Source organism: Bos mutus, chromosome 2 (genome assembly GCF_027580195.1).
Source record: "Bos mutus isolate GX-2022 chromosome 2, NWIPB_WYAK_1.1, whole genome shotgun sequence".
Taxonomy (NCBI): domain Eukaryota; kingdom Metazoa; phylum Chordata; class Mammalia; order Artiodactyla; family Bovidae; genus Bos; species Bos mutus.
Window position 1 is genome coordinate 112,604,674 of NC_091618.1, and position 72,089 is coordinate 112,676,762.

The window sequence follows — 72,089 nt, forward strand, 5'->3', positions numbered from 1 at the left end:
TCTCAATGTCTCCTGCATTGGCTTCCTGCTAGGTTCTTTACCACTAGTGCCACCTGGGAAAGCCCAGGCTCCAGTATGAATGTATGTAATTAAAATTGTTTTATTTTTCTCCTGTTAACCTGTCCTTATTAAGAGGGTGAGGGGTCTTAGCCAAGAACTTGGAAAAATAGAGGTAAATTTATTTTATCTCCTCTACATTACTTCAGAAAGCAGAATGCTTAGGCCTTATTTCACTAAGATTACTCCACAATAAGAGTAAGATTTTAAAGGATAAAAGAGCCTGTATATAAGGTGCTCAGTTCATAGATGGCTCCTGTCATGGGCTCAATAGATTATAACTATTATCATTGTTGTTATTAGTATTGTATTATATCTTAATACTCAAATTAAAAAGGCCAGGTCTGAGAAAGAAGCACTAAAAGTAATAATATATTCCAGCTACTTCCCAGGTAAGTGCTTACATCCTTGGTTTACTCTTTTTTTTTTTTTTTAGCCTCCAGCATCTTTTATTTTTCCTAGAACCTGTATACAATTAACTCTAGCAGGGCAGTACTCAATACTATTAAGTCTCACATTTTAGATTAACTACTTATTATAAATGTGAATGCACATCCTCATAACTGGCAAACTAAATGACATATTTATTCATTTATGTAACCGTACAAAATTTTATATGCAACAGGAGCTTCTATACTATAGAATCTGACCTTACAAACTAGCTTACATATAAAACATAGTTACTCTTTGTCCATCTGTCCTAATCTAGAAAAGTGTTGCACCAATGCTTAAGATGGTTTACTCTTTTTGTTAATTGTCTTTGTTTAAACCACTCTCCCTAGCCTTTTTCTGTGTTTCATTTTTACACTGCTTTAAGGAGACTGGGTTAATAGTGGAGCAATTTTTCAATTCCTTAAAATTTTATAATCTAGTCAGCTTCCCCCTCAAAATAAATATACTTACTGCCTCCAGGCCTTGGTTATTTTAAAAGGACTATATAGCTGTGATTGGGTTGCACAAGTTTTCATGTTTATAGATACTATATACCATGATGTCTTAGTACTGATAAATGGAATATTGCCTGCCATAACAGGAAACAAAGGATGTCTCCATTTTTCAGAGGTTGCAGCTACAGTCAATGGTGAACAGGTGAGTCCTGAGGGGACTCAGGAAGGAAAGAGTACCTGCCAGCTAACAGCTAACAGCTATCATCCAGTCCCATCACTTGATGGCAAATAGATGGGGAAACAATGGAAACAGTGACAGACTTTATTTTCTTGGGCTCCAAAGTCACTGCAGATGGTGATTGCAGCCATGAAATTAAATGACACTTGCTCCTTGGAAGAAAAGCTGTGACCAACCTAGACAGCATATTTAAAAAGCAGAGACATTACTTTGCCAACAAAGGTTCATCTAGTCAAGGCTATGGTTTTTCTAGTAGTCATGTATGGATGTGAGAGTTGGACTATAAAGAAAACTGCTGCTGCTGCTAAGTTGCTTCAGTGGTGTCTGACTCTGTGCAACGCCATAGACAGCAGCCCATCAGGCTCTGCTGTCCCTGGGATTCTCCAGGCAAGAATACTGGAGTGGGTTGCCAATTCCTTCTCCAGTGCATGCATGCATGCATGCTAAGTCGCTTCAGTTGTGTCCGACTCTGTGCGACCCTATGGACAGCAACCCACCAGGCTCCTCTGTCCACAGGATTCTCTAGGCAAGAATACTGGAATGGGTTGCAATTTTCTTCTCCAAAAGAAAGCTGAGTGCCAAAGAATTGATGCTTTTGAACTATGGTGTTGGAAAAGACTCTTGAGAGTCCCTTGGACAGCAAGGAGATCAAACCAGTCAATCCTAAAGGAAATCAGTCCTGAATTGGAAGGACTGATGCTGAAGCTGAAACTCCAATACTTTGGCCACCTGATGTGAAGAGCTGACTCATTGGAAAAGACCCTGATGCTGGGAAAGATTGAGGGTGGAAGAAGGGGACAACAGAGAATGAGATGGTTGGACGGCATCACTGACTCAATGGACATAAGTTTGAGTAAACTCTGGGAGTTGGTGATAGACAGGGAGGCCTCGTGTGTTGCAGTCCATGGATTCGCAAAGAGTCGGATACAATTAAGCAACTGAACTGAACTGAACAGCTATCAGACTCCAGCCACTCCCCATGTTGAGCCCTAAGGAAACTCAGGATATGAATACACAGCCTACTGGCCCCAGATAGCTAAGGTGCATATCAAAGGGATGACTTCACTGAGCCCAGACTTGCATCTTTCCATACATAGAAAAGCACTAAATTATTTAACTTCACATATCTGAGTTTTTAAAATTAAGAATAATCTTTTGTTGTTCAGACTACTGCCCTTTGTTGCAGAACTTATATATATCCTGGCTTCTCCCTCACATCCTTGGAGCAATTATCTCTGGGTTATTTGACATGCTGCCTCCCAGGCTTAAAGTCTTAAAAATTCCTGTTAAATAAAACACAACTCTTAACTTTTAGGTTATGAATTTTTTTTTTTAGTCTACAGTACATTGAACAAAAATGTGTAAATTTTTAATAGATCCCCAATATTCCAAATTGATATTATTACCTAAAAAAAGTCAACTAAGAAAAAAACAACAACACATGGGATTTGCCTGGTGGTGCAGTGGCTAAGACTCTGCTCTTCCATGCAGGGGGCCCTGATTTGATCCCTGGTCAGGGAGCCAGGTCCTAAATGCAGCAACTAAGACCTGGTGCAAAACAAACAAACGTGTGTGCGTGAGAGAGAGAAAAGAGAAACAGAAAAGATGTCTGGAATGATATATAATAAAATATTAACTTTGTCACTGGGTGATTAGATAGCAGGTGATTTTTTTATTTTAAATTAATTTATTTATTTTAATTAGAGGCTAATTACTTTACAGTATTGTAGTGGTTTTTGCCATACATTGACATGATTCAGCCATGGGTGTACCTGTGTTCCCCATCCTGAACCCCCCTCCCATTTCCCTCCCCAATAGCAGGTGCTTTATATTTTATCTTTGTTTTGCTTATTTGTACAATACCTCAAAAATTACTTGTACTTTTTTAGTTGAAAATGTACTTATTGTAATCTAGTATCTTTAGCATATACACATTACTAAATATAAAACATAAAGAAGGACTATTACTGTATAGCACAAGGAACTCTACTTAATATTTTGTAATAACCCATACAGAAAAAGAACCTGAAAAAGAAAACACACACACACACACAGATCAGATCAGATCAGATCAGTCGCTCAGTCGTGTCCGACTCTTTGCGACCCCATGAATCGCAGCACGCCAGGCCTCCCTGTCCATGACCAACTCCCGGAGTTCACTCAAACTCACGTCCATTGAGTCAGTGATGCCATCCAGCCATCTCATCCTCTGTCATCCCCTTCTCCTCTCGCCCCCAATCCCTCCCAGCATCAGAGTCTTTTCCAATGAGTCAACTCCACATGAGGTGGCCAAAGGAGAAAAGGAAAGATATAAACATCTGAATGCAGAGTCCCAAAGACTAGCAAGAAGAGATAAGAAAGCCTTCTTCAGTGATCAATGCAAAGAAATAGAGGAAAACAACAGAATGGGAAAGACCAGAGATCTCTTCAAGAAAATCAGAGATACCAAAGGAACATTTCATGCAAGGATGGGCTCGATAAAGGACAGAAATGGTATGGATCTAACAGAAGCAGAAGATATTAAGAAGAGATGGCAAGAATACACAGAAGAACTGTACCAAAAAAAAAAAGATCTTTACACACACAGATACACACACACATATGTATGTGCTAAGTCCCTTCAGTCATGTCCAACTCTGTTGGCCCCTATGAGCTGTAGCCTGCCAAGCTCCTCTGTCCATGGGATTCTCCAGGCAAGAATACTGGAGTGGGTTGCCATGCCCCCCTCCAGGGGTTCTTCCAGACGCAGGGATCAAACCCATGTCTCTTATGCTTCCTCCACGGGCAGGCAGGTTCTTTATCACTATACATACTACCTGGGACGTATATGTATAACTAAATCACTTGGTCATACACCTGAAACTAACACAACATTGTAAATTAACTATACTTCAATTTTAAAAAATAATTGACCAAAAAAGGGAAGATATGGAGCTTCCCTGGTGGTCTAGTGGTTAAGAATCTGCCAGCTACCGCAGAAGACATGAATTCAATCCCTGGTCGAGGAAGATCTTCAGGCTATGGAGCAACTAAGCCCGTGCACCACAGCTACTGAGCCTGAGCGCCTAGAGCCTGTGCTCTGCAACAAGAAAAGTGATCTCAGTGAGAGGCCTGAGCACCACAACTAGATAATAGCCCTCACTTGCCACAACTAGAGAAAGCCACATGCAGCAGCACAGCCAAAAATAAACAGAAATGAATAATAAAATCCTTTTTAAAAATGGAGACATGGGGTAAAAATAAATAAATAAACTAATATGTTTAGATAAGCCTACTAGGTAGAGTTTTCTATCTTCTCAGCCCAGTGGGGTCTGTCTGTATCCCACCGGGCTCTGAAGGAATCACACCAATTACCCATGACGAGGCCAGTTTGCTGTCTGCACCCCGAATTCCAGGTGAGCATTTTTAACAGGTAAGCAACAAAACAGCACCAGTTGATTCCACTGCTACCGAAGATGGTCTCTGGGCCCTTGTTCCATCAGATGTGAGCTGATGATTTCATCTTTGGAACAGAGACAGTCCTCAATTTTAGTTTAGGAGCTGTACCATGTTGGATACACATCCCCAATATATAAGATGGATACAAGGATCATGATTTCACAAGAATATAGTCCTTGTGAATCACTATATTCACAAGAATACAGTGATGGTTAGGAATGAATGTAAAACTCCAAAGAGTGCCTCGCAAGAGCTAGCATTCAACACCTGGAAGCCTTTCTTATAATTCTCTGTACACAAAACAGCACACGGTCCCTGTCCTTTCCACTATCTCCTAAGTCTTGCACTTTGCTCAGTTTGAGTATCTCCAAAAGGCAGCTCCTTCTACACAGCCTCAGCAGTGAAAGGGAACCAGCCTGCATTCCTTTGGTGTTGAAATGATAAAGATGCATGTATTAATACCTCTTAAGACTATATTATTTTATACATCTATATGATTTACATAAGATAGATATTTAGGTATCTAAAATCTGTATTTAATTCAGCTGCTTATAGTAACTGCTGAATCATAAATGTTACTGCTAATTCTTGAATAGCTTTTGCTCTGCTTACTCATATAATTTATTAGCCATCTAACCACCTAAAGATTTTCTCCCTCTCTAAATAATTAAGTTGATAAAATACTTCTTGGGTAGTTTTCATTTTCAGGTTCCTCAAGACTTCTAAGTCTTTTTTTTTTTTTTTTTTAAATAACAGTTATCTTCTAAGTCTGTATCTCTAAAAGTTTTAAGGCTAAAGCCAGAAGCCTCTCAAATTAGACTGTTTCAGCTCAAATTCCAACTCACTGTTTTCAAGGTGTGTGACAAGCTACTTAACCTCATTGTGTTTCAGTCTCCTCAACAGTTTAATAAGAGAATAATAATACCTATCCTAGCCCATAAGTTAAACAGTGAGAGCCTGGCATGCAGTAAGTAGCTATTAATATGTGATCAATATTGTAGAAGTGAAATACACTCCACGGGCATTTGCAACTCCATCAGTCCATCAGAATGGCAACTGCCTACATGCATGAGTCTGTTGTAAGTGACTGAGTGAAAAACACTGCCTGCCCTATCAGTAAACAGAGGATGTTGCCGCTGTCAAGCCGTGATATTACAGCTGCTGGGAAGGTAAGCTCTGAGGGAACTCAGAAGGGAGGCTGGATGCCCTCCTACCTAACAGTCAGCCACCGCAACCACCCTTCACAGTGTCTCAGGGTGAGAAAATATAGGATGCTGCCCCAGATAGCTGAGGTGCATATCAAAGGAAGAATTCCAAAGAATCCAGACTTTGCATTTCCCCATATACAGAAAAGCAGTAAATTCCTTGAGATATGTGGTTTTCCTTAATTAACAGTAATCTTTTGATGTGCTGACTACCTGGTCTGAGAGCCAAATTGGGATAGAAGTAGAGGGCTTTGATCTTCAACATGTGAATGGTTATTAATCACCAGTTTTCAGGGTAGAGTCCCTTACTTCAGTGGCCCTTTACATTAATCTCTGCAAATGATAAACATCTGTCTCAGGGGTGAGGTAGCCATTTGGGGGTACCAGTTGGGGATGAGCCTGGGGCTCCAACTGCTTCTTACACTGAATTTCAACCTTTCCTTTTGTTTGTAGCTCAGTTGTGCCCCTTTTCAGAAAGCTATTACAATGTTGCCAGTTTCTGAGTCTTTTGGGAATCCTTCCCTGTCAGAGGAATCCATTTTCTTAAGATGGTTATCATCCTACCCTTTTTTACCAGCTCCTAAAATGTTGTTCCTTTTCTTTCCTCTCCTAATTTCTTTGATCTTGTGGTTTTCTGTTTTAATTAAAAAAGACATATATATCCCAATGTTCATTGCAGCACTATGTACAATAGGCAGTACATGGAAGCAACTTAGATGTCCACTGATAGATGAAAGGATAAAGCAGTTGTGGTACAAATGAACAATGGAATATTACTCAGTCATAAAAGGGAATGAATGTGAATCAGTTGAACTGAGGTGGATGAACCTAGAACCTGCTATGCAGAATGGGTAAGTTAGAGAAAAACAAGTATCATAGATTAACGCATATATATGGAATCTAGAAAAAATGGTACTGATGATCCTATTTGCAGGGCAGGAATACAGATGCAGATACAGAGAACAGACTTGTGGTCACAGCAGGGCAAGAAGTCGGGACAAAGTGAGAAAGTAGCACTGACATATATACACCACATGTGTGAAATATGCAGTGAGTGGGGAGCTGCTATCCAACACAGGGGGCCTAGCCAGCACTCTGTGATGACCCGGAGGGGTGGGATGAGGGTTGAGGGAGGCTCAAGAGGGAGGGAATGTATATATACTTATGGCCGATTGCTGTATGGCAGAAACCAACACCACATTGTAAAGCAATTATCCTCCAATCAAAAAAAAAAAAAACCAAACAGTTTAAACCCTTGTTACTGTGGAGAGGAATGGGGGGAAGGGAAGTGGCTAATTGCTGGTATTGAAGTCAGGATGTAAACCAGCCTTTAAACAACTTCATATTTCCTTTAAAATTTTTAAATTTAATATTAGAACATAATCATTTCCCTGTATAATAAAAAATAACTTGATAAATATCACTTAGTTGTTGCTTATATGACATTGTCTTTCCTTAATATTTAACTATCCCATTTGGGCATGTTTCTAATGTTTCCCAATTATAAATAATACTGTAATGAACATCTCTGAGTATAAAATCATGACCTGATTTTAGATTGTTTCCTTAGAACTGTTAAGAAACAAAATTCAACTGAGTAAATATAAAGATCTAAATTGGCTTTATTTCACAATTCATGAATCGGGCGCATACTGATAAGTAGAGAGGAGCTCTGAGGAGCTGTAAAGAATGGAAGACTGTACAAAAGGGTAGAAAAGGGAGAGAGATAAAGAAAGAGTTCCTTGTTTCAGGCAAGGTTACCTTCTTAGAGGGGACGGAAGGGGTCTACTGGGTGGATTACATCATTAGTGCTGACCAGGTAATTCTAGACCGGTTAAAGATTACATTCCTGGGAGAGCTAAAACTTCTATCAGGCTAGGTGCTGAGTCTTGGTTTGCTCAAGAGACTCCATCTGGGGCCTGTAGCGTCTTTTTTAACAGAATAAATTCCCAGAGGAAATATTAATGCAAACAAGAGAATGCGGACAAAAGAAAGAGCAAATCCTTCAGTTGCCTCAGACTAGCCTGAAGGGCTAGTTAAAACAGCCTGCTGGGCTCATCCCTAGAGTGAATGATTCTGCAAGTCTGGGGTGGGGCCAACAATCATTTGCATTTTTAACTTGTTCCGAGACCTTGGCTAAAGCTAAGTGTTGGGAACCACACTCTGAGAACACTGATCAAAACCAGAGACAGGGAAAAATAGTCTTGAACAAGAAAAGGAGGTTAATTGAGAACAGATGAAACTGCAGAGGTGTTTGTTGGTGGGACCTAGGCAAGAAACTGCTCCTTTTTTCTGACTGACGTAGGAGGTGGAATCCTCGGCCAAAAAAGGTAAGTGTAAAGCAAAAGGTGTGATAAGAAGAGTGAGTGATTCAGGTTTAAGCCATGGTGGGATTTAATGAAGGCACAGACTTGGAATCCTAAAAGAGCATTAACTAAGCGCATTGATAGTGGAGGACAGAGAAGCCTGGTGTGCTGCAGTCTATGGGGTCGCGAAGAGTCAGACATGACTTAGCGACTGAACAACAAGGGCATTGAAAACCCAGCTTAAACTAGACGTCATACATTTAAAATTATAGTCTTCATCGTCCTATAATCTTTCACAACATTGTTCAGCTGCCAGAGGAGCCCTAAAGAGTATAGGGCAGCTGCCCCAGGGGCTGAAGCAATGAACGCGAGACCTAGGCTAGAGATGAGATCTCTGTGTGACCAATTTGCCAGAGGACAGGTTTGATAAGGAAATGGCAACCCACTCCAGTGTTCTTGCCTGGAGAATCCCGGGGACAGAGGAGCCTGGTGGGCTGCTGTCTATGGGTTCGCACAGAGTCGGACACGACTGATGCGACTCAGCAGCAGCAGCAGCAGCAGGTTTGATCAAATATATGGCAGGCCTTGTGGAAATAAACAAGTGAGACAGCTGGAAAGATGGGGACAGGACAGCAAAGTGGTGAGTCAAATTATTAGAGCTGACCTTTCTGCAAATGGAGCTGTTCTGAAGTGTGAGAAGAGTTTCGAGATGGGGAGAATTTGATTGAGGAAATCTGTCATTTGCAAGGGCGTTAAAGTTCCTGGGAATAATGACAAACCCTGGGTCACCTGGAGGTTGAAATAAGTAGCCCAGAGGGACAATAAAATTGAAGGCTGAGGTGGGGGGAGTCTCAAAGCCTTTTGTATCAAAGTTGGAGACAAATGAGCTGAAATCAGCCATGGAGAGGTAGGAAAATTCACACAACTCTCCTCATTTATGGTAGGTGGGGTGTGGGAAGCGGGTGCGTGTCATCTGCCAGTACCGGAGTTGGCCAGGTGGTCGTGATGAGGGGCCAGGCCTGAGAGTCGAGAGCTTCACTAAGTCATTCCTGTAGAGGCTGGAGGGAAGCGAGAGTTCCCCCAGAAAAGCCTGAGGTCTACAGAGTGATTGTTGGCCCCAAGAAACCCAGACATCTCCCCTCCAGGATGAAGGGTGTTAGTAGCAGCACTGTGACCATTAATTCATTTCATTCTGTGGAGAGGGGGAAATTTCCCCCTCTACTCCTCTTGGTTCTTATAACTGGGCTAATAATCAAATTAACACAAAACAGGTTAGGAGAAAAAGGAGCACATTTTAATCCAGGTGCATGAAGTTCTCATGGAACCTAAGGAGTGGCCAAAGCGGGCAGCTTTTATACCTTTTAGAGAAAGAAACAATAAACTTGTGAGGAACTGGCCGGACAAAGAAACTTAGGCGCCCAATTAGCGAAGAATCAACACAGAATTTGGGCTTGGGGTAGTAACTTAAAGAGGTAAAAAGGTTTGTGTAAATAGGCATCTCAGCCTGAATTTCCTATCTTTGGCAGTAAGGGTGTTTGATCTCCAGATGCAGGAAATCTACTTTTCACGGGAGAGATTTCCTGCTTTCAGGGAGAAAGAGAGGAGGGTCAGAGTGTCCCTCTTCTGTTGGCCATTTCTTAAGCAACTTTAATCCAAAATCATCAATATGCCTTTGAGAGCAGCCTACCCCAGGCCCCGATAATTCCTAGGAGGCCCTAATGCTGGGGGGGCTGCCGTTCTCCATCTCCCCAGGATCATGGTCCTTCTCTGAGCTCCAGGCAACCACTACCAATCCCTTTAGAGTTTGTACAAAAAAATGAAGCTCCGTTCCATTCTCATGCTAGGCCTTGGCAACACTAAATCCCCATTCTCCAGGATCTTAATGACTGGGGGCAGGGGAATGGGAAATGAAACGAGTCTTGATGGGGGCTCAGAAAAAGTAACACCTAAGTCTAGAAAGCTGGATAGAAAACGACCTTTCCGAGGATCTTTCTTTCTAAGACAAAAGCTCTTTGAGACAGGTATTTTCTAGGAAGGAACCTTTTTCGAAATGCAAATAAACCGCTTAAGACCAAAGAGTACCTATTGTTTCCCGCTGTCTGCTATTTCTGGCACACTTTCTGAGAACAGGAATTAGCCTGGGGCCAAGTGCGAAAACGAGGGGCAGAGTGAGATGTTTGTAGCTGGGCTGCCCTGCAATGACGGAAGCCTTGGCCAATTCTAGGGTGTCCCAGCTTGTAGGGAGAAAGGGGATAAACAAATACATTGCTCCCAAGTGACATTTACCTTTACTCTGCCTCTGAAATTATTTGCCTTTAAAAAACCGCATTTCTTTCTTTGCGCTGTGTCTTAGTCGCAGCATATGGCATCTTTAGTTGCCGCAGGCGAATTGTTCTTTGCGGCATGTAGGATCTAGTTCCCTGACTAGGGATTGAACCTGGGCCCCCTGCATTGAGACTGCAGAGTCCTAACCACTGGACCACCAGGGAAGGCTTTCTTATAACTCTAAAGACTTGGCCCAAAGAGGGGTGAGTAGAGGAGGAAAGGAGAGAAAAGAGACAAGTCTGTTGGATGTGATCACAGAGAGCATGTGGGGCACCTCGAACGAGCCCCAGAACACTGGCATCTTTAGCATGGGCAGAGGAAGTGAGAAAGATTGCCTGTAAAGGGGGCTATGTAGCTTCCCTGGGAAATATTTACGCCCCATTCGGCAGCCAGTCTTGGGAAAGGGATTAAAGAAACCAAGAGATAAGAGTACATGGTGGATGCTGGAGTTTTCAGAAGTGAAAACCAGGCTGTCACATGAAAGGACAAGCAAATAACAACCAATCGGTAACTGAGCTGGGGTGAAATCCTTGAAGATTTATTCAGTGGTAGATTGAAAGCCATTAAAGAATTCCAAGTAGGGGAACGACACGGCTGTGTGTGTGTGTGTTCAGGTTGCCCGCTGACCAGGAAGCAGCTGTGTGGGTGGGGGATGGGGGGTTGGCGGCAGGGGGATAAGAGGCAGGGAGAGGATTCAGCCACTCCATAGTCTCCTTCATTCTGTACTCAGCACTGAGTTTCTTCTTCTCCTTTCTACCATGTCTGACTCTTTCCCACTCCACAGGCTGTAGCCCATCAGACTCCTCTGTCCGTGGGATTCTCCAGGCAAGAATACTGGAGTGGATTGCCATTTCCTCCTCCCCGGGATCTCTTGCCAACCTAGGGATTGAAGCCATGGATGCATCTCCTGCACTGGCATTCTTTACCACTAAGCCACCTGGGAAGCCCACCTCCCTATCTATAGGAGCCTAAAAAATTTTAGCCTGAAAAATAGTCCAGAGACTTATTTTTTCTCCCAGGCTGTGTGGGGTGATTCTTCCTTTTTACAATTGTCAGAAATGAAAGTGACAAATGCAGCCTCTTTCTCACTGAAAGAAAAGAAGCCTTGCTAGTTTTTAAGAAAAAGGAGACTGTCAGAACAGAGATGTTCTATGTGTTTTAACCAAGAAACTTCTCAGTTGGCTGTCCCGGCATCCCCAGGTATTACCTTAATTTATTCAATATTCACTATATGTCACTGTAGAGGGGGAAAATAATTTTGCCTCTACCCTTCTAGGTTCTTGAATGAGTGCTGTGCTCAGTCGCTCAGTTGTGTCCAACTTTTGCAATCTCATGGACTGTAGCCCACCAGGCTCCTCTGTCCATAGGGGATTCTCTAGGCAAGAATACTGGGGTGGGTTGCCATGCCCTCACTCCAGGATCTTCCCAGCCCAAGGATCCAGGTCTTCCACATTGCAGGAGAATCCTTTACGGTCTCAGCCACCAGGGAAGCCCATGAATACTGGAGTGGATAGCCTATCCCTTCTCCAGGGGATCTTCCCAACCCCTGTAATGAAAAGATTAACAAGAGGAAAATTTAATTCCATTCCTGTACAAAAGCCCCGCAAAGATAAGAGACTGAAAGACATGACCAGAGCAGGATGCTTTTATAACTTTTAGACAAAGAAACAATAGATTTGTGAAGAATTGACAAGACAAAGGGGTTTGGGCTGGAAGTAATAAATGGTGACGAAGTAACAAGATTTGTTTATCCAGCCTTTTTGGCCCTAAATTCCCTGTATCTGGTGGTGAGGATGCCTATTCCAGGTACACTGAGGGCACCTTTCACAGGGAGTACTTTTTTTTTAATTTCTGCTGTACAGCAAAGTGACTCAGTTATATTTAGTCTTTTTCATATTCTCTTGCATTCTGGTTTATCACAGGATATTAAATATAGTTCCCTGTTCTGTACTGTAGGATCTTGTTTATCCGTCCTCTATGCTAGTTAGCATCTGCACATTTCAAGCTCCCAGTTCTTGTCTTCCCCACCGCCTTCAGTAACCACAAGTCTGTTCTCCATGTCTGAGTCTGTTTCTGTTTTATAGATATGTTCATTTGCGTCTTATTTTAGATTCCACATATTAATGATATTTGGTATTTGTCTTTCTGACTTCACTTAGTATGATGATCTCTAGGTATATCTATATTGTTGCAAATGGCATTATTTCATTCCTGTTTTTTATCACATGGGAGATTTATCTCCTGCTTAGTAAGGGGACAAAGGAAGGTGAGAGTGTCCTTCTTGTACTGGCTGTTTCTCCAGTGCCTTTAATTCAAAATAAATGCCAAAGTGGGAGATATGTTCTGAACCGCTGTACCAGCCATGGTACTAAGATGAGGACTATGAATAAGACAGATGGGATCTCTGTTCTAGACTACATTCCAGGTAGGTTTTGGATGTGGGTGTGCACATGTATGTGTACATGAGTGTGTGCTTGTGTATGTTGGGAGCAGTGAGTGAGACAGACTGTAAACAAGTAAGCATGAAAACTTGAGATTCTGAGAGGGGCTGTGAAGACAAAGCGTCCTGAGATAGAATATAATAGGGTGGAGGACAGTCCTCTGAATGTAATACAGGCTCAAGGGAGGTGACATTTGAATTTAGACTTGAAGGCAGAAAAGGAGTACAAAGGTCCTTTCAAGCAGACGAAAGAGCCTGTGCAAAGACTTTGAGATGGTTACGAGTCTGAGGTTCCTGTAGCTGGATTACATTTGAGCACGGCAGTCACTGGTTTAGGATGAGATGGAGGAGGCAGGCAGGACTGGAGGAAGGGAGAGCTAATGAAGGATTTTTTTTTTTTTGGCTAACGCCGGCTCCTAGTTTCGGCATTTAGGGTCTAGTTCCCCGTGACTGAGCTCCCAGTGCAGGAGGTCTGGGTTTGATCCTTGGTCAGGGAAAGTGTTAGTTGCTCAGTTGTGGTCTCAAAGTCAGACTGAGCGACTAACACTTTACTTTCCCTTACCAGGGATCAAGCCCAGAGTCCCTCTTTTGGGATCTCAGCGTCTTAGCCACTGATCCACCAGGCAAGTCCCTGGAAGGATTTTTAAACTGGAGAATGATCCAAGTTATTTTCTAAAAAACTGCTGTGGTTCTGTGTAAATATGTAATTGAGGAAGTCACTGGAGTATCCAGAGGGATTTTAGACAAGAGTTTAGACAAGAACAGTGGTAGTGGCAATGCACAGAAGTAGATGGGCTTGTGACCTATGTGTGGAAGTAGAAGCAACAATATTTGGTGACACATTAGATATGAGAAATAAGGGATACAGAGAAAGCAGGAATAACACTTGATTTTTAGCTTGGGCAATGGAGTAGACAATGATGCTGTTTACTGAGATGGAAAGATGTGGAGATAAGTGGCTTTTGAGGAAGGAATCGGAGATCTATTATGGTATGTTATATTCAAAATGACATTAAGTAGATGGTTTAATATACAAGTTTCAAGTTCAGAGGAAAAGTTTTGGCTGAAGATATAATACTGGGAGTCATAGGAGATGATGGCACTACTGCCCATGGGCTCAGATGATCTGTTCCTTAAAATGTCAGATCAAGTCAAACGTTTCCTAACTTAAGAACGTGTCATGCCTGAGTGCCATGTTTCAGGTAATCCCCGCGTTTCACAGGCAATCACCGTTCATTCTAATTTCTATTGCCATTGTTTCATTTCACCTGTTCTAATATGTTTTCCCTTCACTGTTTGAAAGGACAGCATTCCTCTGAAATGTTTCACAACCTGAAATGGTGTGAAGAAACAATCACCTTAGGACACACCTTGCTAACCAATGCACAAAATAAACTGAGATACAGCACAGACAGTTCAAATACGGCGGTTTGTTGCTGAGATGCTGACTGTTGTTCCCGGGGGAGGTTGGTGGGGCCACTGTAGCTGCTTCCAGTTGCTCGCCACCTTTATAATGGTGGTTGGTGGCTGGCTGCAAAGTAAGTGCTGAATGTTATTGTCATTTTTCATCTTTTTTGGTAAAAGTGAAAATCCTCTTTGGCTTTCTTTCCACTGTGAAAAACAGGTAAAAGCGAAGTGGTTATAAAGCAAACTTTTGAAAAGCAGGGGATAACAATACAATAAGGGGATAAGTACAATAAGCATTGTACTTTCTTCATCATTGTCCAAAGTAATTTTTCCTTTGTGATTTCTTTGACTCAGGGATTATTTATATGTGCACAGTTCAATTTCCAAATATCTGAGACTTCTCTGGTTATCTTAACGTTGTTGTTTCTAGTTGAATTATTTGTGGTCAGGGAATAGATTAGGTAAAATGCAATTTCTTTTGAAGTTCATTGAGAATTATGAATTCATGACCTAAAATAATGTGTATCATGAAAAATATTCCATTTTCACTTGAAAGAACATGTATTCCGCTACTCTACAGTTGCTGGATAACATGTTTTATAAATGTTAATTATGTAATTAGGTGAAGTTACTTAATGATGTTTTTTCATATTCTTCATATCCTAGTTTTTTGAGTGTGGTTGTGTCTTGGTCTAATTCTGTCCATTTCTGAGATGGGATATTAAAATCTCCAACTATGATTGTGAGTTTCTCTATTTCTCTCTTTAGCTCTATCAGCTTTTTCTTTAACGTTTTGAAGTTCTGCTATTAGGTTCATACATTTCAGAATTATATGTCTTCCTGGTGAAACAATCCCTTTATCATTATAAAATATTCCTCTTATCGCTGGTAATACATGTTGTTTTGAAATTGAATTTGTCCTGTATTAAGGTCTTTTTTTTTTTTTAATGCTTATTCATTTATTTTTGGCTGTGCTGGGTCTTCACTACTGCACTCGGGCTTTCTCCGCTGGGTCTTCACTGCTGCACTTGGGCTTTCTCCAGCCGTGGTGCGTGCGGTCCACTTTTCATTGTGGGGCATGGACCTCTCGCTGTGGTGGCCTCTCGTGCAGCACGGGCCCTCGGTGCATGGGCTTCAGCAGGTGCAGCACTCAGGCTTGGCAGTTGTGGCTCTTGGGCTTAGCTGCTCCACAGCACATGGAATCCTCCCAGACCAGGGATCGAACCCATGTCCCCCGCATTGACAGGCGGACTTGCACCCACTGTGCCACCAGGGCAGTTTGTGTCTCTTGTTGACAGCACAGAGTTAGGTCTTCCTTTTTTATTTAGTCAGATAATTCCAGTTTTTCAATTGGTTTGTTAGATTCATTTACATTTGATGTAATTCCTGGTGTGTTCAATTCAGTTCCACTGGTTTTGCTATTTTCTCTGTGTCTTGACTCTTTTTTATTCCTTTATTTCTCCTTTCTATCCTTCTGTTGGGAGATCATATTTTTTACTATTCAGTTTTAGTTCCTCTATTAGCTTTTTAGCCCTGACACCATAAGCCAATAAAACTGCGGATATCTGCTGCAGGTCTAGCTGCCCCATGCAGCCTAGACACGGGAACATCCTGAGTGAGTGGATTTCATCTAGTGAGTGTAGTTCCCCTTTTTAAGGCTTGAAGGCCCCTCCAGTTTTCGCCTGCTGTGGCCCCTCTCCAGTATCTTCAAATAGTTGATTACATTTTGTCCACAGTTTATAACTGTTAGCAGTGTGAGAGTTATTCCAGTGGTGGTTACTCTGCCACTATCAACACTACATAAGTCTCAGTTCTCTTAATCCTTTAAAAGTCTTTCTTATTATCAATGAGAACATCTCAGTTAGATATTGTTATTTAACGTAACTCTTTTTTTTTTGTAATTTTTTTTTATTTTTTAAACGTCACTCTTTGTTCTGTCCAAGAGATCATGTCTCACACTTTAGAAGACAATAAAATCTAATTAGAACTTAATAATCATGTTTCATACTTTATCCATCTATCATTTTATTGACAGCCCATTATACTGCTTTTCCAATTGTAGCTATAATTTTAAGTTTTATACAAGTAAAATAAGTGTGAGTCCATATAAAGAAAACTAATTAGCACTAATAGTAGACGGGTTATACAGTTATGGCAAAACATGAAATAATAGTTCTGGGAATACTGAAGTTAGGAAGATTCTTTTCGGTAACATACTTCCTCTGACCCTGAGACAGTGGTGAATGGAAATCTAGAGTAAGGAAGAGAAGTCAGGACAGGGAATAGGGGTTAGAGAATTTAAAGGCTTAAGGCCTTCAGTCCAGTGCCATTGTTAGAACCAGTTTTTGTAACTTTAATGTAAAAGGTTGTTGAGAATACAGCCATTCTAAGAAGTTCTATCTTTGGTTCTCTAAGATGTTTTTATCCTAATACTTTATTAAATTTTGTAAGAATCAGTATAACCTTTTAAATTCCACTTCTGATAAATGTTATTTGATTTTTGCTTTCTATTTCCAACCATTTTGAAGGTAGTTTTAAAATACATCTATAAGTTGATTTGTTTGAATGTCTCTGATGAAACTTCAATTTCAGAAATGTCTATTATTTCCTTTTTTTTTTTATTTTCGTATGTTGATCTTGATCCTGAGGAGAGTTACAAAATTTTCTTTTAAGTCGTCTAACTCAGGTCCTAGATCAGGTCCATAGCACCTGAAAAGTAACCACTTTGATATCCAAAGAATATAAAGAAAATAAACCCCCAGGGAGGCAGCATTGACTAGAGATTAGAAAAAGGGGCTGTCAGGATGATAATCCAATTTAATCAGCTCTCCTTTTTCTAAACTCTCTGCTACCAGTTTTCTACCCTGGCTTTTTAAGGATTGGTATGACTACCTAGTGCTTATTTTTATTTATACAATGAAGGCAAAATTTTATTTTCTTAACTAGGTTTTTAGTCATTTCACTGTGGAGTAACTGGTTTCTTTGATCTTCTCTGAAGGATGGACTGAAGAAAAAATCCTTGATGATTCTGTTAAGGGCCTCGTGTCATGGACATCTTACCCTGTCTTTTCTAGTTGGTGCTGTGTTAAAATTGAATTATGCTAAAACACAATGATGCTGTGTTTGGAAACACAAATACTTTTGAAGAGAAGTCAGTGGTCATTTGTATTTTCTTGTATATGTTTTTAAACTGTTTTTCTCTTCATCTTTGGTTTTCAGAAAATTTACAAAGGATATCACAGGTGTGGTTTTCTTTGTATTTGTTCTGCTTAGGGTTTGCCGAGCTTCTTGAATCTATAAATTTGGGAAATTTTCAGCTATTATTCCTTCAACTATTTTTTTCCCTGCCTCATTCTCTCTGTGCTTTCCTTCTAGGACTCCAATTACTCATATATTAGAACTTGTTATATTGTTCCCATAAGTCACGAAGTCCCTTTTCTGTTCTGTTCTTTGTTTTTCCCCCCAGTCTTTTATCCTCTGTTCTTTAGACTGGATAATTTCTAATTATCTCTCTTTTTGTTCACTTATTATGACATCATAACCAGTATTCTTTTAAGTCTATCCATTAGATATTTTATTTATATTTCAAATCTAGAATTTCCATTTGGTTGTATTTTTATACTTTTGCTTTCTTTACTGATAGCTCTTATTTGTTTAAGGTCATAAAGGAAAAGTAAGCTTAGTCCTAATAACTTTTATAATCTTCCTTTGCTAACTTCAGTATCTGCAGAATCCTGAAGTTAGTCTGCATTGATTATGGATGAGTCATGCGAGTTTCCCCCTTTGTCTAGTGATTTGGGGTTTTATTCAAAACATAAATAATCACTGTAGAAACTCTGGATTCTGTTCTGTTTTTCCAAAGAGTCTTGATTATTTGTTTTGACGGGAGGTTAACTGGGCCTACTTCAAACTCCACACTCAGACTCCCCTGCAGTTGGTAGCAGCTGAAATCTCTGTTTAGTTTTTAAAGCCATAGATGAACTTCTTGGATCTCTCACGTGCAGGTAGTTTAGGAATTAGCCAAAGATTTGGGCAGAACTTACGTGCAGAATTTGAGGCTACCTCTTTATGATTCTCTTTAAAAAAAAATAATTGTATTTATTTATTTTTGGCCGGGCCAGGTCTCTGTTGCTGCACGGGCTTCTCTTTAGGGGCTACTGTCTAGATGTGGTGCGCAGGCTTCTCATTGCAGCGGCTTCTCTTGTCGCACTGCACGGGCTCTAGGGCATGTGTGTTTCAGCAGTTGCAGCACTTGGGCTCAGTAGTTGCAGCTAGAATCCGAGGCTCAGTGGTTGTGGTGTGTGGGCTTAGCTGCTGGCCACGTGGGATCTTCCCGGATCAGGGATGGAACCCACGTCTCCTGCATTGGCAGGCAGATTCTTTACCACCGAGCCACCAGGGAAGCCCAGACTTCTGTTATTTATTTCTAGTTTGATTCCATCATAGTTATATAATACCCTTTCTATAAATCACATTCTTTTTAATTTCAAAGTTTGCTTTATGACCCAGGATATGGTTTGGTTTCTCTGGACACTTTAAAAGAATGTGTATCATGCTGTTGTTGAATGAAGCGTTATATGAATGTTGACTAGGTTCTGTTGGTCGGTGGTGTTGAGATCTTCTATACCCTTGCTGATTTTCTGGTTAATTTTATCACTCACTGAGTGAGGAGTGCTGAAATCTCCCAACTATAATTCTGTCTTTTTCCTGATACCCAAGCCCTGTAAATGTTACCTTATTTGGAAATTACAGATGTAATTTAAGTTAAGGATCTTGAAATGAGACCATCCTGGATAACCCAAATAGGCCCTGATCCCAATGGCAAGTGTCCTTATAAGAGACACAAGAGGAGGAGTCACAGCCACAGAGGAGAAGGTCATGCAAAGATGGAGGCAGAGAATGGTGTGAGCAACCATAAGCCGAAGAATGAGGACAGCAACCCAAAACTGCAAGAGGCAAGGAACAGAGACTCACTCCTAGAACTTCTGGAGGGAGCACAGTCCTCTTGATACCTTGATTTCAGAATTCTGGCCTCCAAAGCTGAGAGAATACATTTCTATTGTTTTAAGCCACAGAGTTTGTGATCATTTTTAACAGCAGCCACAGGATACCCATACAGTAGCATACCTCGCCTTCCAGGCTCTAATCTGAAAAAGAGGAGTCCAAAGAGACACAGCTTGACCAAGCTCTCACCCTAGAGAGTAGACTACCGTCACAACTCTGGTGACAAATTAGACTAGATCTTTCAGAGTCATCAAAGACAGTAACTAGAATAACCAGTCTTTACCAGTTTCCACTTAGGAACTTATAAAGCCAATGTTTGTGTCCCGTATGTTGGGACATTCATATGTTGGGAAATTCATGTGTTGATGTTCCATCTCCAGTGAAACAGTATGTGGAGGTGGGTCCTTCTGGAAGGAATGAGGTCATGGGAGTACAGCCCTCATGAATAGGATTAGTGCCCTTAGAAGAAGAGATATGAGAGAAATTGCTTCTCTATCTCTGCTCTCCCCTGTTAGGATAGCAAGAAGGCCATCTCAAATCAGGAAGCACACTCTTGCCAGGCACCTTGATTGTGCATTTCCCAGTCTCCAGAACTAAAAGAAGTAAATGTTTGTTAAAGTCATCCAGTCTATGGTATCTTTGTTGTAGCAGACTGAACTAATAGCAGCCAGTTTTTATAGTTTCTAAAATTTGGAATTTTGGATAATTCTTCTTGCTGCCCTAAGCAATCTTATTTTCTTGTCTTTAAATTTTATTTATTTATTTTTTTCTGGGTATAGTGGGTCTTCCTTGCTGCACAGGCTTTCTCTAGTTGTGGCAAGTGGGGTCTGCTCTGCAGTTGAGGTGCTCGGGCTTATTGTGCTGGCTTCTCTTCCTGCAGGGCACAAGCGGAGAAGTTGTGGCACACAGGCTCAGTTGCTCCACAGCATGTGAAATCCTCCCAGACCAGGGATCGAACCCATGCCCCTTGCAATGGCAGGTGGATTCTTAACCACTGGACCACGAGGGAAGTCTGCAACCCTGTTTTCTTACTGGCCATTTGGTCTCTTCTGCTTCTTTGTGACATTAGCTCACAGTAGTCCTCATTCTGCCCTGGACTCAGAGCATCATTTATTTGCTTTCTATTTCACCACTAGCCAGTGTTATCTTCTGGTATTAACAAGGATTAACTAAGAGAAAGAAAGTGACCATGGGACCACTAAGGTATTAATGGATCAGTGGCCCCTATCTCAAGTGTCTAATCTGATTGGGAGCAGGGGAACATTATCACCTGGTATCAAATGTGGTGCTTAACCACGTGGGGCTGGCTATTCAGATGTTGTCTGGTACAGTACAGCAGTAAAGAGTGTGAACTCAGTCTAAGCTGAAATAGCTATGCCACTCGCCACGTGTTCTATGACCTTGGGCAAGTTAATCTCTCAGTTTTTGTATTTTGTCTATAAACTAGAGAAAATGAACCAAGCCTGCCTTACAGGATTGGTGTGAGGATTAAATGAGTACACGTCTGGCATATAGTCAGTGCACAATACATTTTATTTATTATTACTGAGCCTGCCAAGTGCATAACTTTTCCCATTCGGTAGTTCCAAAGATGCCCAGACGAACATGATTAAGATAATACTTTTCTAGTCAAAAATACATATTCCCATTGTTAAAATAAAGCTCCTAAAATCATAACTAACTATTGTATCTAGAGACAACATCAAAGCTGCTGTATCAAAGCTGCTTCTCAGTCTTAAGAGTTCACAACCTCCTGGCACTAAGCATCCCATCTCTAGTTCTGCTGCAGTCCCTTCCTGCCATTTTATTAAATACAGCCCCTCGTGTCTCAAAGGTAAAGAATCTGCCTGCAATGCATGAGGTGCAGGAGATGCAGGTTCAACCCTGGATTAGGAAGATACCCTGGAGGAGGGCATGGCAATCCACTCCAGTATTCTTGACTTAAATAATCTCATGGACAGAGGAGCCTGATGGGCTACAATCCACAGGATCACAAAGGATCAGACACCACTAAGTGACTGAGCACATAGCACATTAGCACATGGAATGAATGGTACCTTTTACCACCATCAGTGTCGCTGATACTATTTAGATATTACTTAACTACTTATTAAACTATCAGTTCAGTTCAATTGCTCAATTGTGTCCAATTCTTTGTGACCCCATGGACTGAAGCATGCCAGGCTTCCCTGTCCAATACCAACTCCCAGAGCTTGCTCAAACTCATATCCATTGAGTCGGTGATGCCATCCAACCATCTCATCCTCTGTTGTCCCCTTCTCCTCCTGTCTTCAATCTTTCCCAGCATCAGGGTATTTTCCTATGAGTCAGTTCTTCACATCAGGTGACCAAAATATCGGAGATCCAGCTTCAGCATTAGTCCTTCTAATGAATATTCAGGGCTGATTTCCTTTAGGATTGACTGGTTGGATCTCTTTGCTGTCCAAGGGACTCTCAAGAGTCTTCTCCAACACAACAGTTCAAAAGCATCAATTCTTTGGCTCTCTGCTTTCTTTATAGTCCAACTCTCACATCCATATATGACTACTGGAAAAACCAAAGTTTTGACTAGATGGACGTTTGTCAGCAATGTTATGCCTCTGCTTTTCAATATGCTGTCTAGGTTGGTCATAGCTTTTCTTCCAAGGAACAAGCATCTTTTAATTTCATGCCTGCAGTCACCATCTGCACTGATTTTGGAGCCCGAGAAAATAAAATCTTTCACTGTTTCCATTGTTTCCCCATCTATTTGCCACGAAGTGATGGGACTGGATTGGAGAAGGAAATGGCAACCCACTCCAGTGTTCTTTCCTAGAGAATCCTGTGGACAGAGGAGCCTAGTGGGCTGTTTCCATGGGGTTGCACAAAGTCAGACATGACTGAAATGACTTAGCATGCATGCACGCAATGGAGAAGGAAATGGCAACTCACTCCAGTATTCTTGCCTGGAGAATCCCAGGGATAGAGGAGCCTGGTGGGCTGCCATCTATGGGGTCGCACAGAGTTGGACACTCCTAAAGCGACTTTGCAGCAGCAGCAGCAGCAGATGGGACTGGATACCATGATCTTAGTTTTTGAATGTTGAGTTTTGAGCCAGCTTTTTCACTCTCCTCTTTCACCTTCATCAAGAGGCTCTTTAGTTCTTGTTTGCTCTCTGCCGTAAGGGTGGTGTCATCTGCATATCTGAGGTTATTGATCTGTCTCCTGGCAATCTTGATTCCAGCTTGGGCTTCATCCAGTCCAGCATTTCTCATGATGTACTCTGCATATAAGTTAAATAAACAGGGTAATCAGTATACAGCCTTGATGTATTCCTTTCCCAATTTGGAACCAGTCTCTTGTTCCATGTCCATTTCTAACTGTTGCTTCTTGACCTGCATACAGATTTCTCAGGAGGTAGGTAAGGTGGTCTGGTATTCCCATCTCTTTAAGAATTTTCCACAGTTTGTTGTGATCCACACAGTCAAAGGCTTTAGTGTAGTCAAGGAAGCAGATGTTTTTCTGGAATTTTCTTGCTTTTTCTATGATCCAGTGGATGTTGGCAATCTGATCATACATATTAAAGTATATGAAAGTATTAATGCAATTATATTAGGTATATACATATCTATTAATTAATGAGGAAATTAAAAAAAATAAGATTTCTAAGAAATAAAGTATTTATAGAGACAAGCTCAGTTAACCATGACCCTTGCTCCAAGAAAACCAGATCCCCTGTTTCCTGCCTTAAAGTTAATACTGATGAGTACAGCGCTGGGTACATACTGGATACCTATGGACAGAGTGAGGACGCTAATGTGAGCTCTTATATTTTTTATGAGCCTAGGAACCATATCATTCCAATAATCCTACTATTTTATGCTTCTCTCCCACTGGTTACATTCTTGTTCCCTCTGACTTTCTAAATATCTCTTACATTCTGTTTTATACTCATCCCTCCCTCTGTCTTACCAGAACAATATTAATTTAGACCTCATTCTGTGTCCTGGATAGCTAGAACAGTTTCCTGTTTCCCCAGCATCCAGCTTCCTTGCCCCCTTCCTGTGCATTATTTTTTAATATATATATTTTAATTTATTTATTTGACTGTGCTGAGTCTTAGTTGTGGCATGTGGGATACAGTTCCCTAACCAGGGATCAAACCGGGGTCCCCTGCATTGGGAGTGTGGAGTCTTAGCCACTGGACCACCAGGAAGTCCTTCTTGTGCATTCTTTATCCTGGAACCAGAGTGATTTTTCTATAGTGCAAATTTTACTGTATTGTTTGTTCTTTTGCTCAAAACTCTATTGCTTTCAGGATACATAAACTCCCTGCTGCTGCTGCTGCTGCTAAGTTGCTTCAGTCATGTCCGACTCTGTGTGACCCCCCAGATGGCAGCCCACCAGGCTACCCCCTCCCTGGGATTCTCCACGCAAGAACACTGGAGTGGGTTGCCATTTCCTTCGCCAATGCATGAAAGTGAAAAGTGAAAGTGAAGTCGCCCAGTCGTGTCCGACTCTTAGCGACCCCATGGACTGCAGCCCACCAGGCTCCTCCGTCCATGGGATTTTCCAGGCAAGAGTACTGGAGTGGGATGCTATCACCTTCTCCGCCTAAACTCCTTAGGCCTTTCCAAATTCTAGCCCAGTGGGTTCCTGTGGTTGCTGTTAAATCATCTATATTGCACCTGTTGGTACCTGTTTTCTGCTGCATTGCCTGGTAGTCCTATGTAGCAAAGCTCCTTCCTAGTTCTCCTAACACCACCTCATCATCCCCTTAGTCATTAATGTGGATGTTTGATGGCACTTGTAGTTGCAGATGCTGGTCTTGTGGAAACAGGAAAAGACACCCCTTCCTCCCTTTAGAAAATTCTTTCATTAAACGTTAAAGGGAACAGTCCATTCTGAGTTACACCCTCAGGAGGCACAAGTTTCATCAGCCTGTTTAAAGACCATTAAGTGGAATTAATGTGTCCCACTCCCAAATGTCTCTTTGAACCAAAAATCTAAGTGGTCCAGGAGATTCCCAGCCTGGCTTGAGTATCTGTCAGTCATTTCCTTTCGCACTAAGTGACGCTCATCAAGGTCATGCTGGTTCTCCCAAGGCTGGATCTCTGTACACCTGAGCCAGACGGACAATGCTGACTGTTTTTTCCTTGTTTCCTCCTGGTGGCCCATGGAGAGAGGACGTGTCTGTGAGTTACGGATGAGTCATGATCATGAAAATTATTTTTATTTAAAAAAATGGCAACTCTTTTTCCCTGTCACACGCGCTGTAGGATCTTAATTCCCCAACCAAGAATGGAACCTGTGCCCCGTGCAGTGTTAGCTGAGTCCTAACAACTGAACCACCTGGGAATTTCCCCCAAACGAATCTATTAATATTACAGCAAAAAAGAACTGTGAACTACAATGACTTTTGGACTATTAATAGTTCCCTCACATTTTCCACAGTAATTTCTTCTCTAGAAATCTGGGAGAGGATAGGGTGGGAATGTGGTTTTCCTCCTCACTTCCAACACCTTTAACCTGACCCCATGAGTCCTTATGGAATCCAGATTTTTGGTGAGCTGTCTGTTGTCGTTATTTTTTTTAAATGTGGTCATATGTACTTGAAATTTATCATTTTAATCATTTGAAAGTGTGCAATTCAGTGGCATTGAGTCACTCGTTTAGTCGTGTCCGACTCTTTGCGACCCCATGGACTGTAGCCCACCAGGCTCCTCCGTCCATGGGATTCTCCAGGCAAGAATACTGGAGTGGGTTGCCATTTCCTTCTCCAGGGGATCTTCCCGACCCAGGGATTGAACCTGGGTCTCCTGCATTTCGGGCAGATGCTTTAACCTCTGGGCCACCAGGTACACTGAAAACGTTGTGCAGCCATTAGCACTATCCATTTCCAGAACTTTTTCATTGTCCCAAACAGAAACTCTGTATGTGTTAAGGAGTCATTTCCCTCCTTCCGTTCAGTCCCTGGTAACCTCTATTATACTTTCTGAATTTTTCTATTCTACATACTTTATATTTGTCCTTTTGTGTGTCTGGCTTATTTCAATTAACACAGTGCTTTTTAGGTTCATCTATGTAACAGAATTTCATTCATTTTAAGGCTAATTAACATTCCATTGTATGTAAATACCACATTTTTTTTCTATCCATTCATCTGTTGATGGACATTTGTGTGCTTAACACCTTCTGGCTATTGTTAATAACACTGCTGCAAGCATGGGAGTACAAGTTTATCTTTGAGTTCCTGCTTCAAGTGTTTGGGTGTATACCTAGGAATGGAATCGATGGATCATGTGGTAATTCTATGTTTAACTTTTTGAGGTCTGCTGGTGGACTGGTTTTGAGTTGTATAGATTAATGTGCAGATTAGGCTCTTCCCTAGAGTCCTGACCAGTATCTTGAGCTTTTAACCAATCTATAGTCAATCCTCAAGTCTCCTTTTAGCTAATAGTCAAACTTCCTCTCTCTACAATTCTCTTTGCACAGAGTTGCTTAAGAGGAACCGATATGAAGAAGAAATCAATGCCCTGGAAAATTCACAAGTAGGACAGTTTACAATAAGCTGTCTATGCAGCGAACAGAGAAAAGAAACTTTTCACGCCTTTTTTTTGGGTACTCCCTAGTTGTTTCCGGTGGTGAGAAAGTGCTAAAGTGTTAGTCGCTCAGTTGTGTCTGACTCTTTGCAACCCAATGGACTGTAGCCCACGAGGCTCCTTTGTCCATTGAATTCTCCAGGCAAGAACACTGGAGTAGGTAGCCACTCCTTTCTCCAAGGGATCTTCCCAACCCGGGAATCCAACCCTGGTATCACACTGCATGCATGTTCCTTACCATCTGAGCAACAGGGAAGCCCCCCAGTGGTGGTGGTGGGATGATCAAATTAAAAACAAACCAAAAACTCTTGAGTAAAAACAAAAAGAAACCTTGCTAAGTACAAAATTTTTTAAAAGTTCTGGAAGGAGAACAAGTTAGAATCGAGTATGGATCATAAAATTGTAGGCAGAGTTATAGTTATAATTCAGCTTCTGTAATGTTGAAACTGACTGATTCAGTAATTAAAACTTGACTTTATCTCATTCAGTGTTTAATGGTGCCTTAACATTAGCAATCAAGTATTTCACAATAGATAATGCTTATCCATGAAAAACCAAATATTTCCTTTTGTGAAAAATGGCGAGATTTGCATTCACGTTTCCATCTTCCATTCTCGCACCAGGCATCAGAGGTCAGTAAACTGACCTACTTAAAATGGTGTTGACATATGATTAAAAACAAACATACCAATACGGTTTGGAGGCGTAGGATTTGTGAATTTGACTGAGCCAGGGTGGTCATGGGCTGGGCCCTCATGCAGAGGGACTTCTGGCAACAGAAGGGTAACTTTAGAGCTTTTTGATTTCTTGCCTTTGTGCATCCTGAAAGCAGGCACTGGGCAAGTAAATCAATAATTAGGGGGTTATTTAAAATAGAGATTTGTCACCTGACACAGTGCAACCTGTCTATATCCACGAACACAGTGACAACTCTCCCAGCCCTTTGTCCCCACGTGTGTGGTGGCTATTGAGGGTTTCTCATTTATAGAGCAGCTTGGGTTCAAGTTACCTTGCTAGAAAGAAGGAAAGGTGGGTGGGACCAGAGCAGCACACCGACTGGGACATTAGCTTTGTTCTGAAATCCATCTAAAAGGGATACCTCTTATTATTAATTTTTGCACTCTTTGTCCTAAAACCAAGCATCTCAAGGTTGAGATTGACTTAATTCACCTTGTTATTCTACAGGTGCTGAGTGCTCAGATCCTCAGGGACAAGTACCAAACTTAATAGGAAATGAAATTCTTTGTGCAAAGTGAATGAAAGCGATGAGACGGCATACAACCATCCTGAAAGTTCATAATAGCCTGAGGGGTTCAGAGCTCTGTTACAGGAGATTGGTATTTTAGAATGTTTCACAGATTTAAAATTCCTCCCACAATCATTCTAGTTGGTAATAAGCAGTTACTGAGGCCCTGCTGTATTTACAACCCTTGGATCAGATACTGTCTGTATATGTCAGGTATGTGCTTACGCAACGTCAGCTATGTGCCTGCTACCTGTTGCTCTGGCCGGTGGCCTCGTCATCTCTGCTCATTGAATTTCCATTCTTACTCATTTGCGTCTTTCTTTCAAAATGAACATTTTACCAGTATATGATTAACATAGTGACTTAAAACCTTTATGAAATAGCTAAAATTACAAGACTAACTGGCATTCCCTTTTATAGGACCCTGTATGGAACTGCGTGTGTGTGTGTGTATATATATATATATATATATTTATATATATATTTTTGGGTGCTGTGTTGGGTCTTTATAGGACCCTGTATGGAACTGCATATGTGTGTATATATATATTTTTGGGGGCGGGGGGCTGTGTTGGGTCTTTGCTGTGGGCAGGCTTCTCTAGTTGTGGTGCATGGGCTTAGTTGCCCTGTGGCATGTAGGATCTTTGTTCCCCCTACCCTACAAGGGGTCAAAACCACCCCTCCCCCAGGTCCCCTGCCTTGGAAGGTGGATTCTTAACCGCTGGACCATTCAAGGAAATCCCAGGACTGCATATTTAACACTACAATATATGTCTTGACAGGACAACTGTTTCAAAATTAAAAAAAAATTTTTATCGTAAAATGTTTCAGACACAAAAAAGCCCACAAAAAGTGAAATTATAATACACTCATGTATCTACTACTCACATTGAACACTTTGCCATTTTTTCTTTGTACCCTTTATTATTTCTTTTTTTAATGTTTATTTATTTGGCTTTACCAGGTCTTAGTTGTGGCACATGGGATCTTTACTTGTGGCACGTGGAATAGCTTCCTGACCAGGGATTGAACCCCTGACCTCCTACACTGAGCACACAGAGTCTTAGCCACTGGATCACCTGGGAAGTCCCCATACTGTTTATTTTTAAAGAAAGCATTAGTGATAGAGTGGAAAACCTCATCCTCCCCTGTGTCCTCCATCTTTCCCTCCTTAGAGTTAGCCTCTATCCTATTCTAATTGCTCATGTCTTTATATACTTTCACAGTTTATGTATGTTTTGTGTTTTTAAAAATTTGCATAAGGGGTATGCTTTACCAAAATGTTGGCAATTTGCTTTTCCGTTCAACATTAAGATTTACCTACACTGATGCACGTAAGCTATGCCATTCCTTTGAACACTGTTCAAATTCTGTTGTATGACTATACCACTGTTCCTGTCTCCATTTCCTTTCTGAGGGCCATTTAGACTGTTTGCCATATCTTACTATGATACACAACACTACTATGAATGAACAATCCATTCCTCTGGTCCAGTTAGCTCTGCCTTCAAAATGATGTATCTTAAAATCTGACCACTTCTCCCTCATCCCAGAATCACCCTAGTCCAAAACATCATTTTCTCCTTTAGGGGCTCCTAAGTGTCTCATTCTTGCTCCCCCATCCCCATTTAGTTTATAGTTCATGCAGCTCATGGAGTCTGATTGGGTCTTTTCTTCATCAGAATCCTTCCTCTCATACCTGATATAAAGTTCAAGCTTCTTCCATGGCCAGGGAGCCTCCATGTGATCTCTCCCATGCTCTCTCTTTCTCTAGCTTTCTGTAGTCCAGTATGGTCTGCTGCTGCTGCTGCTGCTAAGTCGCTTCAGTCGTGTCCGAATCTGTGCAACCCCATAGACGGTAGCCCATCAGGCTCCCCCGTCCCTGGGATTCTCCAGACAAGAACACTGGAGCGGGTTGCCATTTCCTTCTTCAATGCATGAAAGTGAAAAGTGAAAGTGAAGTTGCTCAGTTGTGTCTGACTCTTAGCGACCCCATGGACTGCAGCCCACCAGGCTCCTCCATCCATGGGATTTTCCAGGCAAGAGCTGGGTGTCATTGCCTTCTCCATATGGTCTGCTACTAAGCTTCTATTCACTGCCTTAGAGCCTTTTAACTAGCTGTTCACTCTGTCTTATGCCAGCACTTCCTTCATCTTCCTATGGATTCCTATTTTTTTTTTTAATGTATTTGTTTATTTGGCTGCACCAAGTCTAAGTTGTGGCATATGGGATCTTTAGTTGTGGTTTGTGTGATCTAGTTCCCTGACCAGGGATCGGATCCGGGTCCTCTGCTTTGCAAGCGTGGAGTCTCAGCCACTGAAGTTCCCCTCCCTTGTCTTTATTTGGGTTTTTGATCAGATAACACCTCCTTTCCTGTTTCTATTATCTGAATTGGTACCTCTTTTATTTCCTATCCCTTTATTCTGCTTTTTGCTTCCCTGATGGCTCAGACAGTAATGAATCTGCCAGCAATGCAGAAGACTTGGGTTCGATCCCTGGGTTGGGAAGATTCCCCTGGAGGAGGAAATGGCAACCCACTCCAGTATGTTTGCCTGGAGAATTCCATGGACAGAGGAACCTGGTGGGCTATAGTCCATGAGGTCACAAAGAGTCGGGCACCACTAAGCAACTAACAGCTTCTTCTCAGAAGTGATCACATCTGGAATTATCTTACTCTTACTTCTGCTCCTCCACTAGAATGTAAACTCCCTGGGCTTTATGTCCTAGTTCTCAGAATAGTGCCTAGTGTTACAGATGTTGGCAAGCCTCAGCTGAACAAACAAGAGAGCACCAGTACAAGCCTCAATGCACCTTCTCCTGGACAGTGTCTTGGAAACTTTTTGATGGTGAAGCACAGTAAGAAGTACACATTTTATACAGCATACACACAGACAGGCGCAAGAGTTTCAGGAAACAACACACTACTCTTATTTTTAAAATTCTATTTCAGAAAGAAAGAAAATATGCTAGTTGCAACCCACTAAATTGATTTCAAAATTTGCCAATGGGTTCTAACTCACAGTGTGAAAAACTTTGTTTTAGAGTATATACCTGTAAGTGGTTTTGCTGAACATTCCTGAATTGCTCTCCAAAGTGAAACATTTACTCTAATAACATCCTTGCAGGGATTTCCTCATATCCTTACATGGTCTTAACAGGCTTTAAATTTTTTTGCCAGTCTGAGTGAAACTATCTGTTTTAATTTGCATTTTCCTATTACTAAAAAGAATAGCCCAGTGATCTTAACCTAAAAAAATAACATAAACTATATTAGAGTGCCCCCAGAGGACTAAGCGGATTCTTTACCAACCAAGCCACAAGGAAAGCCCTCCTTATCAGAACCAGTAGGCAAAGTGACTTAATCTTTCCCTTCCTTAGTTTAGCAATTTCAAATTCTCATATGTTTGATTTTAGTGGCACAGATTGCATTTCCAAGGACACAGCACTAAGGACAATTTTAGTTCATTCATCATTCATGCAGTCATTTATTTACTCAACAAATATTTATTGAGGGCCCACTACTGCCAAGGAATTTCGAAGGACAGACCAACAACCTCTCTTGGCGCCTACCTTCCAGACGGGGAGTTCTTTGTCCCTGGCACTGTGGCAGAGTGACCATGGAGCCGGCGGGTATTAGAAAGGCTGGAAGACTCCGACCAAGTCCCCTCCAATTTTTCCAATCCACATTCTCTTGCGTCGCTTGTTCACAAGTTTTTGTCTTCAGTACACCCAGAGAGGAAGCAGTATGTTCAGGCATTCTCTTCCTGCAAAGAAGTATTCCCAAGAGAAGTGGGAAGGAGAAAACTGATGTTTCATTTCAAGCATTTGTTTTAAAATGTAAGATTATAATTAGCGTCTTTTAAAGCAATCCAATTTATTTAACTTTTTCTTCTAAAAGCAACTTTTTTTCCTACTCTCTACAAACATTTGTTTTAAAGCTTCACACTTGATCTCGTCGTAATGTCAGGTTCGATTCAAGGGGCAATGAAAAATCTCACGTTCTTTCTGACTTAAGTGATTACAAATTTTGACAGAAAAAAGGAGCCCCAAATCACATTATTACAGTCTTTAGCTTCTATTCTTCTATAATCTCTAGATTTTATTATCCCATAGTTAAGTCTTAACTAACATCAGACCTTTCTTATTTAAAAATCACAAGTCTTATGTAAAAGAACTTCCCGAGCTTTCTGGAAAGAACGATAAGGGATTTAGCTCATTTTATTACATTAGATAATGTTATGGTTACCAGATAAGAGGTGCTAGCTATATCGCGGGACAGTGCCTGGGCTGTTGGGAGTTCATGCTCCAGTCTTTGATTTTTATTTTAAATAAGGTAAACCGCACGCCTCAGGGAAAGTGCTAAGCGCGGAGGCTGGCACCGCTCTCCATTACCCACTGTCTCCCGCTTTCCCCTCCCAGCCCCAGAATTCATGCAAATTAGGCTGCTATCCCCGGGGCAATACGACCCATTTTCGCGCCATTCTCTAGGGACCCTGCAGCTATGTAAAGAGAGAGGTCCCGGAGCTTCCAAGGCAGTACTTTTCCAAGGCGGATCTTAGGGGACTGCAAGACTATTACTGGACTTTAGCGTATCTGGAAGGGCTGCTTTTTTCTCGGGGCCGAGTGGGTCTTGCGCGGGTGGGCCGTTACCAAAGCTGGCAGGACCTGCGCTGCAACGCGGGAAAGTCGGCCGCGCCCCGCCCCTCCGGCCCCAGCTCTGCACACCCCGCCCGCCGGCCCGCGCGGCTAGGGCTCCGGCTCCTGCGCTGTGGGACGGCGGCGCGCGCGGTTGCTCAGCTCTCCCCGCTCCAGCGCCGGCCGCCAGCATGGACGCTCGCCGCGCGCGGGTGAGGCTGGACGGGCTAAGGCGAGGGATGGGCGCGGTGGGTGCTGGGGGCGGGCTGACCCCCTCCAACTGCGCCGGCGGAGTGCCCTTATCAACGGGTGGCAGTCCTGGGCGGCACCCGTTTAGGCAAGCCCCAGATTTTGTGCACTTGGGGGTATTTTAGAGACTAGGGACTGTGTCCAGCGGGCGTGACACCCGGCGCGCGGGCGGTCAGAGAGTTGTGAGGTTTGCAGGATGCTTGGCAGCCTGGAGGAGCTCAAGGCCACGTGCGTCCGAGGCACACGTGTGCTGCGGGCAGCAGGGGCGGACCGGTCCCCCATTGTGTCTGCTGGTCCGAACTCTGCCCGCGGGGCGCGGAGGGGAGCGGGACGTGGAGTAGGGTGCTGCCCTGCAGCCTCCCGGACCTTTCCCAGGCACAGCCCGGGGAGGATGAATGTCTAGTAACGCATTCTCCCGGGCGCACTTGGGACCCTTGCGCTAGCTTCCTGCTTATTTTCCTCTTGGCCGTGCTGGCAGGCGCATCTAACTGCTGAGAGTTGATGGGTTGGGAGTTTAAAGGTCTTGAAAACCGCTCTCTTTAAACTTGGGTTGCGCACACTTGAGGGGGCACTTACGGTCACAGGAGGTGATTAGTGCAATGGTGGTCTTATCGGTTTGCCGACCATTTGCTCGTTTCCCATTCCCTTCCCCACCCCCAGCCTTTCTTGCAGCAACAGGACGGAGCCCTGAATGGAACATGGAACGTTACTGTTTACGCTAACGGAAACCGGAACGGAGGGTCTGCCCCAGGAGAGGTTAGAGGGTGGGGGGTTGGGTGAAGAGGAAGAAAATGACAAGCTTAAAATAAATAGCAGGGGTAAGGGGCCCACGTGAGGGGCTGGGGTACTCCGGGAGTGGGTTGGAGAGGGCGTGTTGGGGGCGTAGTTTCAGAGATACCTCTTCCCGAATGGACCTTGGCATTGGCTTTCAGGATGAAGAAAACCACATGTAGCAGGACCTGGAATCTGACATCCCTGGGTTCAAATTTGAGCCATCATGGGACTTGAATAATCTGTTTCACCACTCTACGCCTCAGTTTCCACCTTTGTTGCAAGGAATTGCTTAGTGCCTGGCACAAAAAAAAAAAAAAAAATCTGTTGAATGGCATTTGTTATTACCTACCTGCCAGGAAAATCCATGACCATTTGTATTGCTTCTTTCTGTCTTATTCTCCAAGCATACATTTGCCTGTTAACTAACTTCGCATGCGCTGACTTGTTAACGCCCAGCAAGTATTTCCCTGAGAGCTTCCAATAGAATACTTCCCTTGAGGCGGTCTTGTGCCTCTGACTGCAGGCAGGTAGATTGATGATTGCTGGCGGGCGTGCCTGCTAAGTCGCTTCAGTCCTGTCCGTCTCTTTGCGACCCTATGGACTGTAGCCCACCAGGCTCCTCTGTCCATGGATTCTCCAGGCAAGAATACTGGAGTGGGTTGCCACGCCCTCCTCTAGGGGATCTTTTTGCCCCAGGGATTGAACCCCCACCCGCAGCTCCACCAGAAATGGTGATAATTCCTGCAGCAGTGTGAGGAGCACAGCTGTTTTAGGAGACTGCGGATTCCTTCCAGCCCTGTGATCTTGGGCAATCTTATTTCACATACCTGGTACCTTTAATTTGTTCATCTGGAAAATAGGGAGTTTCTGAGACCTCCGTTAATAGGTAGTACCTCTACCTATTACCACATTTTCATGATTTTTAAAAGGACAAGACTAAAACTTCCTAAGATGATTGAATGGAGTCTGTTGAGAAGCACTGACTGGGTGGTTGGGTTCCACCATCATGAAAATAATTTTATTTGCAAGAGAAATGTGTAACGTTAGGTGTAGAAAGATCAGAAAGATATTCCCCCTACACCTCACGTCTTGGCATTATTTTGTGGGACCCGTAGCAGAACTTGCCTTCTTAAACTTTTCAGTGTATGGAGTCACTAATGTTACTCCATGGCCATATTTCAGATATTAAAAATATAGGAAGTAATACAACAGTAATGAATATTCATTGGAAAGACTGATAGTGAAGCTCCAGTACTTTGGCCACCTGGTGCAGAGCCAACTCACTGGAAAAGACTGATTGTGGGAAAGATTCCAGGCTAGAGGAGGAGAAGGGCGCGGTAGAGGATGAGACAGATTACATCACTGACTCAATGGACATGATGAGTTTGAGCAAAACTCTGGGAGGTAGTGAAGAACAGGGAAGCCTGGAGTGCTGCATTTGATGGGGTTGCAAAGAGTTGGACACGACTTAGCGACTGCACAACATTTAGGAAATCTCTTATGAAATATGAAGAAATGGTAGAAACTACTATCTTTTTTACATGAAGTAGATGTCAGTTGCATATTCTGATGATTGGTGCCAGGCAATTCATTGTTTATGAAGGAAAGAAGCATTTTCATATCCATAGGTCATATGTGTCTAATAAAAGGGCTTATAAAAACTCAAGACTTGTGTAGCAATGGAACTACAGAAAGAGCTGAGTGGCCAGCCTAATAGAGCCCTGAAGTGGAATTGGGCATTCTACCTGGGTTTGGAGGACTGTTTGACCTTTAACTTGGTTCTTGTACATTTGTTCACTGGGTTGATATATTTGATTTGTAAAGACTTGTGCAGAAATCACTGTTCCCCTCCTGATTGGCACAAGGCCTGTTTGAAAGCCTGCCCTCTTGAAGTAGAGGTGCTGCCCAGTGTTCGAGGTTTGAGAAATTAGCATCACAGTACAGAGCCCAAAGCTTACTTAGAAAGACCTCATTAGCTTGATTTTGGCTGAGGGAAAGAAATCACTCTACCATTTTGTATTTTTGAAGTACAGTCTAATTTCTTTCTTTTTTTTTTTTAAGGGCAGATTTTAGCAGTTTAGCATTTAATGCCTTGGGAGCTCAGTATAATGTTAAGAGTTTGGGAGTTTTTAAGGTGGGTTAAAGGGTAATTCCACAGGTATTTGAATAAATTGATACCAATGTTCCCTCAAAGGGATCTCTTTTTAGGATTTTACCTGATTTTGGAAAATTTTGTAGCAATTGCAAAGCCTCCTTTTTCTTTGTAGGGTATAAGAAATGGACATACCTCCTCTGCGCTGTTTGAACCTACTCAACTCAAAAATGATACCTTTCTTTAGATTCTGCAGCAAGCATCCCATTTAATAGTATGGCCATTTCCGTTTGCAGCAAAAGGATTGCAGAGCAAAGAAGAACTTCAAGAAATTCAGATATGTGAAGTTGATTTCCATGGAAACCCCGTCATCCTCTGATGACAGTTGTGACAGCTTTGCTTCTGATAATTTTGCAAACACAGTAAGTGCTGCCTGAGAATAAACAGAATGGAGTCTGCAGTGCTCAAAATGCCCCAAATGCTTTGTGCGTGATTAAAACTGCTTGCTTTTTGCCTACATTTCTATACAGCTGTTACGAAAATACAGTATGCACTGTAATTTCATTTCACTTTTTGCTGTGGTTCTAGGTAGTAATTGTTGGAGGTAGATTAGCTACTTATTCTATCCTTTTGAAATGTCGCCTAACCTAACATGCCTGATGATTTGCCATAACAACTCAGAAATCATTTGTAAACCTCTGAACCATTTTTCTTTGTAACAAAAGCTATTCTCTTGTAGTGCACTTGTAAATGTGATTTGCTCTCTGCACGGTTTACGGAAAATTGGTTCTTCAAAAAGAAAAAAAAAATGCACAACCACATTTATTTATTTATTTTACAGAAACCTAAATTCAGGTCAGATATCAGTGAAGAACTGGCAAATGTTTTTTATGAGGACTCTGATAATGAATCTTTCTGCGGCTTTTCAGAAAGTGAGGTGCAAGATGTGTTAGACCATTGTGGATTTTTACAGAAACCAAGGCCAGATGTCACTAACGAACTGGCCAGTATTTTTCATGCCGACTCTGATGATGAATCGTTTTGCGGTTTCTCAGAGAGTGAGATACAGGATGGAATGGTGAGTTTGAGAATTTCACCAATATCAGGCAATAAGATACATTTAGAGGCATGACATACTTGCTTAAAAATCTTTTTTCCATATGATTTTCATTTTAGTCATGCCAGAAGGTTTCGTTGATCTTTTAAGAAAAGTTTTAAGAGTATTTTCTTCATGTCTTAAAGCAGTTTTCTGCTAATGTAGTTCTAATAGTAAGGCTTGAGGATTTTTGTAGTCTCTGAAAATCTTAGAAACTTGTAAGAAACAATTGGCCAGCGTGCAGATTTCTGTGGCCACAGAAATCAAGCCCAATCAGAGGAAGCAGATATGTCCTCAAGATGAGCTCCAGTCACATTTAAGTGCCCAGCCCAGGGCCTGACATAGAGACTTCAGTAAAAGTTGATTCCCATAGTGGATCTATACCTGCATCTGGAAAGCCTGTGATAACTCGCATGCAGGAGCTTGAGTGCAGGTAATGACAATTAGGGCCCTGCTTGCTTCCGCTGTTGCTCTTTTGTTGGCTTTTCTTACGCCTGCTGTCTTACCTTTAACCTCTATTGTCCTGCTCAGGATGCTGCTGCCAGGGATGCGCCTCAGTCCCACTCTTATCTGAGCATGCTGTTTACTTCTGCACATGTTTTCCTCTTAGCAACACTTTCTCGATAAAGGAAATATGTTTCGGGTGCATGCTCTTCAGCTCATTGTGGTCTGACACGGGTCCACTGCCTGGGACCACAGTTGCACGGCGCTGACATAAGTGAGAACATTTGGCCAGGGAGTATTTTATCATGACCTAACTTCATGATAATGTAATATTTTCTCTTAAGAGGTGATGTTGATCTGAATCAGTGCGTATTGGAGTTATTGGCAGCACTGCTCTGTGAATCTGGGTATGACTCAAACATTGTCTACAGCCTGAATCATTTCTGGGCAGTGTTTCAGTTCTTTGTAGATGCTGTTTGTTGCGACTGAGAAAATGCCAATCGATTAAAAGGCTTAAGGATTTGTGAAAGTTTTTTTGTCATTTTATGTTCTCTCAGTCTGCACACTAAAAATAACATAAAGGTTATAAAAAGCAATGAGGTTGTTGAAATGTTAAAAAACGGGTCTTCCATTTTGGGATTTTATGGGTGGTATTTTTTACTTCTCTCTTTTTTGTTAGTTTGTTTTCAATAATCACCACAGTCAATTTCAGAATGTTTTCATCACCCCCAAAAGAAACCCTGTTCCCATCAGCAGTCACTTTGCATCCTTTCCCAGCACCCTCAGTTCCTGGCAACCACCAATCTATTTTCTCTCCTAGGTTTGCCTGTTCTAGGCATTTCATATAAATGGAACCAAACAATACGTGGTCTTTTGTGACTGGCTTCTTTCACTTAGCATGATGTTCTTGAGGTTCTTTCATGTGCCATTACTTTGTATCTTTTTATTGCTGAATAATACTCAGCTGTAAATATTCAGACCCTATCACCTTTTATGTATCCATTCATCAGTTGATGGATGTTTGAGTTATTGGCACCTTTTGGCTATTATGAATGATGCTGCTGTGAACGTTCATGTGCAATATTTGTGTGGATATGCACACCTGAGTACATACCTAAGAGTAGAATTGTTGAGTCATACAGTCTCTATGTTTAACCTTTTGAGGAACTGCCAGACTGTTCCAAAGTGGCTGCTCCATTTTACACTTCTCCCAGTGTTTGCAGATTCTGGTTTTTCCACATCCTTGCCATACTTGTTTATTTGGCTCTGCTAGTAGGTGGGAAGTGATATCTCATGATTCTGATTTGCCCCGGTGGCCAACTTTAATACATTTTAAATGATGCAAACATTACTTTTGGAATCTGAAATTTAAAAAATTTTATGCTTACACAAAATGTATTAGAGAGTTGTTAATGTTTAGTTGCTAAGTTATGTCTGACTCTTGGGACCCCATGGCCTGTAGCCTGCCAGGCTCTTCTGTCCTTGAGATTTCAAGAGGGGTAGTCAGATTCATAGAGACAGAAAGTAGAAAGATGCTTGCCAGGAGTTCTGGGGGAGATGAATGGGGAGTAATTGTTTAATGAATATAGAGTTTTAAAAAATTTCTGGAGATGGATGGTGGTGATAGTTGCAAAACACGGAGTGTATTTAATGTCACTCAACTGTACACTTAAGAATGGTTGAAGAGTAACAACATTGTAAATTAACTATACTCCAATAAAAATTAAAACAAATGGTTAAAGGGGTAAATTTTATGTATATTTTGCTACAGTTTTTAAAAAAGTAGAGCATTGAGACATCTTTAATATAGTTTAATACTACCATAAGTATGGACATCATGAGAGAACATATATTTGTCTCTAGGGAAATTCTTTTAAAATACATAGAGATTCTATTTTTTAAAGAAGTGGAAAAAGAAGCTGGGATTTTTCACAGTTTAAAAAATGACTCAGAACCACTGTCCTAGAGGCTGTGACTGTGGCGTAGTACAGTGTGTCCCAGGAAAGCTCCTAGTTAATTGGCCCTCAGGTTGTTGCGTTTATTAGTAATTCCTGATTTTGTTACTCAGAGCCGTCAGTTAAACTTGACAATTAAAGTGTTCAATGCAAATGTGTTTGCAAGTGTCTTTTGTTCCAAAGGCATTGTGTAGTCACACTCTTTCAGACTCTGTGACAGTCAGCAAGTCATTAACGCCTCGCTTGTTCTCATTGACCAGAGGCTGCAGGCCAACCGGGAGGGCTGTCGGACCCGCAGTCAATGCACGCGGTCTGGACCTCTCCGCGTGGCCATGAAGTTTCCCCCTCGAAGCACCAGGGGAGCAGCCAACAAAAGGACAGTGCCTCCTGAACCCCCAGAGAATTCTGTGACCGATTCCAATTCTGACTCGGAAGATGAAAGTGGCATGAATTTCTTGGAGAAAAGGGCTTTAAATATAAAGCAAAACAAAGCAATGGTAGGTATCTGACTTTGAAGGTGTCAGAACTGATGACCCTTCCCAGCATTTCTCTAAGCCACTTGTTGCTTATGTGTCCTAAGAACTATTTTCCACGTAGCTCTGAAAACGTCATCGCGTATGATTTAACATGTATTTCTTTCCCTTTTCTAACTTTTCTTTCAATCTGTGAAAGTTTTGGGAAATGTACAGGAGAAACAAACTCTGAGTTGTGCTGTTGTGATTTCTAGAATTTGCTTGTTTACAGCAGTTACTGTAAACCAATAATTTCTGTTTAATTTCCTCCTTTTCTAGCTTGCAAAACTCATGTCAGAATTAGAAAGCTTCCCTGGCTCCTTCCCTGGAAGGCGTTCCCTGCCGGGCCCCAGTTCAGTAAGTACAAATATTTGTTTGTGGAATGGTGTTTGGGGTAGTCTGAGGTGTTGTGATAGTTTAAAGTCTGATTTTGTTATTTTGTGTGATCTTGTAGACAGAGGTGATAGAGGAAGTCTTCTAAAAGATCTCTGGGATCTCTTCCTTGCACCCCAGGCCAGGTGTGGGCCCTCTACCCCATGCCAAGCACCTGCAGGGCTCAAATCACCCCCTTTTTTTTTTGGCCACACTGCGTATCATGTGAGATCCTAGTTCTCCCACGAGGGATTGAACCCACACTTCTGCAGTGGAAACATGGAGTCTTAAGCACTGAATTGTCAGAGTAGTTCCTCAAATGCCTTTTGATTGGTTATTTCTCTCCCTCCCACCCAAATAAACTAAGCCCCTCAGAGATAGGGAAGAAAAATTGCAAGTTGTTTTTTCTGTAACTCCAGCCCTTGGAACATTTCTACCTGGCACGGTAATCTATCTTTTTAAAATCTGAGAATGAGAAAAAAAGAAAAAACAATTTCTTAACCAAGTCATGGCCTAATATATATGATTGTATTCTGAGGAGCTAAGCTTGTGCTACTTAAGAGATATTGTAGAAAAGGTTGTTTTTTTTTTTTAAGAAAACAAGATTTTTTTCTTACATCTTTATCAAGTCAAGAATAAATAGGTCATCCCTGAGTTTGAGAGAAACTGGGCTTGGTGTTACAGAAGCTGAATTTCAATGGCTGTATTATTTCTGGGCTCATTTCCCATGCATTACAGAAAGGACGAAGGGAAATGGCAAGTGGAGCATTCCTTTTACTTATGGGAAAACCTGCCTCAGAAGAAGCTGCCACTTGTCATTTTGGAGTAAGTGGGTCCATCCTCTGTGTTTTCAGCGTCCAAAGACCCCCAGGAGGCGCACATTTCCAGGTGTTGCCTGCAGGAGAAACCCTGAGCGGAGAGCTCGTCCACTCACAAGGTCTAGATCCCGGGTCCTTGGGTCACTCAGCGCCCTGCCCACAGAGGAGGAGGAGGAGGAGGAGGAAGAGGAAGACAAGTACATGTTGGTGAGGAAGAGGAAGTCCATGGTCGGCTACATGAATGTGAGTTCTCTGCTTCTGTGTCTGCTCCTCTGTTTGCCATCTTCTGTGGGTCCAGGGATTATGGACACAGGATGGGAGCACATACAATTTCAACACCAACGATCCATGTATATTTTTAACTTAAAAAATTAATTAATTTGACTGTGGCAGGCAAGCTCTGAGGTGCAGCATGTGGGACCTAGTTCCCTGACCAGGGACTGAACCTGGGCCCCCTGCATTGGGAATGTGGAGTCCCAGCCACTGGACCACCAGGGGAGTCCCCAAGGGTCTGTATTAAATGGCCTTCTCAAACCGTCCACAATGGTTAAGGTCACATCAGCTTGTTTTGATGGCTGTTGGTAGCAGGCAAGAGAATTAAAAAGTTTTCTTGGGCTTCTCTTAATTATTTTTCAGTGATGTTGTTCTGTGATCCTTAGTAAATCCCCTTTCTCCATAAGTTCCAAGACTGATTTCCAGGTTGAGTTCTCTGTGAAGGAGTGACAAAGCGAGGATCTAAGAGGCAGAGCTGGGAAAGCGAGCCAGGAAGGACGCTGTTCCTTGATTCTCGTTATGCAGGAAGATGACATGCCCCGAAGTCGTCGCCCCGGACCCATGACCCTTCCCCATGTTGTTCGCCCGGTGGACGAAATCACGGAGGAAGAGTTGGAGAACATCTGCAACAACTCCCGAGAGAAGATCTATAACCGTTCATTGGTCAGAGCCTCTAAATAATGTCTGTAGATGTCCCCGTCTGTGAGAGACATTTTAGTGCATGGGATGTGTGCCTGGGTATTTTTCTCATGTAAGATAAGAGAATTTTGTAGCATCCTTGGGATTTAGCCTGGTTAGTTGCAGTAGTAGTAGTTGCTTAGGTAAATCTTCAGTAGCATTAAGTCTTTTCTCAATTTAGAAATTCATTTCATTCAACATAAGTAGCTGTTAATGTGTGCCTACATAGATAGGTGCTGAGAATATGCTGCTGCTGCTAAGTCGCTTCAGTCATGTCTGACTCTGTGCGACCCCCATAGACGGCAGCCCACCAGGCTCCTCCGTCCCTGGGATCCCCCAGGCAAGAATACTGGAGGTTGTCATTTCCTTCTCCAGTGCATGAAAGTGAAAAGTGAAAGTGAAGTTGTTCAGTCGTGTCGGACTCCTAGCGACCCCATGGACTGCAGCCTACCATGGGATTCACCAGGCAAGAGTACTGGAGTGGGGTGCCGTTGCCTTCTCTGCCGAGGATATGGTGGTGTGCTAAAGACAAACAAGATTTGGGCAAGCTTTCTTTTGCATATCTTTTCTTGAGATAGTTTTGATAGCATTAACTGTTGCATCTGCCAGTTGAATGGAATCACCATGCTCAATACTCTTCATGGCCTGGCGTATACGTGTGTATATAGATGTGAGGTAGGATTCAAAGAGAAAAGATCAGACTACCCACAAAAAAGGACATTCTTTTTTTTTTATTTTAATATTTTTTGTAGTCAAATTTATCTTTCTTTTTTTTCTTGGTTGTGTGGCTTGTCCTCAGCAGTAAAAGCACAGAGTCCTAACCATCAGGCTGCCCGGGGATTCACAGAGAATGACATTCTTTTAAGATTTTCTCTACAAAGAGTAGTGTTTCTGTTTTTCTTCTTATTTGCAGGGGTCAACTTGTCATCAGTGCCGCCAGAAAACTATCGATACCAAGACAAACTGCAGAAACCCAGAGTGCTGGGGTGTTCGAGGCCAATTCTGTGGTCCCTGCCTTCGAAACCGTTATGGTGAAGAAGTCAAGGATGCTCTGCTTGACCCAGTAAGTGCCTTGAAGAGGTCGTCCTTTAGGCTCCAAGGTCAGCTGTGAGCTGATAGAGGCAGAAAGAGATTGAGCTCTTGGTGTTGAAAGGCAGATGAATTCATAGTGTAGGTACTGGATAATTGTGAGCGCTTGTGGAGTGCTCGGGACCTGGCCATTCAGGGGAAGTCTGTTCTGTAGTCCCCATACTAGTAATGGTTGTGTGACTTTTTCTGTGGGATTTCCCAAGGGAATGTGATCCATTAACCACATTATGTTTTTGTTTTTTTAATAGTAATAAAAAAGATCTGAATGCAATTGATGACACCCACCTTAGAGGTTAAACAGGAGTAGATAAGTAAGGGGTGGTAAGGTTTGACTTAATGGTGCCTTTTCACGCTTCTCCTTCAGAACTGGCACTGCCCACCGTGTCGCGGGATCTGCAACTGCAGCTTCTGTCGGCAGCGAGATGGGCGATGTGCGACTGGGGTGCTCGTGTACTTAGCCAAGTACCATGGCTTTGGGAACGTGCATGCTTACTTGAAAAGGTAGGGCTGGTTTTTCTCTCTTCTGCACCCCAATCTTAATTTTTTTTTTTACATTTTTTTTTTTCAAGTTATCTGAGAAACTTATTTTAAGCACTTTTCGTATTTTTTTTCCTCAAACTTTGAACTCTATTTTGTATTGGGGTATAGCTGATTAACAATGTTGTGGTTGTGTTAGGTGAACAGTGAAGGGACTAAGCCGTACATATACGTGTGTCCATTCTCTCCCAAACACCCTGCCCCTGTTCATTTTTGTTACCTTCCTAAAGAGAAGGTGGCGGTCAGGATAGCAATCGCATGGAAAGCAGGAGAGGCACGTGGGGTGTCAGGGAGCAGTGCAAACCTTCCTCTGGGCGGTGGTGACCCTGTGGGCCCTCCTGTAAAATTTAAGCTGTGCACTTAGATGCATGTTACAATTCAACAGAAACATTTTTAAAGGAGTGAATTAGGCTCTCAGAAGATTATTATTTGTAACTTTTTAAAAATAGAAGTATGGTTAATTTACAATGTTGTATTAGTTTCAGGTATCCAGCAAAGTGATTCAGTTACATGTTAATATATTCTTTTTTGTATTTTTTCCATTACAGTTTGTTACAAACCATTGACTATAGTTTCCTGTGCTATACAGTGGACCTTGTTGGTTATTTATTTTATATATAGTAGTTTGTAACTGCTAATCCCAAACTTCTGATTTATCCTCCCCCCAACTCCCTTCCCCTCTAGTAACCATGTTTGTTTTCTAGATCTGTGAGTCTTTCTTTTTTGTAAATAAGTTTTTATTTGTGTCATATTTTTGATTCCACATATAAGTGATATCATATGATACTCGTCTTTGTCTAATTTAGTATGGTAATCTCTAGGTCTGTCCAACTGGTCCATCCAAATCGCATTATTTCATTCATTCTTAAATCGCATTATTTCATTCATTCTTTCTTATGACTGAGTAGTATTTCACTGTATATATGCACCACATCTGCTTTATCCATTCATCTGTCAATGGACACTTAGGTTGTTTCTATGTCTTGGCTATTGTAAATAGTGCTTCTATGAGCATTGGAGTGCGTGTGTCTTTTGGAATTAGAGTTTTCATAAGAGAATTCTTAGGCCAAAAACCATATCCTGACGTGTTCCCTCTTCTCTTTCAGTCTAAAACAGGAGTTTGAAATGCAAGGATAATAATTGGAAGATCCGCTACCTGCCTTCCACTTCGCAAATCTTCCTTGTTAAAGTCTTCAGTTTTGTCATGTGATTGAAACCCGGGTTAAGAATTCTGAGGCTCAGTCTGTCTTAGAGGCAAATCAAGTTGTTCCCATTAAATGTGCACGTGTGTCTGGGCATCACAGAAGTGTAGTGCCAGCTGTACTCTGCCCTCCTGCAGTTTCTCCTTTGCTTTTCTGCCCACCCCTTGCCCCATGCCGTCCTTATATTCCAGTGATTCTCCTCCATCATTTAGTTTGGGAATCCTTTTTGAATGAAGTTTTATGAAAGCATGTTGGATTTAATTGGCGTTGAAAATAGCCCTGGAATCCACGCATAAAACCAAGCACTTAGAAACACAGTAGTAGTATTAACTACCTCTATCCAATTTCAGAGACTATCCCTGTAACTTGCTCACATGTAAACACTGGGTCTGATATAGTGTTTGTCAACCTTTTTAGCAGAATCATGGCACAAAAGTTGTAAGACCGTGTGGAAAAATTAGGTGATTGTTGGCAAGTAGAGCATATGACTGTGGAGGCTTCTGAGGATAATATTTCATGTATTTTGCTTGTATTTCCTCTGCCATGTGCATCTGGCCCACACAGTCACAATATGAAGGTTCGAGGACAGTACTAAGCTTGAAATCATTGTAGAAAAGCCATCCTAGGAAATTGAGATGGGGAGGCTTCAGGAGTAGGCCAATCTTTGAATTCATGGAATAAAACCTCAGGATAATTGAGTTTGCCAAGTTTATGTCAGTTCATAACATCAGGTGTTTCAAATAAATTCTTGGTTATTTTGCATGGAAAATTGATACATAAACTCAGCTACAATCCTTTGCAGTTTTTGCTTTCTTGAAATTATAAGCCAGGCATAGAGGATTCATGTTCAGGTTTGAAGCACTTTTATAACTGAGAAGTGCCTTTTTTGGAGAAGGGTGACTGTCACCAGTTTGCGAACTTACCATCTCTGCCAGTTTAGTTTCTGGGCAGAGTCGTGTGTTGTCTCTCCCTGGCCCTGTTTCGGCATGAATCAAACCTTTCGTAGAGGTAGACTCAGAGTGTGTGTGTGTGCATTTTGCTTTGCATCTGCAGCCTGTAGCTCTGCCGGTTCGGTTCAGTGTTTGGTGCATAATTGGACCTTGAATCAATACATGTAAATAGAGCTTTTGATCTGTTACGCTTTTATACAAAGTTTTTTTATTTTAATAATAAAACGTTTTGTTTTAGCTTGTCTACTTTTTTAAAATCTTTGATACTCAATCTTACTGCACCAAGTCCTAATGTTTCCTATTTAAACAAAAGACCATTTCTGCCTTTTCAAGACCCACCTCCCCCCTTTTGGCTTAAGTTTCTGATGACAAAGGGCTAGCTCTTTTGAACAGGACCTGATTTGGTGATGTGATTAATAGCTGTGAATCAGATATGATTAATAGCTGTGAATCAGAATCAGCTAAGATAGCTACATCGACAGATAGAAAGTAGGGACCCGTGAAGTTTTACAATGATGTTTTCTTTCCCTTGGCCCTTTGCCAACACAAGAACCAACAGCAATTTCACAATACCTGGATATTTATTTTAGACTCCCTGTACCTTGAGGCCTGTTCTAGGACTGAGAGAATCAAAAGACAGAAAAAGTATGGTTCAAAAGTTCTCATATCCCATTCTTTTATTTTTTAATTTAAAAATTAAAAAAAATTTGGGGGGCCATGCCGAGCAGCATATGGGATCTTAGTTCCCCGACCAGAGGGCAAACCCAGGTCCCCTGCATTGGAAGTGTGAAAGAAGTCTTAACCACTGGACTGCCAGGGAAGTCCTAGTACCTCATTCTTCACATTAGGGTTGGCATAGTACAGCCTCTTAGTTACAAAGACAAAGAAAGTAGGAAATTGAGAATTTTGGAGAGTGTGGGGCTAGTCTGTAGACCTATATTGTAGCACACAGTTCTGGGTGAACTTGGGTGTGTCACTCAAGGGTGAGGAGAGAAGAGGCAAGCTACTTTGTTAGATGCCAAAATGGGGAGGCGGCCTGAAGGATTGCAGATGGGCATAGCTAGCCACATAGGAAACTTTTTAAAACATAATTCTGTGCCTTGAAAGTTTGTTGGAAGTGCTTATTATCAGATGAAAGTACCTGCTGGTAACCCAGGATTGCAGCAGTGCTCAATCCAACATTATAAATATTTGACAAAGAAGGGATACTAGAGTTAGTTCAGCACCTCCTAAGTACCAGACACAGTGCTCAGTACAGGATGTATGTTAGGCATTTTGGAGATGAGACTCAGCAAGGTTAAGTAACTTAAGAAAACTGAAGAGCCGTGCCTGCTCTTGTAGCCTGAGAAGATTTTAGATAATCGAGCCAAACACTGTTCTGAGGGCTTCTGATAGACTGGGTTACATATGTGATAGATAAGGCTACATATGTTGATCTTAACAGGTAATACCAGCCACCCATAGTTACACGTTTATTTCATTTTCTCTCGTAAGAATGAAGTCATTGGGAGCAAGAACACTGATCCAAATACTCATGTAGTCTGGGTTCAGCAAGTGGTTACTAAGGGAGTTCCCTCGTGGTTAAGATTCTGGGTTTTTACTGCCATGGCCTAGGTACAATTCCTGGTCGGGGAACTGAGATCCCACAAGCCACACAGCCAAGAAAAAAGAAAAGCTTACTGAATATTTATCAAATGAGTTGAGGTTCCTGGATGGGAAAGTTCCTGAGATTTGAGCAGAAAGAACTAAAGTCATGGTGGAGGAGAAATAATGGATAGGTCCTAACATTTGTTAATCCCAGCACTAACCCCTATGAGGTGTAACCTTTCTTTGTGATACAATGCTTAGCTTTTTATGAAGCTGTAATGGTCAATTCATTAAAAATCATGTATTTCTAATAATGTGTTTTTCTGTGGGAAAATACAATTTAGTTCATTTTACTAACTTGAAAGAATACTGCTATTCAACTAAATAAAGAATTTGTATTGAGCTGTTAATGAGCTACAAAAAGATAATTTTACATATAGTAGCTCTAAATGGTATCCGTTTGGGGAAATTTTGGGGTGGCAAAAATTGAGTTCATGGACATTAAAAGCTTACTGTAAGAGAGAAGATACTGGCTTCAGCAGTGGTCCATCCTGTTTCATCTTGCTCCCTCCAGTCCATTGAATTATTGTGAAGAAAAACCCAGGCATATGACATGCATACATACTTCAGTATTTCTAAAAGCATTTCTAAAAGACTTGTAGAACCATAATAAAATATTATTACACCTAAATAAAGTTAGAGTTCCTTAATATCAAATATCCAATCATTTTTCAAATTTTCACTATCCTATGCCTCACCTTCCATTTATACAACTGACTGATTTGAATTCAGGACTCCTAATGCTTATTTACAGTCTCTTAATTATTAGGTTTCCCCTCCCTTTATTCCCCTTGCTGTTTATTTGTTGATAAAAGTCATTTTTTCCTGAAGAGTTTCCACATTTTACTAACTGCAACCCCATAGTGTCATTTAGCGTGTTCCTCTGTCTTCTCTGTTATGTCTAGAAGCTTGATCAGGATCGGATGCAGCAACAGTACTTTATTTTGTGAACTGACATCAGAAGACATACTGTCCTGTTGTCTCCCTTTTTGTACTGTTAATAGCCACTGACAAACATTTTCTGTAAATTCTCTCTTCATTAATCAACTGGGAATTTCCCCTCAACTATTTATTTATACTAGGTACAGTTTTTACATAACAGATGTATTAAGAACTTGATTTTTTTTTAACCAGTTTTCAGAACCAAAATTAGCTCTCAGGTATCTTCTAATGGTGCCTAACAAGGGTTTTCTTGTTTACTTGTTTAAGTATCATTTGAACTCTTGGAGTTTTCAGATATTTGAGTGTTTCAATTCATAGCAGTTGTTATTCTCATTGATGCCCAATTTGGGCCATTGAGAGAGCTGTCACGTAGGCCCCTGCATCCCTCTGATGTGACCCCAGGGGTCTTTATAATTCCCTTTGTTTTCTAGTAAGACAGAATGTTCCAGGCTCACCCTGTACACTTTCTACCTCAAACCTACAGTCAGCCATTCCTCCACTGTATTTTGTTTTCATAACACATTTCTTTTGTATCTATCTATATCACATATACACACAACTTATGTAAATGAGCTCATATATAAACAAATTATAGCAATTAAATATATTAGTGTCACTATACATAAACATGGTTTCAGAACAATAGTACCAATATTACTACTTAGATATTATTACTGAAAACAGTTAAAGATTTTTCTCTTTTCATCCTTATTGTAAGTTCTTTGGTACTGTTTTTAAAGTCATTTTAAACTCTATATGGTTATTAAGTTTACTTGTGTTATTTTGCTTTTGTTTTTAAAGACAGCTTTTTAAAAAATTAGGATTTAATTTTGTCTTCTAATGATGTAAAACAGTTAAATATTTCCAAAGTCAAGCTTACAAAATAAGATGTTTTTAGTGAAGTCTAGATTTTATTTCTGTCCTTCCACCCTGATCCTTCTCTCCCTCTCTAAATTAACATCTTACACTTTTTTATGACTTACACTCAGATTTTTAGAACTATAAACAAATATGTATACATATCTACTCTTTTTGCCTTCTCAGATAAATTATAGTATCCAACTCACTATATACTTTTTAAAAATCTTTTTTACTTAATATGTATGGGAGAGAGTCATAGAATTCTGAAATATGCTCACATACATGAACATGGAACTTAAGCCATGAAGTTTCAGAGAAAAAGATGTTGCAGAAAGTGGTTTCCTCTACTACTCCAACACTGAAGGACATACTGTTCTGTGAGCTTGTGCTAAAATACTCAAATTCTGTCTTCTCACATTGAGCTTGGTAGGCAAGTCATATTAGCAGGAACCAATATTTCTTTTTTTTTCAATATTTCATTTTTACTTTTATTTGATTATACATTCTTTAATAGACTAGTCCTCAAGTATGTCTTCTAAAATGAATAGCTGTAAATGTTTTTCAGGGGTTTCCCTGGTGGCTCAGACGGTAAAGAATCTGCCTGCCAATGTAGGAGGTGTGGGTTCAGTCCCTGGGTGGAAAAGATACCCTGGGGAAGGACATGGCAACTGACTCCAGTACTCTTGTCTGGGAAATCCCATGGACAGAGGAGCAAGGTGATTGCAAAAGAGTCAGACCCAACTTAGCACCTAAGCAACAAAAACTGTCACTTGTTGAAGACTACCCAGTATGGCTTTTTAAAAAGTAATAATTACCACAGGAGCTTGCCTAAATTTTAAGACATGACCATTTTGAGTAACCTAGTGCTTTAGGAGGAAAAATATGTAAATAAAATTCCTTTATGCAAATGATTCTTCCAATTCTCATTGCCAGTCAGATTTTTGTAAATCATGATAAAAAGATGCTACTGAACTAAATGACTAAGTAAAATTATGGAGATAGATTCTACTTATCTTCTTTTTCAGTGTTGGGGAGGGGGAGAAAAGGATGATCAGGGCAGGCACCAAGAACTCTATTAATTGATTTCAGCAAAGTGACATGTGGGATTTCTAAAGTATTGGAGAGAGCTGACAGGCCCTGGTAAGAGAGAGGTTTGATTTCAACTTAGTTTGCTTTACCAGAAAACTAGGTTTTGGAAACAACCTAATATCAAGCTTGCCTAGTGTTTAGCATTTTTGTTTTTTCAGTTTTTATGACTTTTATGAAATCCTTACAAAACAGAATACAAAATTCTGGCATTGATAGTTGGTATAAAGGAAAATTTCTGAGCTGTATCAGTTTGCCTAATACAGTGGAGTTAAAAGGCTTGAATGTTTTCTTCCCACTTCAAAAAATTTTTGAGGTTTTTTTTACATCTTTTTTACACATCTTAACACTGAAACTATGCTGTGACCCCTTTCCCTAGTGCAAGAACAGCCTGGAAGCAAGGCTGCTCATTCATAGTAATGGTTCTTACCATTCCTTCCTGGCTGCACCCTCTGACATGGGGGAGGAAGTACTGTCCCACCTTTGGAAAAAAAGAAACAACTCATAACAGCTTTCCCGAGTAAAATGGCCATGGTGCCTTGTAGCGGGTGAGAGTCCATTTGTTTCTTTTTTACAAAAAGGCAGAATCTCCAGTTTTAAAATGTGGAATCACTAATGGGAGAGAAATGGTGGTGGGAGTGGGTGGCCTCCCTACGCCCGGAGTCTTTGGAAAGGCCAGTCCGTGGATGGGCAGGTGGGGGTGGTGAGGGGCAATGGCCTCCCACCAGCCGCCACAAACTGTGACAACCTCCGGGACTTGGGGGAACCACAGAGCTGGCACCCGAGCCCCCGCCTCGAACCTCCCTCCAAGTCATTCTTCAAGAGCAGGGAAGGGAAGTCAGCTGACATTTTAGAAATCTAATGAAACCGGACAAATGGACTAGAAGCTGGAGGATGGTCTGGGCTGCATGCCCTCAAGGCTTAATATTTGCTTTTTTTCTAAATTTAAAAAGATTGAAAAATGTACAGTTCTGGATTTCCCTGCTGGTCCAGTGGTCAAGAATCCAGCTGCCAGTGCAGGGGACATGGGTTCCATCCCTGGTCTGCAGAGATGCCAAGGGACAGATAAGCCTTTGCACCACAACAAAGATAAGCCTTTGTTACCTCAGTGGTAACCACTGAGGCCTGTGTGCGCTAGAGCCTGTGCTCCGCAACAAGAGAAACCACCATGAGAAGTCCACGTATAGCAAAGAGAGAGTAGCCCCCACTTGGCGGAAACTAGAAAAAAACCCACGAGCAGCAAGGAAGACACTGCATAGCCAAAAATAAAATTAATTTTAAAAAATGGACAATTCTGTGGCTTCCAGCACATTCATGGTGGTGTACAACCATTACCAGAACACTCATCAACTCCCACAAAAGAAACCAATCACCAAAACAGTCACTCCCCATTTTCTCTGTCCTCCTCAGTCCATCAGATCAGATCAGATCAGATCAGTCGCTCAGTCGTGTCCGACTCTTTGCGACCCCATGAATTGCAGCACGCCAGGCCTCCCTGTCCATCACCAACTCCCAGAGTTCACTGAGACTCATGTCCATCGAGTCAGTGATGCCATCCAGCCATCTCATCCTCTGTCGTCCCCTTCTCCTCCTGCCCCCAATCCTTCCCAGCATCAGAGTCTTTTCCAATGAGTCAACTCTTTGCATGAGGTGGCCAAAGTACTGGAGTTTCAGCTTCAGCATCATTCCTTCCAAAGAAATCCCAGGGCTGATGTCCTTCAGAATGGACTGGTTGGATCTCCTTGCAGTCCAAGGACTCTCAAGAGTCTTCTCCAACACCACAGTTCAAAAGCATCAATTCTTCGGCGCTCAGCCTTCTTCACAGTCCAACTCTCACATCCATACATGACCACAGGAAAAACCATAGTCTTGACTAGATGAACCTTTGTTGGCAAACTAATGTCTCTGCTTTTGAATATGCTATCTAGGTTGGTCATAACTTTCCTTCCAAGGAGTAAGCGTCTTTTAATTTCATGGCTGCAGTCACCATCTGTAGTGATAGGAACTGCTTTCTGTCTCCTGGATTTGCCTGTTTTGGATGTTTGGGAATATACAGTATGTGACTTTTTGTGTCTAATTTTTTTCACTTAGCATGTTTTCAAGGCTCATCCGCGCAGTAGTTATCAGTACTTTATTTCTTTTTGTGGCCTAATTATATTCCATTTTATGGTTATGCCACAATTTTCTCAATCAGTGGATGAGTATTTTGATTGTATTCACTTTTGTCTCTTGTGAGTAGTGATGCTATGAACATTCATTTGCAAGATTTTGTTTCAACATTCAGTTTCAACCTAGGACTGGAATTGCTAGGCCGTAGAGTAATAATTCTTTGATTGAGTAACTGCCAGACTATCTTTTTCACTTGCTTGATTGTACTCTTTGGTGCACTAAAGTTCTCCTTTTCAAGGGGTCCATTGTATTGATTTTTTCCTTTTGTTGCTTGTGTTTTTGATGTTATATCTAAGAATCCATTGCTGGGCTTTCCTGATGGCTCAGTGATAAAGAATCTGCCTGTCAATGCAGGAGACACGGGTTGTGTCCTTGATCCAGGAAGATCCCTGGATCATAGGAAGATCACTGTGCCACGGGAGCAGTGAAGCCCCCTGTGCCACGACTATTGAGCTTGTGCTCTAGAGCCCATGAGCCACAGCTACTGAAGCCTGCGCTCTGCAGCAAGAGAAACCACTGCAACGGGAAGGCTGCACATCCAGAGAGTAACCCCCTGTCTTCAACTAGAGAAAAGCGCGCATAGGAACAAAAAACCACCACTGCCAAAAATAAAATTAAAAAAAAAAGGAATCCATTGCTAAATTCAGCATCATGAAGATCTATACCTATGTTTTTCTTCTAGGAGTTTGACATTTTTTAATTTTTACGTCTGTGATCCATTTTGAGTTAATTTTTGTATGTGTGTGAGGTAAGGGTCCAGTTTCAATCTGTTGCATGTGGATAGCCAGTTGTCCAAGCACCATTTGTCAAAAAGACATTTTTTCCCCACTGGATTTCAGCACCCTCGTTGAAAATCTGTTAACCAGATATGAATGGGTTTGTTTCTGGGCTCTTATTTCTATTCCCTTCATCTTTATGTCTGTCCTTATACCACAACAACATTGTTCGATTACTACAGTTTTGCTGTAAGTTGTGAAATTGGAACATTTTCCTCCAACTTTCTTTTTCAAGATTGTTTTGATTATATTGGGCCCTTTGCAATTTCATGTGAGTTTTAGTATCAGTCTATCCATTTCTGCAAAATTGGAAGTTGGAATTTTTATAAGAATTACATTGAGTCTGTAAGCTGATTTAGGGAGTATTGCCATGTTAACAAAATTAAGTGTTCCAATCCATGAACATGGGATGTCTTTCCATTTATTTAGGTATACTTTAATTTCTTTCAACAATGTTTTATAGTTTCTAGTGTAGTTTCTGAGTTTTGCATCTCCCTGGTTCAATTTATTCCCAATTAATTTACTCTTTTTGATGCTATGGAAATTTAAATTATTTTCTTAATTTCATTTTCAGATTATCACTTATATATAGAAATACAACTCATTTTTGTATATTGAAGCTTACTATTGTTTTTAAGGGAACTTTTCTCACCTGTGCATCCTTGGAACTTATGCTTGTTCTCTGGGTTTAACAGTCAGACCTACAGTTTTTCTAAGAATAAAAAGACTTAGAGGATATTAATACCTCTAAGGATATTAATACCTGCTGAAGGATATTAATACCTCCTTAGTCTCATCCATTTTGATATAAGAATTTCAATACTGTCTTGTTACCAAGAAGTTTTGCTCTTTAATTAACCATGGAGGGACTTCCCTTATGGCCTAGTGGCATGGATCACTGGTCAGGGAACTAAATCCCACATGCTGCCTCTAAAGATCCCGTGTGCCACAACTAAGACTCAGAGCAGCCAAATAAATAAATATTGTAAAAATGCTAACCATGGCTAATACTACATTTTAAAATGCTGACTGATATGTTGAGATGGAGAAAAGAGGGAGATACGGGCAATAAGCTTATATTCATCATATTTTAAAATTTATTCTTATTTTTTAAATTACTTTTATATAAAACTGAAATTTCATAATTTAAATCATCCACATCCGGCCACTCACAGGTAACCACAGGTAAGAATTGGATTACATGGGTGTTGAACTTAAGTATTGTTAATGTTGCTAAGATCATACTCTGCATAGAATTTTTGTCCTTCCGTTTTAAAAATGTCTAAATTCTGTAATAGCAACTCACTGTTAGGAAACATCAATTTAATCACTATAAAAAAGAATAATTTCTTTACATTTATTTATAATAGGGACAACCACTTTGGGCATGTCTTCATGGGCTGTTTTTTTTTTGGCCATGCCAGAAGCCATGCAGGATCTTAGTTTCCTGACCAGGGATAGAACCTGTGACCCCTCCAATGGCAGCACAGGGTCTTAAGTACTGGACTGCCAGGGAAGTACCCACACACACACACACACTGTTTTTTTAAAAAATTAAAGCATTACACATGCATTTTTTAAAAAAATCAAATATTTCTGAAGGATTCCTAATGAAAAGCAGCAATGTCTTTCTCCACTTCTCCAGAACCCCAGTCCTACTTTAACTGCAATTTTTACAACTTTTGAAGGATAACCTCCATATCTCAATATTTTCCCGATATTTCTCTCTCTCTTTTTTTTTTTTTTGGCTTAAACAATAGATTTATTTCTTGAAGTTCTGGAAACTGGAAGTACAAGGCTAGTGTGCTACCAAGATCTGAGGCTTCTCTCCTTGGGTGGCAGATAGCTGCCTTCTCCCCATGTCCTCACTGGCCCTTTCCTCTGTGCTCTGTTACACTATCTGTTGATCTCTTGACTCCATTTTCCCCACATCCTCATCATCCCTCAAGGCCTGACCAGAATAAGCATATTGGCCCCAGATGTTAGAAGCAACTAGAATTTTGTAAGCACTTACATGTGCCAGGCACTCTGCTGTAATGTTGCCATTTTAATCCTTACCACAGCCAAATGAGTTAGTTCACATAGTTCTAGTTTAAAGGTAGGGAAACCAATATTCAGAGAGGTAAGACACTTGTCCCAGTGTGGCAGATTGCATTTTCCAAAACATGGTCACAGTAGTATTTCTGGTCCCACCTGCTTTTCCAGAACCCTGCTTTCCCAGAACTCCATTGCCTTGGAGTATTTCCTTACTCCTTAAGCCAGGGTAAGTCTCTGTGGCTGACTTAATGAGTAGAATGCTGTGGAAACACTGCTGCTGCGTGACTTACAAGCCTGTCTTTATAAAGGTAGAATGCTTCTTACTGTCTTTCTCCCCATGGATTCTTTTTTTTTTTCCTTTCATTTTTTTAATTGAAGGATAATTGCTTTACAGTATTTTGTGGTTTTCTGTCATACGTCAATAAGAATTAGCCATAGGTACACCCTTATCCTGCCCTTCCCAAACTTGCCTCCCATCTCCCTCCCCATCCCACCTGGAGCTCCTGTTTGACTTCCCTGAGTCAAACAAATTCCCATTGTTTAGCAAATTCCCATTGGCTATCTATTTTACATATGGTATTATAAGTTTCCTTGTTACTCTCTCTATACATCTCACCCTCTCCTCCCTTCCCCACCTCCCGTGTCCAAAACGACTGTACTACAAATCATTTTGTAAATAATCTGTAAATGCAATCTACAGATCCCCGTGGATTCTTACCACAATGTCTTAAGGAAACCCATGCTCCATGAGGAAGCCACATGTAAGTTTTCTGGCTAACAGCGTCAACTGGAGGGCCTAGCTAGTACAAGAGCTGGCATTATATCCAGACATGTGAGAAAACAAGCCCTCAGATGATGCTCGGCTCCAGCCCATGAGTCACTCTTAGCCTACCAGCTGGGGCTCTGGACAGTGTAGAACAGAGACAAATTGCCCCTTAATGCCCTGTCTAAATTCCTGACCCACAAAGTTGATGAATGTGACAAAAAACAGTTGTTTTATGCCACTAAGCTTTGAGGTCATTCGATACACAGCAATAGATAACCAGAACATCAAGACACTGTACATCTGGTAAGTGACGGACCTTGGGTTTGAGACTCGTTTCTCCTCCAGAGTCTTTGCTTGTAGTCACTAGGCTCCATGATCTGTGAAGGCTGCTGTATTAGTTGGCTAGGGCTGCCATAACAAAGTACCACAGACTGGGTGCTTTAAACAGTAGAAATGTATTTTCTCATAATGTGGGAGGCTAGGAGTCCAAGGTCATGGTGTTGGCAGCGTGGGTTCCTTCTGAAGCCTCTTTCCTTGGCTTGTAGGTGCCATCTTCTCCCTGTTATCTTCACATGGTCTTTGCCTTTGCTCACCTGTGTCCTAATCTCCCCTTCTTATAAGGCAGAACCCACACGTACGACCTCATTTTACCTTAATTACCTCTTGAAAAGCCCTCTACTCAATTACAGTCATATTCTGAGGTACTGGGGGTTAGAATGTCAACATGTGAATTTGAGGAAGACACAGTTCCGCCTATAACAACTAGCCACGGGGCGGGAAGCTCTGGCTCCTAGCTCACTCTGCCCCCTGCCTTCATCTATTTACCTTCCAGGGCAGTGGTTTTAGAACCTGGCCCTGTGTTAGAATCATCCGGTGTGTTCAAACAAGAAGAGTTATAGCCAAGCCCTACCCCAGACCAGTTCAGTCAGAATCTCTGGGGCAAGACCTGGGTACAAGCATGTTTTTAAAGCTCCTCCCCCTGATTCTAATGTGCAGCCAGGGTTGAGGATGACCGCCCTGGGGTGGAAGAGAGGTCTGGTGAAAGCGCTGAGTACTCAGGACAAGTGAGGGTGCCCTGGCGCAGCCGGCTGGTGCTTCAGCTACTGGAAGAGAAAGAAAACTGACAGAGAGTCCCAGTGCTTTCCAGTAGCTTAGGTACGAAGAGGCTGGGGTATCCAGTGGGATAAAAAGCAGAAGATGGAGGGGAATATCCATCCCACTAGTTAAGATGTGAAATTCCATCACCTGACATTGGAAACCAGAATAAAAGAGGGGGAGCACAAGATATTCAATGGCACTAAGGCAGCATAAGTGAACAGGGGGTTTGGTGTGAATCTTTCCTCGTTAGAGCCTGGTTTTCATGTCTTACTTTGGAAATATGTAACTGAGCAGAATTTATTGACTCGATCTTATAAAATATGAAAATCAGCTGCCAGCAATATTGTTCAGCCTGGGAGCTCCAGACTTACATGTCAGGAATTGATGACATGTGGGTTCCTTGATCTCGGTTCACAATCGGAAGTCAGCAGCATCAAACCGTTTCTACCTTGTCCTTCCCCAGCTAGCCACACTCAGCAGACCTCTATTCCATTCTTTTCTTCTGACTCCCAGCCTCCAGCTTTGGCTGTTTCTGGGACTGTTTGTTGCTTCTGAATTGACACAAGGGATGTTGCCTATTCTCGAAGTCATAAATTTATATTAGTATTACTACAGTAAATTCTTTATGAAATAAAAATCAATAGTCACCAACATCCTGAGTAGTGAGGAAAATAATTGTTTATGGCACTCAGCTTAAGCTGTTCTGGTAATCACGTTGAAAAATACAATATTTATTCATTAGATCAAATTTAATGAGGCCTCCTGGCAGTAATTATAAAAATTACTGTAGCAGTAAATTACTAATGAGTTGTGATGTGCTTCCTACCTGTGAAGGACTGGGGGTTGAAAAAGCCTGTATCCAGATGAGGATGTGAGGTGGGGAGCCCCACAGGCTCCGCGCTGCTCCCTCACCCAGGCAGGAGAGGAGCAGTGTGCCCAGACCACAAAAGCAAACAAGAAAAAAGGCCAAGGACATGCAACTCGGGCGGCAGGGGGAGAGGATTTCTTGCAGCCGTCGGAACACGCTCAAGATTAGAGCATTCTTTTCCCAAAGGTGAGCATCATCTCAGCGGCTTAGAGTTACTGGCGTGCTGGGGTCACAGAGGAGCACTAATCTGATGCCTGGGAAGGACAGCGTTTCCTATTAAGGCTGGGAAATGATTCCAGACACACGCCACCCCCTTTAAGTCTGGGGGCTCGACTCTGACCGTGGAGGTAAAGGTTCTGCCCGGTGCTTTCAAAACCAGCCGCTGAGCCTCTACTCTAAGCAAACACAGTTGATAGTTTCTTACAAGCTCCTGGGGGCTTCTTTCCTCCTCGGAAGGCTCAGAACTGCCTAGAATTTTTGTTCTTCTATTTGGAGCCGATTTTTTTTTTCTTTAAAGATGCAAGTCATTAATTTTGATAGGAGATCTATACATGGAAAAGTCAGAAAACATTGATCTGAGGTCAGGTACAATTAAAAAAAAAATACAGCAACAGAATTAAATGGGCACATTAAACCTGAATGAGGTATGGTTCGATACAGCTTTGTACTGCAGTTCTCTGGATTAATATAAACAGTGGATACTGCTGTACCTCACAACAGGGCTACTGTGTTGGGGCCCTACGATAGCCTTTGTTCCCCAGACACAGAACCATGGCCTTCCCATGAGGGACAAGCCATACCAGGTGAGGACCTCCCACCACCAGCTGCTGGAGTCAGGTACCTGGTGGAAACGCCCGCAGAAGCCTCAGCACAGCATCCCCCTCCAAAGCAATGCCTCTGAATAGCAGGCAGGCTGTCGTCTGGAGTGACAGCTATCTATTCAGGTGGCGGCTGCTTTTGTCTTCTCACTTGTAACACCACGAGGATTTTTGTTTAACTTTCAAGATTCTGACAGCATCTCAGAATGTCATACTCCGAATGGGTCCAGCCCCTCCTCTCGTGGGGAGGATGCGGTGACATTAGAGTGTACATTTTTTTTCTTTAAATTGCAGATGCCTTAAAATGAGATTGTCAGGTTTGTTGGCTCGTCAGACGACAGTATCAAGATTGTCACAGTGTATTATACCACTATAATATGATCATGGTACACGAGACTAAGGAGTAATATTGTACTTAGTGGTGGGACTGAGTCATGTTAACACTAAAAATGGTGAGCAGCCTTGCATCTTACCAGAGAACCTAGGAAAGATGTTATCCTGCAGGACGTGAGGCCAGAATTTCATCATCCAGGGAAGGTCAAGAGCCCTCCTAGGACAGGGAGGAGTAGTGGAGTCAAGACGAGGGATATTTGGGGAGACCTGAGCAGAAGGGAGCTGGGGGCTCCTCAGGAAAGCTGACTGAAGCCACCAATACAAAGTGATTATTGAAGGAAGGAGTCAGTGTCAACTGTGAGTTTTCCTCACAGTTAGAATCATGTGGCTAAACTAGAAGCAGTTTAAAGAGGAGTGTTATCTGCCTTGCTTATACCCTTCTTTGCCATTCATTCCTTCATCAGATGTTCATAAGCCCTCCTGCGTGCCCAGCCCTGGGCATCAGGCACCCAGCGGTACAGGTACCAGGCACAGGCCTGCCTGGCAAGGTCTGCAGTGCAGGCAGTGAACAAGTAAGTCTAGGTACAAACTAACATGCATTGTCTATGGGCTATAAGTGCTGGGGAGGAAAAGGCCTAATTTCTTTAGGGAAAGCAATTCTGAAGCTGAGAACTCAAAAGATGAGGAATTAGGAGGGGAATAGTGGGGCAGGGAGCAGCATTCCTGTGCAGGAGATCACGTCGATCCTGTGCAAGCTGACAGAGGGTCAGAGTGATGGAGGGAAGAGGTGACCCCACAGTCACCATATGAAGAACATGACCTCTGGGGTCAGACAGACCTGAGGTTGACTTTGGGTCCGTCAACCTCTCTGTGTTATTTGAAAGAGACTAAATAACATCATCTGGAAAGCCCTCAGCCAGCACGGGTCCTGGCATGTAGTAGAAATTCAGTACGTGGAAATAATCATTATCATTACTGAGGAGCAGGTTGGTGAGCTTATCTCCACGTGGTGTGCAGATAATCAAAGTGCTTGTCCTATGGTGGTTGGACAGTCAGGGTGCTGGACAGACTAAGGCATGTGCACGCACAGCACTGCCATCATCCCTGAGTCAGGGCACAGGGGAGAACACAAGAGTAGTATTTATGCTGATACAGGACAACAGTATCCCCAAGAAGACATTCATCTACTTGTTAGCATCAAGCAATGCCTCCACATATGGTAAATGAGCTTGCACATCATAGTTTGAGATTATTTGGTCAGTGCACAAACTGCACAACTGTACTCCCAAACCCTGAGTCCCACATGCCGTTCTCTGAGTGCCTATAGAGTAGTCAATTTCAAGCATGTGTTTTTTCCTAAGGCAGACTGCTCTTGTGCCTACTAGTAGAGAAAAGTCTGTTTCCTAAAACTGATAGGATTTTCAGGGTTTATCTTTTCTTTAAAATATGCACAGATTCCTCCCTGCACTAATGTTACTGCACACAACAGTCATATTTGAAGAAGGAAACTTACCTACAAGAACCACAAGAGAAATGAAAAATGTGTACCCAGAGCCCTCCCAGAAGTCAAGGATGTCAGTGTTTAGAGTATGTTGAATTGGATCTTTGCACTTCTGAATTCCATGTCCCCAGACTCAAGAGAAGCCTGGGAAAGATGAAGTGCTGGAGTTTCCCCATTGCTCCTATTCCAAGAGCCCATCAAAGGCTGGCTGAGATTCATTTTTTATGACTGGGTTATGAGCATATTTATAAAGGATTAACCTGGGCCCGACAGTCCTGGAAAATGATATGGTTAAAATATTTTATTCCACTTTGTCTTCTTCATCTATGTCTTCCCCTACTTCTTGATAACAGTCCTTGTCATTGATGGGATTATATGCATCCTAGTAGGCCTGCTAGGGAAGACGTAGCTTTTTCCAACCTGGACATCCAGAAGGTGAATAAGCTCTTATTTTCTGAGAATTTTTGTCTAGAGGAAAAGTGTTCACTGCTGGGTTGACTGAGCTTTATAACCCAAATGGCTGAACAAATGAGTCGTGGGCATCCTCAACTGGCTTATCCCTTCAAAATGCATAAAGCGGGGAGCTGTGGGGAGGCGGGGGGGACAGGAAAGAGGCAGGAGGAGAACAGACACAGGCTGGAGACTCACCAGTCCTGCCAGGGGCGGCTTTGTTTAGCCCGGCCTGTCTCTGGTACCCGGGGCACCCGCACATCCTCACGCAGCTCGGCTCTCCCTCGCCTGCAAGCCTGCTGCCCCGAACTCTTTTTAGAGCGCCAGGTCTGAGTGTGGCTTAAAGGGCCATCTGCTACAGGCACATGGTCAGCCCTTTGTGGAAGCTGCTTATTGGGGGTACTTTAGAACTCAGCCTCTTTGTCCCGAAAACAGCATACTTCTGTGGGCTTTTTTCCCCCTAAATTGAACCACTCCTGTCCCTAATTGTATCACTCCCGCTGTCACCTCCTAGCCATCAGAGCCTGTGGCATGGTTCTGATTGTGTTGCCGTGTGTCCTTGAAGCATCCTTTTTGTTGTGTTCAATGGCTCTCCTTCAGCTCACAACACAGTGGTCGCAATGGTCTCCTAGGGTCACCCATTCTCCACCGAGGACCAGCCCAGAAAAGCTCAGTCGTAATGAACGGGGCTTCAGACGGACAGACACACACGCGGGCTTGAGAGCCCTCCTGGCTTCGGCCACTCTAACAAGATTTTGTCATTTGTGGCTTTTGCACATTGGAAGAGAACTTTCATCTCTGAGTTTCTATGGGCTATAAATACTTGGTAGGTTAAAAAGGAATCATTCAGAACATGAAATAAACATAACCTGGCACGTACACAGCAACACACCTCAACGGAGCCCTTCAACTTGGAGGCCAGAGCTGCGGGAATCTGAGACGGGCCTTCCTTCATCTCCTCTCTCATTCACTTCCCTCCCGGGCTGGACACTGCTCTGCTTGCTGACCTCTTTTGGTTGGATATTTTCCTAATGAGGCAGGAGGATGAGGTCTCCATGTTACTTGCACCTTTTAACCATGAAGTGAAAACTCGATTTAGTTGGGATGGGGGGAAAATGCGTACAATGTATGGAAAACACGATACGGATAATATGTATCTTCCACAAATAAAGAAATGAGCTTTGACAGAGGCATGCTCTGCCTCGATTCTGAGAAATCCCTACTGTCCCTGCTCTCTGTGGCTTTTTTTTTAGATAGGTGCTTTATTATCATTTTCAGATTATAAAGAACTATGTGATTGTTGTAAAAAAATTAAGTAATATAAAGATAGACTAAGAAAAATCAGCATCAAACATATTTTCCAAAGATCGTATCATTAATACCTTTGTCCTGTGTTCTTTTTTCATTGAGATGTAAAATACACATAGATAAAAAATCAAAAATCACAAATCATAAATGCGTGACTCAATACAAAAAAAAAAATTTTTAATAGTATACATCCATATCATGACCACCTACATCAAAACATTCCTTGCACCGTAGCAGACTATTGTGTCCCCTCGTAGTCCACATCCCTCCAGAAATCCCTTCCTGAGGACATACATATGTACATATCCCATTTTTAGACTTTGTTTTCTCTGTATTACACTTTTTAAGCTTTGCTTATGTATAGCAGGTGTTTTTACAAAAAGGAACCCACCACTTCATATGGTATTGCCATCAGATCTTCTCATTTTATATAATAAAAAATTTAAAATTCTGTATATAATAAAATATATAGCATTATATAATACCAATAAAATCTTACATTATGTAATATACAAATATATAATTTACATAATTATCACTTTCCTATCTTTGTCATTAAATCTAAAACTAAACCATCATTTGTCATGGCTGCATCCCGTTATTAGATGTAGCATAATTTGTAAACTAACGTTCCCACTGACGGACATATAGCCTTGTTCCCTTTTGATTACATTTAAGAATTGCCCTTAGCAAGCTTATTCCAAAGGTTTTGTAATCCTATTTTACCGTTAAGTGTGACTATTTCTTAAATGCTTCTACATTTTTATGTTATCCATCTCTTGTTCTTTGTCTCGCGTGGACATGCTGAAGGAGCCTGTGTGCGTGTATATTCTGTTATTGTTCATGCAGTAGTCCCAGTCTAGCCCACTCTTGGAGCAGAGGACAAAAAGTGTGTTCGGATCCACACATCATGTCATGAGGTTTTAAAAGTCATTTAAAAATTCTCATCAAATTTCACTTCATTTCTTTACAGATTATTCTATTGACAGGGGCAAAAAAAAAAAAAAAAAAAAAAGGTATCTGACTCAAGTCCTCTGATCCCATCCTGAATGAAACATCACCCTTTCCCCTTGACTAGAAAGCACCTTCACGAATACGCACAGTCCGTTTCTTTCTGCTCTAATCCACGAGTATCACTGCCCTGGTCTCTCAGCTTCCACCTCAGGGTTTTTGTGTAATACTTCATGCTTTTTATTAGGAGTTACAGTCTTGTACAAAATTCCAGTGCTGTGGGTTGGCACGCTCCCTGAATTTTCAAATCAGGGGTTCATTTTCCTGGTCAGTTATTTAATTTATTTTTGAAGACATCTTTTATTTTCAGTCAAAAGGACAAGGAAAAATAATTCGCAGAGATATGTGTTTAAAGTAAAAGGGGGTTTTATTAGGATGTTTGTTTATGTCAACGCTTCAGAATTCTTTTTAGTCTAGAAGCCACAGGGATTATTATTTCTTTGTCATGGAATCCCTAGATCTTTGTGGGAGGCCTAGAAGAACCAGTTTCTCTTCCTTTAAACAAATTCAATTCAATTCAGTTGCATTGGCAGAGCAAAATCTTATTTTTTTCTCAGCCAACGAGAGGAAAGTCTGCCTGGGTGTTTTCTAAACATGGATTTTTATCCTAATTTTTACCCCAGGGTGAAATATAAATATATAAATATTTACTATATAAATATTAGTTTATATATAATATACACATTTATACATAATACATATGTATAAAGTACACATATCCTTTTCTCCAAGGTAATGAGGGCACATGAAATTTCTCTCCTAAACCCCTTCGTGCCTTGGAGATTATGTATGAATGAAAGTAAAATTTTCTTATAGGCTTAAGAGAAATAGCCCAGCAAATGAACACTTGTTTGAAAAAAATTCAAGCAAACATCTGAAATGTAAAAAATAAAATATGGCCTCACAATCCCACTACCTCAGGATTAACCATTGTTAATTGTTGGCATTTGTATCAAGCTTTAGAAATAAAATATGGAATTGCACTACTCATATCATAATGCAAAATGCTGTTTTCACTCCTCACATACTGGACACATCTCTATAGCAGAACAAAAAGATCTACCTCATTAGAATGGCAGTAGAAGATTCCATAGTATGAATCCCTATAATTTGTTAATCATTTTTGATCAATGGACATTTAGGTTTCTACAGATTTTTATATTTAAAAGACTGTATATAATGAATCTAAATGTCTCACAGGTCCAGTTATAATTCTAGCCACAGATCTTAGCCAGTCCCAGTTGGCGGTCGGTTGGTGATGGTTTTTATCCATTTTTATTCCCAGAAAGGAAGGAATAGGGCCACCTACAGCCAGTGACCGACCTGCCTACCCAGTACACCAATGTAAATATAAAATCTATTTTTCCTTTTTCCATCACAGCCTTGTCCCAACTCCTTCCTCCCACCATACCTTCTCTTTTGCCCCTCAACCCCACATCAGATGGGGAAAAAAAGTTTCCAAGAGAAAGTTTTGGGCTTCACCGAGGCTGATGTATCAGACTCCTTCAGAAAAATGACTACATTATATTTTTATAGTTCCATATTCCTAGCCTCCTCCTACAAGTTCTCTAAATTGCTCTACATTTACAAACTGACGACTATGGTCTCTGAGAGGGTTTCTGGTGACTGGAAGGTTTATGGTTGGTGATGCAATGCAATAGCAATTTCACACCAAGTCCCGCATTCCTGAGTCTAACAAGGTGCTCTTGAGCCCAACATATGGCATTTTGAGTGTTCATGTTCATGCTCCCGCTCCTTCGTCACGGAAAATAACAGTACACCAATAAGCTGAAAACTGCACCAAGAGGATGGCTTTCAGACTTGCATGTTAAAAGGGCAGAGTTCTGTGTGTTGTATTTATACTGTCAGCCAATGAAAAACAGACAAGATTTAGGAGAAAAGAAAGCCTATTTACTAGCGCAAAGTACACAGTGGTTCATTTTACGTATTTTCTTGATGGACACAAACTGACACCCATACTGATTGACTGTCAGCATGCGCCTCTCCACGGAGCTAGGCTCTCTGTGATGGATCAGTCGGGCTCAGGCAAGTGTCAGGAAGATTATCAAAAGAAAGAGCTGCCTGTAGTTGTTCCCTTTCTGAAGAGATTGACAACTCACCCTCACAAAAGGAAACATTAGTGTGCTATTTGCGTCTCTGAGAAAGAGACTGTGATAAGATGACGTGATAAATGGTGGGGTGGGGGTGGGAGGGAGGTTGCCATAAAAACACACAAGGTAGCTAAATTGCAAAGAAAACCTCAACTGGCACAATTGATGAGGCTTGTTTATTTTAAGGTGAGCTCATCTGAACTCCAGAGGCGTCTGAAAAAATTTTAGCATAAGTTCTCTAACCAGTGTTGCCAACAGCTTGAAGAGAACTCTTAAGAGAAATCTGAACTATTACGTGCCTTTTCTTTTGTGCGTTTTCTCTAGTTGCTTCACGAGGACCATTGATGACTCTTTGCTACCCCATGGACTATACAGTCCGTGGAATTCTCCAGGCCAGAATGCTGAAGTGGGTAGCCATTCCCTTCTCCATGGGATCTTCCTGACCCAGGGATCAAACCCAGGTTTCCCTCATTGCAGGCGGATTCTTTACCAGCTGAGCTATCAGGGAAGCCCTGGACCATTGATAGCCTGCATGAGAAGACACAGTGTCCCATGAAGCAAAAAGGAATTAGGTAGATCTCCCCTCTCCATGAAATCCAGAGTGGGATCTACATCAGGCATAGCCCCAGGAAGAGGGGTTTGTATATTGGATTCACTGAGGACCTTTATTATGATTCTGAAACAAACTGGATGAACTTGAGTGTATCCAAATAGGAAATTGACCCCTGGAGATGTTCCACCCCTCATTAATTGCAGGGATGGCACCGATTTCAAGTGTTTTCAGGTCATTTTGGCAGACCTGCTTCCCAAGCTAATGTGTGGGAGTTGCTATTCAGTGAACAAGTTGCACTTGGAGATGAAAATGCCTTGACAGGCAGCTGAAGTCCACATGGCACCTGCAGGAAGCAGTTACTTTTCTCCTCACTGACCCAGCATTCTTACAACATTCCCAGCCCCTCAGGGTTCTCCTGGGGGAGTCCCCCTCCCATGGCAAACCAGGCAGGTGGGAGCAGAGGTGGTTCTGGATCTCATGGTCTTGCTGTAGGAGCTCAGCTTTGGGCCAGGCTTGTCCCTCTGCAAATCCTCAGGGTCTGGGACTGGAGTGGGTCCCTGAATAATACTTAATGCATGTGGTTGATCAAGAGTTGCTGAGAGCTCTGGGAAGTTTTCAAGTAGCATGAATCTCAAGAAGAGGGTTCTGACGAGCCTGGGTCTCTATATGCCCCAGCCAAGACAAGGATCTCTGCCACCGATTCTTCCCACTCAAGCTTCCTACATACATAAGCTCTGGCTTTTGGAGTTCATGATAGAGGCTACCCAGCGAATCAAGACAGGCTCTAAAAATGCCTCTGAAAGGCCAGGTGCCACCAGGGATGGAGAGGAAAGGCTGGGCTCTGCACACTGTCAGCCATGTATGCACTGACAGGGTAGAAAATAGCACTTTCTGTCCACATTTGGGTGTGAGTAGAAAACACGGTCAATATCGAATACCAGTAATAACAATGGGAGTGGAGAGCTTTCTGATTTTTTAGAAAATGCTTCTTTCTGCTCTGCGGGTACTGCTCTCTACTATTATATCCTTCCTTTGATGACCAAGGGAAAGGCTACCCACTCCCTTCTCCAGGGGATCTTCCCAACTCAGGGATCGAACCCAGGTCTCCCATATTGCAGGCGGATTCTTTACCAGCTGAGCCACAAGGGAAGCCCAAGAGTACTGGAGTGGGTAGCCTGCAGTGCAGGAGACCCTGGTTTGATTCCTGAGTTGGGAAGTTCCACTGGAGAAGGGATAGGCTACCCACTTCAGTACTCTGAGCAACTTTCACTTCACTTTGATGACCAACTTCACTATGTTTTTTAAATGCCATACTTTGTCCTGAGACTTAAAGCAACTTGAATCCTCGTGTGATTAGCCTTTGGTTTCTGAGTGGTTTACATTTCACTGAAAACTGTTCTTTTCAAGAATGACTGGGTGAGTGGCTGTGGTGGTGTGTTTTCTCACAGCAGTGGAGGGGCTACGATGAATGATAAGATTCATCTTTGTTGGTCAGTGAGAATGACGTGCTCAGGTTATGCCAGTCACTAATTTGGTGACTTCTTACCACTAATTTGGTGATAGCATTGGGAAAGTCCCTCACCTGCCCACAGAGGAGGCCAGATACAGGTCTGGGTCTTGCCACATTTAGGAGACTTCTGGGAGAGAGGGACTTCCCTGATATCTCAAATGGTAAAGAATCTGCCTGCAATGCAGGAGACCCTGCTTCGATTCCTGGGTCGGGAAGATCCACTGGAGAAGGGATAGGCTACCCACTCCAGTATTCTTGGGCTTCCCTTGTGGCTCAGCTGGTAAAGAATCTGCCTGCAATGTGGGAGACCTAGGTTCGATCCCTGGGTTGGGAAGATCCCCTGGAGAAGGGAAAGGCTAGAGAACTGAATGCCGAAGAATTGATGCTTTTGAACTGTGGTGTTGGAGAAGATTCTTGAGAGTCCCTTGGACTGCAAGGAGATCAAACCAGTCAATCCTAAAGGAAATCAGTCCTGAATGTTCATTGGAAGGACTGATGCTGAAACTGAAGCTCCAATACTTTGGCCACCTGATAAGAAGAACTGACTCATTGGAAAAGACCCTGATGCTGGGAAAGATTGAAGGCAGGAGGAGAAGGGGACAACAGAGGATGAGATGGTTGGATGGCATCATCAACTCAATGGACATGAGTTTGAACAAGCTCCGGGAGTTGGTAATGGACAGGAAAGCCTGGTGTGCTGCAGTCCATGGGGTTGCAAAGAGTCAGACCCTAGTCAGTAACTCAACTCAACTCAAGTGGGAGATAGAATGATTCCTTCTCCTTGGGCTGATCTTTATCTTGTGAAGGCCCCCTTGGCTCTGTCTGAGCCCCTAGAGAACCCACATCACCATTAAATCTTGTTGTCTATTCTTGATCTTCTTCCTCTTCCTTTTCACATTTTAAAAATAAAATCTAACTTTCCCTTTTCTACCCTAGGCAGCCTCCTGTTCCCATGACAGGTTGTGGGACCCTTTAACCCCAAGGAGTACCAAGGCAAACCTGGAAACTTTCAGGAGGCCCTGGATCTAAAGTGATTTAGAAACAATAGTTGAGAGAAATGGTGAATAAGCAGAAAGTCAGAAAAGGAAACTCTTGTGAGGACTGGGGAGAAGAAGGGAGGCAAGCAAACTAGAAAGGGGAATTGGGGAACTGGAAGGAAAGGAGAGGGAGACTGTGTGTTAGAGAAACAGAGAAAGAGAACTAAGTCCAAGGAAATACATCAAGTTACTTGAGTGAATCCCTCCCCCGCCGCCAAAAAAAAAGTCAACAACCAAAACCAAGCAACAACAACAACATCAAAACCCAGAGAATGGAGTCCTGCCCCCAAGTTTTCTAAGGTCAGCAATATACACCAGGTAATCTGACCATGACACCAGGTGGCTGACGAGACTGCACATGAATTAGCCTAAATGATTTTACCCTAAAAAGCCAAGCTTTGTTCTCTAAACCAGTCCCTAAGTTGAAACGGAATTTCAAGAAACCTAGATACCATGTAATCCAGTGTCCTCAGTTTACAGCCAAGGACACTGGGTCCTCAGATGATCTAGGATGACCAACCAACCAAACAAAAAATGCAATCCATGGTGGCAACATTTCATTTCGTTTAACCAGCTATGTGGCTTTAGCTTTTGTTGTTGCTCGCCTTTTAAAAAACAAAATCTACCTTAGATTTCATTGCCTTTGGTCAACAAGGGGAAACTAACATGAAAACATAAATTGTGATGGTCTGGGCATTATATTTGATCAATGCAGATGCACAGAGGAGATTGCTAAAGAAAGTTAATCGAGAGGAAGAATCACCACAAACACATGTGCAGTAACGTTTGACGTAAAACAGATTACTGAAGGGGGAGCATAATTTGACTAGTATTGTCTTTCCTTTATAGTCAATGCTCTGTACCCACGGGGGATCATTTCCAGAACCCCTATGGATACCAAAACCCTTGGATGCACAAGTCTCATATAAAATGCTGTAGTATTTGCATATAACCCATGCACATCCTCCCATATACTTTAAATCATCTCTAGATTACTTGTAATAGCTAATACAATGTAAATGCTATGTAAATACTTGTAAATACAGCGTAAATGCCATGTCAATAGTTGCTGGTATGTAGCAAACTCAAATTTTGCTTTTGGGAACTTTCTGGAATTTTTTCCCCAAAGTATTGTCAGTCTTCTGTTGCTTGGATCCCTGGATGTGGAACCCAAGGATACAGAGGACTGATTGTATCTTTAGAAAGTTACAGAGAGCAACTTGCTATTCTAGAAGTAATATCAGATGTAGCTTTTGAGTTTTTGGAAGTTTTTGAAGACTATCATACAGTAGACTCATCAAAGGTAATAAAAAACAGAGGAATTCTAAATATTTTTGGTGTCATGCTAACAGTCAGTTAGCATGCAGGGGTCTATTTGTCCTAGTTGTATCTGACTATGGTTTTATCTAAATTTTACACCCAGTGAAGCATTTGGATGAAAAGAAAAGTTTGATATTAGAACATGAATCAGCAAATATTGGGCATGTAGAATTACCCCGGACCATTAAAAAGCAATTTGTTTTTTGGGAAAAGAAGCTGAAAAAATATTCTTATAGGGAGGAAAATATAAAAAGGAAAATATTTGTGGATGGTTGCAACTGATATGGTATATTGAAACCTGTTTCTCTAAAACAAATTTCTTACATGGCTAGATCTTATCAATTATTGAAAATAGAAGATCTTTATGATTTCAAAGAGTGGCTTATGAAGTTTAATTTGTTTTATTGGCTATTTTTTTTTTTAAGCTATAGAGCCATTTCCTGCTTTGCTTTGGTCAAATTAAAGGGAAAAGAAAAAAAATCAAACAAGAGAATAGCCATGTTAAGTGAAATCAATGACCATATAGAACACAAACACTTTGCCACTTTCATGAACAATTTCCCATCTCTGTGTGTTTATGGACCTCTTCCTCTGAGCATCTCTGTGTATTTACTAACTGCTGATGGTGTCCGCTCACAATGATGGGCTCTCAGACTGTCGAATGGGCTGCCTAGTCACTCTCAGGAGCAACGTCTAGCTGAGGGAACGGGGCATGCAGGGTCAGTCCCCCCTGAGGCAGTCTTTGATCCGTGCATCTAGGTCAGCTCTGGAACTCTGGTGAGAAGCTGCTTCCAAATGGGGCGGGGCAGGCAAGAATTCACGACCTGTCCTGCTCGCCCAGGAAAACACTAGTTGTTGTCATCCTTGCTCCCAGTAGGTGCCCTGATCAGATGCACAAGCCAGTGATTCTTTCGTGGCAGTCATATTGATAATGACCCAAGATGTATAATGTGTCTGTGCACGCCTAAATGACTCTGTATCATTAAAACAATGTGCACAGAATACAGTTACAAATTCTTCATTCTAACCAGGCTGTTGCTGGTTCTTTTAGCTGAATTGTTATGAGATACTAACACGGCCTTTTTTTTTTTTTTTTAAGTGGGGAGAGGCAAACGTTCCCTCTCTTTTTTGAAACTCTGTCTTGTAGCAAAACATTATTATTCCATTTGTCCCAAATTAAACAATTTAATATTATAGAAAATGACTTTTCTCTATTTAAAGGAAATCAAGTAATGTAGTTTGCAAAGTAAAAGGCAGGGTTTCATCTTTTAGACAAGAAAAATTAAAAGAGAGAGAAAGACATGTATTGTCTATTTAACAATCAAAACACTCCAATAAAATAAAATAAAATTGTGATATCATAATAATGAGTTCTCTTTCAAATGGTTTGCTGTGAACTGAATTGTGTTCTTTATATAACCGAGTGACAAATGGTTTAATTCAGTATCAAATATTCATGAGCAGTAAATGTGCTACATTATCAGAACAGGCATAAAATCATAAACAAATACTGTAGCATGATGGAAGCTAATGAAGTGGACGTCTGCACTGGTTTTCAGTGTTATTGTGGTTTTGAGTCCAAGAGAGAGAAGAGAGAAAGAACATTCCCTTTCCTAACCATCCTAAAGTGCAGCTGTTGAGAGGAACTCGGATATTGATTCTCATGGCTCCTCAGATCAGAAGGCTAAAGCCAGATCAGGGATTGGACCACAGTGTGACAGAAATTCCTAGATACTTCACAATGGATCATGGTAGTATTTCTTTATCGGGAAAGAGAGTATGTGAATTGAATCTTGGTTTTCCTTTAAGGTTAGAATGGCCAGTTTTCCTGAATCTAAAAGTGATGTAGGTTCTGACCATCAGGAAACTAGATGAGAGCTTAGCCTGCATGTCACTATCTGGCCACACTGTGTGCCTGGTACATGGCTGAACTTCGTGGGAACACAGGTCTTTGGAAATAATGGAAGTTGAAACTGGAAAATCCAGCTGTATTCTGCAGGCCCTGAGAGTCTTCTAGGACCTCCCTGGAACAAATCGATTCATTTAGAATAACACACTTCTTTTCGCTTCAGCCAAACGCTCTCAGTAACACATGGGGCTTCGGTCTGTTTCTCTGTGTCTCTCTTTCCTAACAGTGTTTTGCCTCACAGAGGGCCCCACACCACGATTTCTCACCTGCCATGCTCAGACTTTTCTAGAACACATGAGTTCAGAAAAGACTGAGCCCCACCGAGTGTGTGGGGCAGGCCAGTAGAGGAGCTCTATTCTCATCTCTGTAAGCAGTCATTCGGAGTTGCCTAAGAAATCTCTAAGAATGCCACGGAATTGAAATCAGCCCTCCCAAATGGCATGAAGAGTTTTTGGTCGTTAACTCTGCCATCTCCTGTTAGCTAAGCTCATTTGTTTTCCCTCCTGAGAGAAGAGCTCTTGCATCTAATCACACCTAATCTTTCCGCAAAGATGTTTTCCTAAAAAACTGTGTAAATCAAGTTTTGTAAATCTAATCATATGTTTTATGCATCAGGGGAACTTGAAATGTAAAGAAATCCCATGGTGCATCCTTCTGTAAAATGAAGATTTGCTCCCTTATTATTCATTTTTTATAAATCTGAATAATTATTCAGTGGGTTGAAGGAGCTATGCCTTTATTTCGATTTTTGCATTTGGTGTCTTTCCATTTCTTATTTTCAGTGAGCTTGCAAATGGGCGCCATTCTACTTTTAGAGGAAGGAAACAGCACATATCCTCTCTAATTCTTAGGTTGTAAGGAGCCTCCAAATTCTGTGCCAGTGGATCCTAATGAGCCATTGTCTGAGTGAAAAAAAAAGAGCCAGCAGAAACCCTTACCCCTATCCTGCATCATAAAACCAGAGATCCATTTCAGACTGTCTCAGTTCTATTCCTTCCCTTCATCTTTCTATCTGAAAAATAAAAATAGTTCTCAACTTAAAATAGGATGGCATCGATGAAAGCTTTATCTAGGATGCATTCCCCAAACAGGGACAGCAAGTTTCTCAGCCACCAGGGATCCTGGAGAGCCTGATGTCTGAAGATGAAGTTAGAAATGAGGGAAGGTT

The 72,089-nt window shown here is 41.8% G+C and overlaps 1 protein-coding gene and 1 non-coding gene across 4 annotated transcripts; one reads left to right on the plus strand and one right to left on the minus strand.

Moving 5' to 3' along the window:
* Positions 1–10,547: 10,547 nt before the first annotated feature.
* On the minus strand, positions 10,548–10,620 carry TRNAE-CUC (transfer RNA glutamic acid (anticodon CUC)). The gene has a single exon. It is a non-coding gene; the product is annotated as a tRNA-Glu (tRNA).
* Positions 10,621–31,859: 21,239 nt separating this feature from the next.
* Positions 31,860–45,047, plus strand: CDCA7 (cell division cycle associated 7). Of its 3 annotated transcripts, none has more exons than XM_070358540.1 (10): positions 31,860–31,981; positions 35,181–35,306; positions 35,726–35,962; positions 38,640–38,876; positions 39,171–39,248; positions 40,118–40,324; positions 40,880–41,017; positions 41,946–42,095; positions 42,486–42,622; positions 43,765–45,047. In XM_070358540.1, exons 1-10 carry the CDS (start codon positions 31,961–31,963, stop codon positions 43,793–43,795), a joined length of 1,362 nt encoding a protein of 453 aa, XP_070214641.1. In that variant the 5' UTR covers positions 31,860–31,960; the 3' UTR covers positions 43,796–45,047. The 3 variants fall into 3 exon arrangements, with proteins under 3 accessions (XP_070214641.1, XP_070214639.1, XP_070214629.1); XM_070358528.1 differs by lacking the exon at positions 35,726–35,962 and adding an exon at positions 32,679–32,774 and having other exon boundaries at positions 31,865–31,981; XM_070358538.1 differs by lacking the exon at positions 35,726–35,962.
* The last annotated feature ends 27,042 nt before the right edge of the window (positions 45,048–72,089 follow it).

What these genes read in the sequence shown, in the direction of transcription:
- CDCA7 (XM_070358540.1), top strand. Translation starts at nt 31,961, where the DNA reads ATGGACGCTCGCCGCGCGCGG. An exon ending in TAAAGCAAAACAAAGCAATG is followed by an intron (nt 38,877 to 39,170) that starts GTAGGTATCTGA and finishes CTCCTTTTCTAG; the next exon opens with CTTGCAAAACTCATGTCAGA. An exon ending in AGATCTATAACCGTTCATTG is followed by an intron (nt 41,018 to 41,945) that starts GTCAGAGCCTCT and finishes TCTTATTTGCAG; the next exon opens with GGGTCAACTTGTCATCAGTG.